At 48.9% G+C, this 71,356-nt stretch overlaps 1 protein-coding gene across 1 annotated transcript; it reads left to right on the forward strand.

Annotated features, from left to right (window-relative positions):
* Window positions 1-4,582: 4,582 nt before the first annotated feature.
* NTN4 (netrin 4) lies at window positions 4,583-54,826 on the forward strand. The gene is made up of 10 exons (XM_082308078.1): window positions 4,583-4,703; window positions 8,198-8,727; window positions 26,723-27,010; window positions 37,437-37,563; window positions 38,876-39,064; window positions 45,329-45,545; window positions 46,256-46,368; window positions 47,541-47,609; window positions 49,434-49,604; window positions 53,112-54,826. The coding sequence occupies exons 1-10, from the start codon at window positions 4,598-4,600 to the stop codon at window positions 53,246-53,248; spliced, it is 1,947 nt and encodes a 648-aa protein (XP_082164204.1). The 5' UTR covers window positions 4,583-4,597; the 3' UTR covers window positions 53,249-54,826.
* Window positions 54,827-71,356: the final 16,530 nt, after the last annotated feature.

Consider the following 71,356-nt stretch of genomic DNA (forward strand, 5'->3'; position numbering starts at 1 on the left):
TTGACTTCCAATTACTAAATCCCATGAAAGTGTTCTCATTCTTGTATGCACACTGGTCTGGCATGCAAAATGCTTGGCTCCAAAAAGTCGATCACTGGCTACAGGGAAAAGTAAGGGCACTTTGGTTCCCTCATTTTCTCCAGTTGTCTGTAGGGTGATGCCTTATATCAGAACTCAGCTTTAACAGGAACTTAAACAAGGAAATAAGAAGCTTTACTCGGTAATTACTGCTCTGGATTATCCTTTGGTTTATTTTCATACAGAAAACTTAGGAATCAAGCTGTTTCAAAATACGATGAGTCAGTGAAATGTTTTCATTGCTTGTTTGATGACAGTTGGAAGGTTTTCAGTGATTTGCAAAAAAAATGGAAAAGTGCAAGACTTTTACTTAACAACGGGATTTAATAGAAAGATTTAAAGATGTGGTACCAAAACAGACAAGAGGGAGGTGGCTTCAGACCCCATCCAAAATCCTCTGATCAGATGTCAACTTCCATTGACTTCAGTGGACTTTGAATCAAAACCAGATTTTTTCTTGAGACAAACAAATTTCTATTCCTTTCAACAAGGCTCTTTTAACATGTTTAAATGTGTATGATATGGTACATTAACCTCTGTTCATGGCTGGAGAAGTGGATCGTCTCTTGAAAACAGCAACCACCAGATCTGGATGAGCCGAATTTTCTCTGAAGTCAAAAGAACTGCTAATCCAGTAGATCCCTCGTACAGACAGTAACATCACCATCTCCCACGCGGCAGAGCAAAGGGCCATTACCATATCACTTGATATGTTATGCTGGTCACCCAAAATATTGGGAAAAGGCAAAACAGGTCAGTGAAACTGATATGGAGCAAAGTGTAGCTGCCATGGGGAAGGACTCTGTACAGGAGTGTGGTGGCTCTTCTTGCACAACACAACACACTTTGCACCAGTGTGTGTGGGGGATCCTTTCACCCCCATCTCTCCCACCAGCAACCTACTTCTGAGCAGTGTCTGAGACACATGTAGCCCTGCCCACAGGACACCTGAAAGGGCCCCTCAATGGAAAATAAAATAACTAACAACCTAAAAATAAGCATCTCTAGAGCTGAAGGACATAGGTAATTGTTCAGCTGGAATTGCTGCCCTGCAGTTACACTCCGCAGTGGAGAGCGCTCCGATCCGGCCTCTCATCTTCCCGCCAAAAGGTGATGCTCCATTTGGGTATCTGAGCCGGCCATGCCCAGTCTGTGGCAGAGCGGTGAGTGCACGGGCAGGCAGAGGGTGGCATATGTGACACCACTTAAAATAGTCAGGAGTGTCTGAAGGACTGCATCGGCCCCAAAGGCCTCCAGTTAAACTGTAACAGGAGTTCTGCATGCTTACACGGATGCCAATAGAGAAAATGGTGATCTTTGAACAAGCTTCTAGTTAAAAAGTAAATCTGATCTTTTGAATTTTGGAGATTTTTATGACAAAAGTCTAAGCCAGATGGCTCTCACTGTGTGGTAGATGAGGTATTCCCCCCATGGTTTGCTTCTAAAATTAGCTTCACACACTGACTTGAAAATGTTAATCCCGGCTCATCCCTGCCCTTGGCAGGGGGCTTGCGGGAAGAGATTTGCAGAGGATCCTCGCTCATCCCCTGATTCAGGGGGCAGGATTTCACCCTGACAGAAAAGGCTGAAGGGCTTCTGCTGCCTCTCCCCAGGGATGGCATCTCGCCCCTGGGGACCTCTGCCAAAGCAGCAGGCTCTGCTTCTTCCTGCAGGTTACCTCCTCAGCATCTCTGAGGAGGCAGAGGCCATCCTCTGGCCTGTCACCCCTGCTTATTCTCCTCTAACTTACTGGCACATGTATATTCAGGGAACATCATCACTCTTTAAAGACTTCTTAAGTGTAGTTGAGAAATGCAAACACCAAAGACAGGTGATCTTCACATTTCTGGGCCTTTCCGTCTAACTGGCTACTTACAACCACATTGCAGGAATGACAGCTGGAAACAGTTCTTGCTCTTCCCGAACCAGCAGTACAGCATGAACCCAAAAGCCTATGATCCTGAAGAAAGTTTGGGGAGAGCTGAACACTCTCTTCCTTGTAACTATGTGATTTTCTCCTCCAGCACCTCAAGAGGCAACACTGACAGACAAAGAAAATAAAACTGTGCTAAAATATCTCTCTGTGCTTCCTACCCTCTGCTGAACTCTCACCAGCCCTGCGAAGCAGCAGGCAGCCGTGCCTGCCCTGGGAAGATGCCCACAGCTTGTGGCCATGCACAGCTCTGCAGGGGGTACTCACTGAGCCGCCAGCTTGGGTGCGCTCATGGATGTGTGTTTGTGCATGTCCCACGGGGCGACCAAGAGCCAGGGAGGGGGTGTCAGGAGGACCTGAGATGCCCATGGCCAGAGTTGCAGACTGTGTGGCCTCCAACAAGTAAAACAAATTTGTCTAGGAAGAGCAAACAGGTTTTATCAGGTTGCAGAGCTGCTAGGCAGGAAAGAAAGTGCAACTCAATTATTTGGCTTATGAGGACCAAGGCATGTGAGCCAGGAGCATCTCAAAGGAGCAGGTTTATGCTACCAAGGTGAGGGGAGTCCATCAGCTCTCTCAAATTTTTGGACACTCAAGCTGACTTTTGGATGTCCGACCTGGGGTTATCTGGAAATTGTCCTTTATTCTCTCCAGTTTTCTATGCAATGGATCTGTCTCAGCAATATCAGACCTCCTGCCCTTCCCACTGCTGTAAGCATGTCCTTACCACACGCTCTTTCTCTCTCCTATCCCCACGATTCCATACCCACTGTGTAGCCTCTCTCCTCTCATTTTCCCTTGCTGGCCACTGCTCTTCCCTCTCATTTCTAACTCAAGCCCGAGCCTGGCTGCACTCTCCCTCTCCAGCCATTGATACCACTGTCCACCTCCCTCAAGGTTTTGTTCTGCAGTTTTTCAGTCCAGATCATCTCCTTCCCTCCTGCCCCAGGGATTTCTCCAGAGCCATCCTCTGCCCCAGTCAGTCCTGTCTTCTCCTTTCAAGACTCCTCCTGCTCATGGACCTCAACCTGCCCTATGCTCTTGCACAGGTACGCCCAGGCTTACCACCCTACGGCAGACTTATCACCTGGCAATTCCGACGTAGGAGGAACTATGAGTGATGAGTTACAATGGAGATGATAAATTCCTTGCCTGTGGCTTGCACTTTTCCTTTCCCAGCTCTGCATGATATGACTGCTGCAACCTGGCTGTAACAACACAACCTCCCATGTGATTGCTCAGCAGCACATCACCCTTCTGCAAGACATGAGGCAGGAACCCTCCAGAACGTCCTTTTCCTCCATGGCCACTGCCGTGAGGAGGCTCAGAAGCATGGGTGCAGCCCTGGCCGTGACGGGGAGGCTGCAGGACAAGCCCCTGAATAGTTCTCAAGTGGCCGTGAGGGCTCGATGGGTGCCCGGGGGGCTGGAAGTCCCTGTCTAGACGCGCTCATCTGGAGGGCAGAGAAAATGACAGCGGCAACGCAAGCAAAATGCTTCTCTGTGGTAAGTCAGCACTGAGAAATTAGATAGATGACAAAGATCAGCCTACCTGTACCTTTTAAGGTATAGATATAGAGATAACACCGCCCCGTGAGTCAGATGTTTGGCTGCTATCAGTAGATTATGGACTAAGTACCTCTCAGGGAGCATTTTGGTGACGATGCAACCCTGAGCAGCGCCGAACGTGCAGCATTTTTGAAATGCATTGCAGAAGGCAGCATGGTGGTCTTAAGATACCATCACGCTGGTTTTTAAAACAGAGTCGTTCTCAAGTTATCCAAGTTCAAAGCGCAGAGAAAGAAGTATGAACATTTTGTAACGCTTGCAACACGCTCTGCCTCCCAGGTGAGATTCGGGTAAGTAAAACGAGTGACTCCGCAGAAGCGCTCCACCCTTGCTCTCCTAATGCCCCTCTGCCGAGACAGACCTAAAAAGGTAACGGTCTGGCGGTGAAAAATAGATGTAAATGTGCCTTTCCCTGTTTTCAGAGCCCAAAACTTCTGTCGAGGTATGACGCGCAGTGCTACTGAATCGATCAGGCTATCGGGGACTTGGCGGCTCTTAAAAGCGAAGCCGCAGATGGCCACGTCCCGGGGAAGAGGGGGAGCCCCTCAGGTGTCGGTGGCTCCACCGCGCAGCCCCGCGGCTGCCAGAAAAGCGCCAGCGAAGCCAGAGGCGGCCGCGGGGCTTTGAGCGACCCGGCGCTGGGTCGCGGCTGGTGAGGTCGCTCTCCCAAAGCCGAGCCGGGCCGCGGGCGCGCTGCGTGCCAAGGCTCGGCTCCCCCGCTCCGGGGCGCGGGTCCCTCTCCCGGGCAGCGGCCCGCCCCCCGCGGCGGGGCGGGGGGGGGGGGGGGGGCCGGGCCGGGCGGGGCGGGGCGGGGCGCGGGGGCGGCGGGGCGCGGGGCGGCGGGGCGGCGGGCGGCGGGCGGCGGCGGCGGCGGTGGCGGCGGGGCGGCGCGCGCCCGCCCGCCGGTGCCGCGCGGGGCGCTGATGCCGCGCGGGGCCGGTGGCGCCGCGGGGCGGCGGGGCGCGCAGGGCGGGCGGCGGGGCGCTGGGCCATGGGGCGCCGGGCCGCGGGGCGCGGGATGTGGCTGGCGCTGCTGCTGGCCGCCGCCGCCGCCGCCGCCGCCGCTGCAGGTGGGTCGCGGCCGTCCGGCGCTCGGCGTTTTCCGTCCTCCGCAGGCGTACGAGGTAGATACGGGGCCGCGTGTACGTATGGACGCGCGCGTGTGCCTACGCGTGCGTGGACGTGGGTGTGCGTGTGTGCCCGCGCGCCGGTGTGTGTGTGTGCCCGCCGGCGCGCGCGTGCAGGGGGTGTCACAGGCGTGTGTCCGTGCACGCACGTACACGCATACAGGCGCATACGCGTGCACGTACGCGTGTGTGGCGGTGGACGCCGCGCGTGGCGGTGCGCGGGGTGCGGGAGGGGAAGGGCAGCCGCCCCCGCGGGGCCGCGGCTCCGCGCCCCGCGCCGCGGACAAAGAGGGGTGCGGGCGCCCCGCGCTGCCCGCCGGGGCTCCGGGGCCGGGGCCGGGGCCGGGAGGGGCGGCGGGGCCGGGGGAGCCCGGCGCGGGGGCTGAGCGCGGGGGAGCCGGGGGACGCCACGGGAGCGGGGTCCGGCCGCCGAGCGGTGCGGGGGGCAGCGGCGGGACGCGGGGGAAAGGCGCTGCCGGCTCGGCCAGCGCTGTCGGGCGGCGGTGGCCGGAGCCGGCGGGGTGCGGGGGGCGGCGGGCAGGGCAGGGCGGGCTGGGCAGGGTCTTCCAAGCCCCTTCCCGCAGCATAAACACTTTGCGCTCAGATCAGCCCGCAGCGGGGTCCGGCCGCGCCGCAGCGGGGACAATTGGGCATAAACAGTTTGCATAACGCTTCCTCGGCCGGTCACAAGCCGAGTGCCAATTTTCTTCTTTAAAAAGAAGAACAAACCCGGATGGGAAACAAACATTTAATCAGGCACAAGATATAAATGAAACATCACAAGGCAAGTGTTGCTAAAATGCTTAAGCAGGAAGCATATGATTTTCCATGGATGTTTTACAGGTGAGTCATGGTATTCACCGCATGCTCTTACTCATTACTGAAGATCCCAGTCCGGTGGCATGTACAGTACATAGAATTTAGTTGGGCAGATTCATCAAGTGCAAGGAAGGAAAAGCACCTTTTCCAGGGCTATGGCAGAGCAGTCGTGAGCTTGGGGCTGACGGCGTGGAAATATTTATGCTCTCGTTTGTCCTTTTACTGAATTCCTGTGGCAGCCAGCATTACACTAGAAAGCTGTCACTTTTCATAACATGCGGTGCTCTGCATCTGTCATGCAACTCTTTCCAATTCACGTGAAAACAAACACCCTTTCGAAGGGGTTTTCCTCTCCCCCCCTTCCCGCCCCCGGGACGGGAAGCGGGGTCTGCGTGCCAGCAGCATTTCTCAAATCCTACTGAAGCCAAGGTCCCTGGCCCCAAATCCGGCCCCAGGTGAGGAAGGGACCCTCCATGCCTGGCCTGAAGACAACTGCAGTCAGTGACCGTGGTTGACCGGAGCTGGAGCATTCCAGGAGCTGGGAGCAATCAAAGACCCTCATCTCCCAGGGTCTCACATGGGAATTTGGTAGCCAGCCCCTCCTGGCCGGGCTCAGGCAGAGCCTTGCCTCCAGCCCGGGGACAGCTACGCCGAGAGCCCTGCCACCACCGCAGTCACCTCCCACTGCTCAGGTCCTCCTCCACTGCCTCCCCAGAGACAGTAATCCATGGTGTGCAAAAAACAAAAGGACTCGATGAACACAAACAATAATCTCGACCTGTCTCAGGGTGCTGACAGAGCCCTGCTCTATTTACCTCTTCCCAAATCCGCCTTGCAATCCCGCAACTGAGGGAACCGCAGTAAATGTTCATCTGTTTGTTTAGCTGCTAACTGTGCTGTTACGTGTAGCCAAAGAATCCAGGAAAGCAGCCAAAGACATAAATTAGGCCAACTTGTGGCAAGCCTAACTGATAATATGATAATAGCACTTACTTACCTACCCCTCAGGAGAGCTGCGTAGGTTAGTTAATGTTTATACAACACTTTGAAAAGGATGTTCAGGAGATGTAAGTGATATTACATCAATTTTACAGTTATATTTGTTTACTTTTCTAGAGTAAATGTATTCTGCACAGTTACTATAGATCATCTCAGACACATTTTTATCAGGTCCCTGTAGGAAGCCAACTTGACTGAGCATTTCTTGTTCACTAAAAATTTCCCAAGACTGTTTACCCGATGAAATCCGGAGACTGGTTTCAGAAGTGCTTTTTAATGGGTGCATAACAAGCAGCAGTCCACATCTGTTCTGAATAATCAGTATAGAAAACCTGTACAGACCTTTGGTGGCAGAAATGTTTTCTTTCCAGGGTGTTTCTTGAGGAGCAGAAGGAGTGGGGAATGCTGTCAGGCTCTGAAGGCTTAGCCTCTGCTAGTGCGTGATATAGCTTAGTTGCAACTATGACACTGTAGACAAAAGCTGAATAAACCCCAAATAAAGGATTTATTGGATGCTAAACTGAAATGACCTTTGGACATAACAAAAATGCCAAGAAGAAGCCATAATAATTGGTGCACTATGTATGACTGGCCTGGTGATAAAGGAGACATTATGAACCTCAAATGGTTTGGCGTGCCCACATCCAGGTCATCAGAGCTTTTTTTGTTTATGATAAACACTTATGGTTCATCAAATACAGACTTGACCTACTGTTACGTTTATTAATAAAGAGGTGGAGAGCCCCTAATCAAACATTCCTGCACCAGGAGGGTTACATTGCAGATGGTTTCACACCAAACCCCATGGTGATTTTATTTTTCTTTGACACTTTAACTGTGGATTTTTAAATCGACAAGGCTTCCAGAGAAACTTGAACAAAAACCACAGAGCCTCAGCTGCGAGGCAGCTTGCCAGCATCATTTCAACCAAGGATTATTATTTTTTTTTTACCCCCTTTACACACATCAGTGACAGACTTCCCAAACTTAACTGGTGCTTTGATTCAACCCTGACCTCAGCAGCAGTTTGGGGCTGTGGAGAGATTTGGGGTAGGGATGGAGGGGTGGGAAAGGGCGGTGAAGATTTGAGGTCATCGGTGGAAGGAGATATGCCTACCAGCTCTCGTGCCGCCAACACCCAGTCTGCCACATGGTGAGCCGGGGTGCAGCAATGCCATCCCCCGTGGCCGTCTCCTGGCCTCCCGCTGGCATTCCACCTTGGCCGCCCCAGTGTCGCCGGCACCCCATCTTTCCTGTGCTTTTCTCCCCTTCCCCAGGACCACCTGGATCCCCTTGGAGGCCTCGGGGCAGGGGCAGCATGGCCACGGCCATTGCCCCCGAAGCCTCGGCCCTGCTCTGGGTCCCTCAGGGCGGGAGGGCGAGGTGGAGACATCCCTCCTCCCGTGCTGCCTGCTCTGCTCTGCAACTCTTGGTAGGGAGTTTCCCAAGCGCAGGGAAGCCCTGAAGGTTTTTTTGGTTTGTTTTGCTGTTTTAGACGCACTGAGCTCCATGGAGGGGAGAGCTGAGCAGCAGCGGTCTCCCTCGGCCCCTCCCGGGGGTCTTGGTGGGGGCAGTGTCCCCAAAAAGCATGCTGCGGGGCACGTTTGCTCCCGATGGGGTGGGGTGTGCCTGCCTCGGGAGCCAGCTTCAGCCTCCTGCTCTCTGCCTTGCAGGTCTGGGCAGCGCGGCAGGAGCGGGCAGCCCCTGCGAAAAGGCCTGCAACCCCCGGATGGGCAACCTGGCGCACGGGCGGGTGCTGCGGACGGAGACGGCCTGCGGGCTCCATGCCACCGAGCCTTTCTGCGCCTACGCCGAGGACGCCCAGCGCCGCTGCAAGCGTCCTGCCTGCGGCCGGTGCAGCGGGGCCCATGTGGGGCTGGCCCACCCCCCTGCCGCCATGGCCGACTCCCCCTTCCTCCTGCCCCGCACCTGGTGGCAGGCGGCCCAGGACGCGCCCCACGAGACCATCCGGCTGGACCTGGAAGCCACCTTCTACTTCACTCACTTGATTTTGGTCTTCAAGTCGCCCAGGCCGGCCGCCATGGTGCTGGAGCGTTCCCAGGACTTTGGCGAGACGTGGATGCCTTACAAATACTTTGCTGCTAACTGCTCGGCCACCTTCGGGCTGGAGGATGATGTGAGTCAGAGGGGAGCCATTTGCACTTCCAGATATTCGAGTCCCTTCCCCTGCACCGGAGGAGAGGTAGGTCTCCCGGGGTCGGGAAGAGGAAGCCCTCGCTCCAGCCCCCTTTCCCTCTGCAATCTCCACTGTGGCGCTGACGCTTCTTATTTTACTGCACTAGCATCCCTTGTCGAATTTATTTCACAGGTTGAATTAACGTAATTCGTTCCGAGGTAATGTAGGCACTGCCCTGCCCCTCGCTTTGCTGAGCTCGTAATCCCCCTCTTTCCCAACAAACTCCTCTCCTCTGACCCAGTAAAACCCCCCTGCACAACTGCAAAGAAGGCCAGTGCTGCTGATTCCTCAGGAAAGCCAAAGGGAACATTGTCCTTGATGATCTTCTCCAGTCCTTGCAGTTGTGTGGTTTCAGGGTGATGCAAATCGGTCCAACTTTGCCCAAAATGCAACTATGTTAAAATTAATGGTCACCAATTTCACTTTAGATAGTGAACACCCTCACTGAGAAGCAAGAGTGTCAAAATAGCTACTGACCACACTGAAGTACGGTTCCCATAAGCCAGATTAGCCAGGTAACTAAGAAACCTTATACTTCATCTTTTTTTTTTTTTTTCTGTGCACACTTATTCTCATGTGAAAAGAGCACAAAAAATGAAGAAAAACATCACGTTTGCTAAAAGGAAAAACAGATGTGAAAAATCAGATTACTTTCAATATCAGAAACAGCAGATAATAAACCATGCAGTTGGAGGTGCTACCAATAATACTCTTCCCTTTGGTGCCTAAGCCTGTCCCGCAGCGCTGGAGACCCTCCCCTGGGGGCCGCGGCTGCAGGGCTGCCCTCCAGGGTCCCCACTGGTGGCCAGGCGTCCCCAGTCACCAGCCCTGGACTTTAAAGGCTGCTCCCTCTAGTGGCCTCATTTAATGAGCTTGTCCAAAAGTTTAATCAAATGTAAAATTGCCTTCCGACCTAGCACAGTGAAAGGAGCAAATTTGATTAGTGAATCAGGTTATATCATTTTAGATTCTGCTGATAACATGTTTTGAGGTGAAAGCCTGGTTCTTGGAGACCAGCATTCATGTCTGAAAAAAACCACCTGTTTAGACCCCTTTGCAGTCATTTGGGGTCACCTCTAGCCATGCTCTGGCTAGGAAGCCACTCTCTGCAGAAATGCCGAGAGCTGATTGTTCACAAAAGTTCATCTCTTAGCCGCGTCTTGGGAGGCAGCTGATGTCCTGCTCTAGGAGAAGCTGCTCCATTCTCTCATCAGCTCAAAAACAAGGATCTCCAGACCTGCCAGGCAGACCCAGGATGGTTATTTCATTAGCCCAGCAAAGGGCTTACATCAGCTGGCTGGCAAGCGAAACTGCTATCTTCCTCCTCCTTCCTCCCGCTTCCCTTTGCTCATGCCCCCAAAAATCTTCCTGAACTTCTTTTCACAGTAAAATATATAAAGGGGCTTATAAGAAAGATGGAGAAAGACTTTTCACCAGGGCCTGTTCTGACAGGACAAAGGGCAGTGATTTTAAACTGAAGTTGATTTAGGCTGGCTACACGGAAGACATTTTTTACAGTGAGGGTGGCGAGGCACAGGAACAGGTTGCCCAGAGAAGCTGTGGATGCCCCACCCCTGGAAGTGCTCAAGGTCAGGTTGGACAGGGCTTTGAGCAACCTGATCTAGTGAGAGATGTCCCTGCCCACGGCAGGGGAGTTGGACTAGATGGTCTTTGAATGTCCCTTCTAACCCAAACCATTCTGTGGTTCTGAATCGGGGCTAACTACAAAGTGGGACCTACAAAAGAAATGATGGATGTACTGTGCTGGGAATTTTCCAGTCCCTCAGCACTTCTGCCAGCCTCTGTGTCCCACCACGTGAATCGTAAGGCTATGCCAGCCTGTGATACAGTGCAGGGACTGAAATCTATAGCTCTCGGGCCAGCCAGTGGGACGTCTAGGGTACTCTGACTTGCACGCTCCTTTTTCAGCTTTCCCAGGGATTGTTCTCAGGGATGAGAAACCCGGGGCATCATTCAGGGCCGTATTTGCCTCGTTTGTGCTGGGTCCCATGTAGTTTGTCCCAGGTCCCACCCTGGCACAGTTTTCACTGCAGTCACCGCCGTGACGTACCTGCGCACCAGGACGGGGGCTGTGCCTGGTGAGAACCTGTGCAAATCCCAGCCTGGGGACGGCTCCTCTACAGGTTGGTGCAATGCGTGGGGACAGTAAGATCGAGGTCTTGTGCGTAGAAACCAATGCCTGTCTCAAGAAGGAAAGGGATTTGGTGGTGTTTGATGAATCTGCAGTAGCATGCTGCAAAAACAGGCTATTTACCGAGTTTGCTGCTGCGGGATCTCTTCTTTCGGCATTGCTTTAGTTTGTGTTACTGCAAAGAAGCTATAAAAGTCAAGATCATTTAATTATTCCAGGTTTTACACAAATGTTGAGTCCAAGGGGCTGGAGCTTGTAAGACTTTATTTATATGGCACACTTCAGTTCCTTGCACTTAAACACCACTTTTTACCTGCAAAGTAATAACAGCAGCTCTCTGGTGACCAGATGGCAAGCCTGCATGCTTAGCAAATATCACATTTAATTTATTACAGTGTGCTACATTCCAGCAATTACTTGTAACTGCCAATAGCAACATGTATCTCACCTAAAGAAACATCAGAGTTTTGTGTTCTGTTTAGAGTTATGTTGTGCTTTACTCCCACTTCTGGTAGCACCTGATTTCAGACATATGGAAACAGTAATTTCACTTGAAACAGTGGTTTCAAATACGCAGTCATCTGAAATGTCCAAGTCTGAAGGGTATTATTTAATTGTATCTCAGTTGCTGTAGTTTTCTTTAAAGCACAAACATAAATTCTGCGAATGCTACTGGAATTCTTTTTAAACTTTTTGGAGTTTTTTAACTGCTATGTAACAATTGTAACCTGTGATCCAAACTGTCTGTCACACCGTCTGTATACCACTTTCTCCCACTTCAAACATTTCAACACCACACGTGCATTTCCAGGCACAGAGTCAGGGCTTGCAGGGTTTTGCGGAACGGTGGGGTCTCTGCACACTGCTGGCAGCTCGGTCACTGCTGCCCGTCCCCCTGGATGAGCAATTTGCAAAGCTCGGGGGAGGCCTCAGGAGATGGCAGCTCACCCCAAATGGCACCAGAGCTGATCCGCCTGTGTTTCTGCTGAGCCTTACGGCGCCTGTGAGCCCTGTTTCAAGGCAGCAGCATGCAGAAGCTTATAGTACTCAGGGGCATATGGCCTCTTTTTAATGAATCACATGTGTTAATTTGGAGCAAAGGCATATCTGCTTTGGTTCTTATTGAAAAGGAAAATCAGGCTTTTTGGATTTCTTCTGCCCTCATCATCATGAGTCATTCCTTAGATGCCTTGTTCAACTCTTACGACAAAAATCCTTCCTCATCACAACTTGCCATGATGTTGATCTTGAGGAGATTTCTGATACCACAGAAAGCAAGCTGCCAAACCTCTGGGTTCACTTCAAAGATCCAGAGCTCAGAGCTGGTAGGGAAATGGGAGATGCTGAATTGGCTCTGGGAGATGCGTTTCATCTTTCTTCTGTAGTAGAGTGGCTCTGGGCTTCCCTTTGCGGTGATGGGACCGTGGTGGTGGAGGGCATTGGGAGAGTGGTCTGCATGGTGGGACTGCAGGGTGTCACTGTGCTGCAGTCACCTGAGCTGAAGGCCACCATGGTGGTGGGAGCCGGCAGTGGTAATGTCACATGCCACGTGTGACACTGATGGGTAGAGTCACCTCGGCAAGGACTTCGCAGGTCTCTGCTTTTCCTCGCTACCTGTCCCTGCTGCTGCAAAACCACCAGGCGTAGTTATCCTCTGCTTTGGATGCATCTGAGTCCTCCACCCTGAAGCGGGCGTGAGCTGGAGGATCCACAGCCCAACGGTGCGATTAGGAAGGAAAGGGCAGATCTGGACAGAACTGTAGAGGAAAGAGGTTGAAGGTTGCATGGCACAGTACTGGCATCAGGAACACTGCACTGATGCCCTGGGTTTGGTTTTAAAGGCTTTCTTGGTGGAAGTCAGCATGAGTTCACAGATCAGCAAGTGCTCAGAGACTTTGCCGAGCTGAGATCCATGCTCGAGCAGCCTGACTGTAGTCTGGCCTCATGCAAAGAAGAACCACCCTTTCAGCAGCCAGGAAAGCAATGACTTCTCTGCAAGGATCCAGGAGCCAAACAAAACAACTGAGCCCCTCCTCAGTAGGGAACAAAGGAAAAGAGGCAGATGGTGGGCGCCTGCCTCCTGCCCCGGCATCCCCAGGCACTCGCTGCGTCCTGTTCAGAAACCCACCCACACGCTGGCACTGCTTTTGGGAGCTCTCACCGTTCAACACCTAGGGCCAGGCTGTCCCCTGTCATGGGGACCGTCCAGTATGGGTGAAGGAGAAGCGGGAAGGAGAAGGAAACCTCAGTACAACTAACCCAGGTTTCCAGCAAGCTTCAAGCATCTGCCAATTTGAGAGGTCAGATTTGCAACACTGTGAAGGGGATAAGAAACTCCTTCCCTGTCAGGGAATAATTTCAGCTCAGCTGCACAGAGAGGGGTCACTAAAGACTTTCCCCATGCTTAATTTAGTGAATTAGTTGTTTCACAGCAGCAGTTTGTTTAGCATGGGCAGAAACCTCTAAATGCTGGGCTTATATCATCAGCGTTTTAAGAGAAAGGCTAAGGCCAAGTTTTAGCCTGGATCATACAAATGTGCTACAAATCCAGAGTATTTCCACTGTTTTCCAGGGTGTAACCCTTCAGCCACATTATTGCAAGGGAAATCAGAACTGGATTCACCAGCCAAACATAATCTGATCTAAGTAAACAAGACGCAGAAATAAACTCTTTCAGCTTCATGCTCAGACAGGAATGCCAATTTTATTAGTAGGCATAAAAGGCTACCTTCCCTTCCGTAGTTCAGATCATATTAATATCTCTTCCTTTGCAGCCTAAACTGATCACTGTTAAGGGCTCATTGACAAGGGGCCCTTAGCAGATGTTAATTCCTTAACTGTGAGCGAGAGTGACTGTCCACTCTGCAATGCAATTATCTCATTCACTTTACATTCCCATCTGTGGTCAATTCAGATCAGCTCGCCTGAGTGTCCCCATTTAGACAAGCTCCAGGATAAAAGAACTTACTGAAGCAGCGTCTCCTTGACAAGATTTTAGTAAATTAGTAACTTATTTGAGTGTTCATCTATTCAGAATACTGCTAATAAATCACTTGGAGACCTCAGCTATTGTTGCTGTTTGCTATTAATAGGAGAGGCATATTTGCAACTTGACTATATGCCAGCAACAAATTCTAACATGCTTTTAACTTTTGAAGCATCACATACCACTGTTTTACTGTGAGGTGTGTGTCTTACTGAGCATTTTATTGATCTCGTGCCTTCTGCAGCAGAAAAACCTTCAAAGGTTTTGCCTTGCACTGTTACTGCATGCAGCCTGCCTCTGTTCCTTAAGGATCTGGACACCAGTCCTACTGGTTCTATCTGAAATTAGCTGTGTAGAGAAGAAGTAAATTGTGTCCTGCTACTCACAAGTTTGGCCCTGATAGACAGTGAGGAATTGTAACACTCGCTGACACAAACAGGAGTTAAAGGTGCTCAGTGACTTTTATTTTGGAGCCCTAATTTTGGGTTGTGGAAACACTCTGTTGCAGCCTGGAAGCTTTTGCCTGTTTTTTTTTTTTTGCCTGTCTTTTAGGCCTGAATAAGCTTGGGTTTTAAGCTTATCATCACTGTCCTTAACTGAAGATGAAGATATTATTACTCTGAGATCCTCCAAGGATCTTGTGGGTCATGGGAGATTTGAGTTCAGTCACTTGCAGGACTTCGGACTCCACAAAGAACCTGGGCAAATGTGCAAGAATAACCTCAAAACAGCTTGGGACATCAGCCCGTTAGAGGGCTGCAAACGGCTTTTTTAATCGTCCTGTGCCACTGGTGTCTACACAGAGAGAAAACAAAGGCCCAAACTGATGATAGGGAACGAGGGATCCTGGATGGTGTTCAGCAGTGCTCAGGACACATGAGGACACTGCTAGGGAAGTGTGTTTTCAAGTCCCATCTCTACACTTTGTAGAATTGCATTTTGTAGGAAAAAAAAAGCCTCTTTAAAAAAAAAAAAGCATCTTCCTGATCATTCTGTCTTTGGAAATACACAAATTGTCGGTCTCTGTACAAAAATGCCACATGCAAAAGAGAGTCTGTTCAGCTGGGGGCCAGGGGTGATGTGGGTGATGGCCAAACCCAGCCCAACTCTTTGCATTATATCAGTGAATTTAGCAAGACATGGGGGCCATTATTTCATAAGCACAAGAATAATGATTTCTAGGGGAAAAGTTAATGAGACAAAGTAAACGAAGTCAGGCCAGAGTCAATGAAATGATGTAGGAAGCTAGAAATGCTGGGCTGCGGCAGCTGGCCATTCAGCGCAGGGTGGCTGGGGAGGGTTCGTGAGAGCTGAGCGGGATGCGTGCCTGCCGGCCACCACGGCACAGGCCTCACTGCTCGCGGCAGTGCTGGCAGCAGCGGCACACCAGCAGGACGCCGTCCTCCCACCAGCCGCCTTGCCCATGGCTGTGGCGAGGTGCATCTCTTAGCTTGGCCCCCGAGCTTTCCCTGCTGGCAGGGAAGCCCGTCTTCCCAAGCCCTGTGCAGGGTTTCCACTGGCTTTAGCATTGTCGGGTTGCGTGGAGCCTCTCCCTTTGAATAATGGGGCAGCAAAAAGGGGATTCAGGGAAAAAGGGGAAACCTGAGCTTGGTTTTTAATCTGTGCTGTGAGGACAGGAGACAAGGGCAGTTCTGGGCACATGTAGAGACAAACCTTTGATCTCCAGGGAATTTTACCATGACAGGTACTTTCCCTCCAGAGACAGGGCACCATCAGGGCTGAGCAACACAACTGCTATTTTCCGGGCATTGGCACCTACATTTTAAGTTTTCCATACATGGAGTTCCAGGGATGATACTGCCAGGTTTCTGGCCCAGGTTGTGTCAAAACCCTTCCTCTCTGCCGCAGGCAGTCCCAGACCAGTGGCATGTCCCTTTGCTGGACCTCCCAGGTGCTCAGCATCTCTGGAGGACCCGGGCACATGAGGGGCAAGACGCTTCTCCAACCTGCCCGGTGATCCTCCGCAAGATTCCCCCTGTTGCAGCTAGCCCCCAGGAAGGTCTCATCGTCTCCTTTTCTCCCTGGCTTTCCCAGTGCTTTTGACACTTGGAGGTTGGCCCTCCACTTGGCCAGCTCTTGAAATGCAGCCGCCCCCGGGATGGAGCATAGCCAGAGTTTAACAGTGCGTATCGGTGGTCCTCCGTTTAGAACAGCAAGTTTCTAACAACTGTGGATCAGGGCTTCTGGATCAGCCTTCAATTATGACTAAAACAAATTATTCCTTGGACTGAGCTTGACCAGTCTGAGAAAGGGGGTATATTGTAGGCTGCCAACAACAGGAGGGAATGAGTCCCAGGGCTCCAGGAGACCCTTTCCAAACTTATGTAGGAAGTGAAGAGCACTGTACCCACATGAAACAAGAGGAATTTGGGTAGGCAGAATTTAATTCTCTAAATTGGCATCTGGCCTTGTTAGCAGGACTATTGCTTCCCTTGAGAAAAGTGCCATGGGATTTTAGCGGTGCAGCCAGAGCCTCTCTTCAGGCACTGCACCCCACTGCTTCATTTCACAGTTCATTTTTGGCATGAAGGGAGGACTGGCTCACTTATTCAGCTCCCAGTTCGCTGGCTGGAAAGTAGGGCTGCCATGTTTCTCTTTGGGATTTCTGGATACAACCGGTTACATGGGAGGTGTGTAACCTATAGCAGTGAATTGACACATCTCAGAAGTTTTGGATCAAAAGCTCATGGGGACCTAATCTGAGATCAATCGCCATGCACAATGGGTGTTGATGTGAGATAATCTAGTCTACCAACATTCAAAATCCTACACAAATGGTGGAGTCCTCAAATTCTCCCTGGGCAACATTTCCAGGAAGAAAAGAAGTTAATGTCCAAAACCAAACTTACTAGACACATATGCCATGACTCTCTATCACCAGTCTCTGTGCAGCATCCTTCATTGCCGTGGTCAAAATCTGTGGGCATGAGTTGAAAGGGCAATGCTGTTTCTCATGGCCTTTTTGACTATGCGTATTTACATATAATTAAGACAGGTGTTCTGTTTCCTGAAATTAAGTGTAGCTCATGGTAACTGCATGGTTTAAGCATCCAGCTCTATAGACACAAAGCCTTTTCATTATAGACAAGAGCAATTGAAAAATATTCATGAAGTCGGGTTACTCCTAGGCTGAAAAAAATCTCCTTGATCCCTAGTACTGTCACAGGCATTCTTGCTGAAACGGTAGCCTACTGCCTTGCAGCCTTTTGCAGTGGTGTGTCATGCCCAGAAGCTGTTAAAGGGGTTATTCTGCAGCTCTGGGGAGTGAGCCAGCTTTTCTTACAGCCCTGCCGATGAACAAGCAAGTCCAGTTCTCTGCCTGATTCTTTGGAGGTAGCTCCAGGTTTTCTTGGTCTTCCATATGCACAACAGGTACTGCCAGCAGGCCGAAGCTAAGAACATAAATCTTTGTGGGGATGGGGAAAGGAGGGGAATTGCTGGAGGGAAGAGTATTTAAATACCATCTTTCTTGCTGATCGGTAAAAGGACTTCTTCATATCATCAGCTGAAATGTGCTGGTTCATTTTCCTATGCAGGATAGTGCAGCCTTGGAAGCAGTGATTCTGAAGATGAGAAAAAAAGCAATAATTATTTTCCTTGATAGGCCATTATATCACGCATCTGGAGGGTTTTGTGAGCCAAGAAACTGAGCATTTCTATCTGTTGGATGAGTGAAAGTAGTGATTAGGCAAAATAATGCCATTGTGGAATAAACTATCAATTCTTGGAGCAGCACTGTTAACTGCAGATGAAGCAATCCAAATGTTTTTAGCTGTTTTGGGCTGGAGAGAGATTTTTCTGCTAAGAATATTATGCCTGTGATCATCATCTGCATGAAGACAGGCATGACCTAGCAGTGTTTCATTTTCATCTAATGAAATTGTGCAGCAGGGTGTTGAAAGGAAGCTGAGAGGACGGCTCCCATCTGATTGATTATTGCCAGAGAAGTCAGGGATCCCGGAGAAATCCTGAGGTTCTTGCCTAGTTCTCCTCATGCCTTTCTGAGCCCCTCACTGGACAGCTGCTGCATGTGAGTAGGAGCTTGTCCCATACAGCTTCTTGCTTTTGAGAATGGCAGAAGAATACCTTGAGTTCCCCAAAAGATAAAACTTGCCTTGGTATAAATTAACTTGCCAAGGCCCCCGCAAGGGCCAGTTGTTTGAAACAGTTGGGTTTTCCTCCTGAAATCTTTGTTAGATTGCCTAACTTTTGGATGGTGAGACAAGGGATTATTTGCCTTGTTTTATGTGCTGTAAAAGATTGCAGAAGGGCTGTAGGCATGGGCCAAAATGGAGTGCCATTTCTCCAGCATCTCAAGGAGCTCAGGGGCTACCGTTGGTGGTAGTACACAGAGGGTTTCTGTCACCATCGCTTGGGGACATGGACAGAGTGCTTCACACTGCGGCCCGAAAGACAGGCTCCACTGCTCAGTTTGACCTTAGTGTCTCCGACAATCACCTTCCTGCAGCGGCGAGGCAGGTTTCCCAATTTCTCTTGTTTCATCTCACCCATGTGATGCTGAAGTGTGCAGCAGGAATGTGCACATGCAGGGGATGGTCAGACCTCTCTGTGAGAAAAAGAGAGGCTCTTATTCCCTGCAGTCCACTTGGTCTGACAGGCAGAAAAATAAAGTATATTAGAGGAGCTGGTGGGTAATACCTGCCCAGTTTAGGCTGATGAACTTCCCACACCATGTGAATTATTTACAGCATCTGCCAAAAAGTCTTTTTTTAGCCTAGGGTCATTGCAATGAACATAGGACAGAGATACACATGGGTTTCTCTCTTGAAAGCTCTTTTGCTTGGTAATACATCAAATAAGTCTGTTTTGTCAATAGAGGGTACCAGCATTGTGGCTTCTTCATAGGGGGAGGAGTCCACCAGGCTTGATTTTGTGAAGGAACAAGATTGTTTTCATAAAACTTCCAGGAGCTTAACGCCTTTAAAGTATACCTCCCAAATGTGGTTGAAGTTAGCCAGCAGTTTCAAAAGTTTTTAGGGTGGACTGATGGACAGACACATAGATACATATGCAGTGCAATGGCATAAGGCCTATTTCAGTAGGGAACTAACCTAAAAGATACGGGAAGGCTTTGCAAGCGAAACACTCCTCTGCAGACACAGCTCTCCCCTCTGGGAAGAGCCAAGGAGAGAGCCTGGCAGAAGTTGACCACACTGATGCAGAAAATCCATGGAAACTGAAATACTGACCATGAGAGTAAATGCTAGCTTGGGGCTGAGCCCTCAATACTGAAACTGAGAGACAAGAAAAACCTATCTGCAGAGCATCTGTCTCTCTCAGAGGACATATGTGGGCAGGGAATATGTTGGTTGTTGTAGGCTCTAGGTCTGGTGGTTAGACCATGCGTCTGACAGATGGGGCACCTGAGCTGCTCCTGCACTGTAGGGCTGAGGGAGCCCCATTAAACCAGGCAGCCTCTGTGCCTGAGGCTTCCCACTGTAAAAAGGGGTCTCCAAAGGTGTCAGGGCAGGCAGGATTGTCACTGCTCCCCATAGGTACCAAATAGGATTTATTGCTGTGGCATGAGTCTCACCACTTGACACAGCAAACCTTGAAAGTCAAGCCATCCTCACATGTACAGTAAGACAGTCTTTCTTATGTTGGGCATTAGGCTTAATTAGGCTTAATTACTCTTTCCTGGGAAGGTGCAAGGGGATGAGCACGGAGCAGTCTCAGCTTCAAGGCTCCTCTGCACCACCACGAGGTGACCAAGCAGGGGTGAGCGAAGGAAGTGTGGGGACACCCTCTTTGAACCAGGAGCGCCTGGCTGGCACTGGATTTCCGCAGCTAAATTTATATCTGATTCCCTCTGCAAGTGAAAAAAAGAAAAGTCTAATCAGGCTTTTGTGGTGATGATGCAGTTTCTTGGGTGGAACTTGAAATCAGACACTGTGGCAGGTTGATGTTATAGAAAGCCCCAGTGGGCACACATATGTCACAGCATTGTTATTATTTTTAAACTACCCATTTCTACAAACTAGCCTTATTTCCCCCTGTGAGCTTTCTGTAACGCTTACCAAGAGAAATTATTACTTTTAACTTTTATACCTGTTGAGAAGGAAAGCTTAATTGGCCCAATAAAATTTCCCAACTAAGCTTCTCCAAACAAGACCAGCCAAGGCTGAAAGCAGTTGCCACTTTTGGGTAGTCCCTATGGGAGAGGTCCTGGGCTGTTCGATGGGCTGGGCTGGTTGTGGAGGGAGGCACAGGGGGACAAGGTGCCGGCAGGTGTACTGGGCAGCGGGTACAGCATGGAGCATCTCAGCCTGAGCTGCAGTTGCATGCGGCTGCCAGCAACAGCCAGGGCCTGTGGGGACTAGCAGATGTGAGGCAATGCTGGGCACACAGCTGGAAATCCTGGGGCCAGGACATGAGGGATGAGGTCTCCCCTTTGCCTTAGCCCCAGCGCCTGGCAGGCGGTGCCTAACCTCGGCCACTTGCTGGGCTCGAGGGAAATTTTTCAGAAGGCAAAGGGATGAGGTCCCAGACATGCTGGCAGAGCTCCACCACTTCCTTTACTGCCTACACTTTCAGAGCATTGTCCAGGCACTAAATGAACCAGATAGCTTCCAGTGACGTGGAGGTTCAACAGGGCCCCATAATGCAGGCCAATTAGCCACATTTATTTAGTGCCTGCATACCAAGAGACGCTGCAGACTCCTAATGCAAACCTTAACCTTTCTGCTAAACACTGACCTAGACATCAGATGCCCTTTTGTACGGTGGTGCACACCCCTCCTATTTGGAGAAGACAGCAAACCTTACATTCTTTTTATTTTTATCATTTTTTTCCTATGTTCCTGTAAAATGAATTGAAAGGAATAAAATCACCAGCAAAAATCAAATAAAGCAGTATTGAATTTATCAAATGCCCATGAGCCAAATAGGTGAATCACTAATATGGATAGGTCATTATTATGGGGCACTTATAGATGCATTCTCATGCATCCAGGTCAGATGACACAGGGTAGAGTCCATCAATTCTTTTATCTGGAGATCTTGTTGGAAAGAAACCGTGGACCACTTTGTGCAGTGTTACCACCTTGGTTTTCATTTACAACCAAACAAAAATGCGGTTATGTTTTTAATATTTGTTTATTGCTTTTATTTCTGCTGTATTCCCATTTGTTGGCTTGTTCCCATGTAGATACGCTTCTTGCATCTCCCATCCATTTATTCCCTCTGTCTGTAATTTACTGGTGCTGTCATTTTGTGAACCATCTCCTGGTGCCTTCCAGGCTCAGGGGGAGAAGCTCTGGCTGAGGCCGGTCTCCCAGTTGGAGCATTGTGCCTCTAGCCGGGCACTGGGACCCGGGGAAGGGACACGCACATGGGGGCTGCAGGTCCCTGCCCATGGCCTCTGCAGCTGTGCCTATTTTGGAAGGTCTGTGAGGAAGAAGCTTCTTGTGGATCACATGTGTCTCTTGAATGTCATGGGCATTTGCAACCCAAATGGCCCCATTTTATCTCTGTGGGCACTTGTATCTTGACAAACGTCTGGGTCCCTGCAGCTGTGGTGGATTGAGGCTCCGGTGGTCCGAGATGCACCCATGACTCATTAAGAAGGCTTTGCTGGCAGCAAGTTTTTCATTGGTTTTGTTGACTTCCTCAGGCAACTTTGACTTCAGAGCCTATTTTGTTGCTCTCAGCGTCATTCATTAGTATTTTCCCTCCCACTGTGGCTATATATAAAGATGTCCTTTCATTGCCTCTCAAGTGTAAACATACTGGGGTACTTCTTGCACAGGGAGTTTTATGATTTTATAAATTGAGGTCATTGTGGTACAAGCATTTACTTGAGTGCACCATGTTCATGGCTGCCGTTTTATTTATATACAGGGCTATATTATTGCATCTGCGCAATGGCAAGTAGCTAAGGCTTCTTGTGCCATTAAGACAAAATAAAGTGAAGTAATCACCATAGCAAGAGTTGTTCATGGCAGCCCATAAGGAAACTGAAATGCTGTGGAAATTTATTAGAGGTTGTCTATGTAATGATGTGCCCAAACCGCAGACAGCCAGTGCAGTCTGGCTAAAGAGCAGAATATTTTTACTCCGTGGCACGTGCAAGGCATTGCGGGGCAGCTTCTCTGCTCCCACTCCCCTGGGAGCAGAGTGGGCTCCCTCCTGCCACCACCAGACATCCCACTGGGAGGGTCCGGTGAACCCGACCCTCTCAAGGCATAGCGGTGGCATTCCTCACTCAGGAATTGCAGTCTACAGTTCCTATTTGGCTGTGTAGAGAGACTTCTTTCCCACCAAAAAATCCTCATGCAAGTTTTAAATCACTTCTCTATTGATGTTGCTTCATGCAAACGTCGCATTTATAGGACATGGGATCCATCAGCATAATTCCACATGACGTGGAAGTAGCATTACCCCAAATACTGATATTTTGTTTTAGACAGAGGTTCTTTTTACTTGCCTCCTGGTTTGTGACATTTGCTCCTCAGATATGAGATATTGCTAGATGCTTAGTTTTAAATGGAAGCTGAGATAAAGATTCAGTTCCTGGGACTGTGTTTAAGAAGAATCCCAAATACCGTAAGATTTATAGTGAGCTAGCAACACTGGGAATGAAAATATCTTTCTAATAGGATATATTATGGCATGTCTAGCATACAAGTGCTGTGAGTTTTCAATTTATTACTTCCTACTTGTTCTGCAATATAGAAAATTTGGATTAGTGCGTGCACTATAGAGCTGCTGATGTAGAGATCCAGGCCTCTCACCCTTCGCTATCATATGTGGTGCTGACTACTGGGAGAAGTCACATTGTCTATCCAACATTGTAATGCTGGGCCTTGACATGTTGTTGGTAAGACACTTGCATGCAGACAGACTTGCGTGGGAAAGCCGGAGGCCTGGTCACCGTGGGGTGCTTTCTGGTCAGGCTCGCTGCAGGCGAATGGCCAGATCTTGCTGCCATTGCTCCTTTACCAAGGAGGTGGATGCGTTCCCCTGTGTGTAGCAGAGCTTTCTCCTGGCAGAGGCCTTGCTCTGTGAAAACAGGAATGGCATCATCTATCAAAAAGAATGTTCTCCTGTACCTTATCGAGCTATTTATCTCCCTTGTGTAATCACAGCACAGCTCTCTTTGGCAGGACCCTTGGGCATGACTTCTTCCAGTGCTTTTGGGATAGGATGAGTAATGGACTTGATGACTCTGCAGGCAGAAACGTCTCTGGGGGGCAGGAGGGAACTGCCATCCCCCCATTGCATCTGGCAGAGGGGCTGCCCCAACAGCTAAAAAGCTGATATGACATGTGCCAAGATGGCGACCGTGGTGGTGGAGCCACTGGGGAGAGTTTCTGCCCCTGCAGGTTGAGCCAGGCGTGCGTGTTTTCTGTATGGTTTTAGCAAGATAAACCCAGAGGGCTTCAGGGAGCTGTTGGGAAAAGGAAATGATGGCTGTGGATAGGGCACATCACCATGAGCGTCCCAGGGTGGCTAGGGAGCACTGGCCCAACAGAGTCGCTCAGAGGAAGTCCTGTCCGCTGGCACCAGGGAGATGATGGGCTTGCAAAACCCCATCATCAGATACACATGCATGTTGGCAGCACATTCTTCTCAAATCCTGCCTACATGCTTCCCCTGCACCATTAAAACTAAACAATATTTTGGTTGAGGAGGCCTCTGACTGCAGTGGCCAGGGGCCGCCGGCAGAACTGTAGGTGTGAAAACCCAGTCAGGTTTGCTGGGCAAACCATGGTTTGTTCATCAATGGGATGCCACAGACCAAGGCCAGTCCTATCAGTGGGACAATTGCATGGAAAAGTCCAAGGAAAGGTAAAAGCAGGAAAGCTGCTACCCACCCATGTGTGTATGTGGGTGTTGGGCAGCAGAGAGGTTGCAGACCCATAACAGCTGTATGAGGACCATGTGGCCCCAGTGATGTGCTGACCTCTGAGACAGGCTAGGATAAATCAGTGAGGTTAACAACTGCACAGGGAAATCTTGCTGGGAAACGGGTCCTTATTATGCAGCCTCTGGGGGCTCCAGCTCAATCGTCCGGGGCAGAGCAGAGAACTGGTGTTTGTATGGCATCCTACATAGCAGGGGGGTTGGAACTAGGTGATCTTTAAGGTCCCTTCCAACCAAAACCATTCTATGATTCTATGATAATGACTGGTTTGTATTTTATTAAAACAGAACTACTAGCACCTGGGACGGAGGGATGAGGGTGTTTACTCTGTTGGCAGCACGGAGACCAGGCTCACCCTGTTAGGTTGCACTGCTGCAGGGTGCAGCGCGGCTCTGAAGCCGGGGCCAGGGCTGCTGGGCACAGCCGGAGCAGTACGGGGCAGCCAGGGAGAGCGGCTGAGAGCCCGCAGTCCCTGGGAATTACAGATAGGGCTCATGTTTAGCATCACTGTTTTCAAGTAGCCATAAAAAGAAATGTTTGTAACATTTTAGGGCCTGAGCAGGAATACTGGCTCCATTGAGATCAGCAGCATAACTCTCCCTGAATTCCACACAGGCAAGATTTAACTCTCTCTGCACAAAGGCGCTCAGGGTTATTGATTTCCTTGCTGCGATTGTCTTTACTAGAGCTACAAGCATTGGTCACGTGCATTAAACGGGGATAGATAAACAAGAAAAGCTAGAAACGATGAGAAGAAAGTCTGCAGTTGCATCTAGCAAAAATTGTTCCCATTTATGTGTTTCCTTTGCCGCTCTCATCGGAATCAGGACGAACAAAGAATTCTCTGAGATGCAATTTACATAATCGAAAGGAACCCAAGCTGCTAGTTTTTACTGAAAATTCTCAGTGCGGCATTTTCCATTATCTCCACTAAAAGGAAATCAATGTCTCCAGTTTGGATGTTTCCCAAGGAATTTTCTTTCCATATCTGAAAGCATCTTGTGTTCACAAAGCCACTAACAAGTAAATTTGATCAGAATGACATTGATTTAAATTTGGGTAAATAACAAGCCTTGGGGAGAGGTGCAGGGCCTGATAGTTGGGTTCACTTGGGTTTCTGTTCATATCTGCTTGATATTTTTATTTTAGGAAAGCAGAAAAAACTCTGTATGTTCTTGAAAGAGAGGGAAAAAAAACCACTTTTGAAATGTGGTACTATTTATTGACATCCCTCATCAGACTCAACACTTCCGCACAAGGGGTGTACCGCTCACCAACCTTGCCCTCTGACCGCCTCTTCCCGGTTAACCTTCTCCCTTATTGACGTCTTCCTGGCAGAAGATGCTGGAATACCTTTGGGAGGGAGCATCTGCAGGATGGCGGCGCGGGGCCGCAGCCGTGACATGCTTGCCAACACGTGGCGCCCGGCACCCCCAAGCCCGAGCCCCGCTGTCACTGGCGCGCTGGTAGCGACCGTGCTTGGCAGGCCAATGCAGTGTGCAAAAGCACACTGCTGCCATTCAGCGCCGAAACGAGCTCTAAATCTCCTTCCAGGCCAGGACAAACCTTCATCCAGCTGGATCCTGGCAGCTCTGGAGAAAAGCCAGGACCCAGCCAGGAGCGGTGCCAGCAGTGGCGCGGCTGGCGGAGGCGGCAGCCGGCAGGCAAAGCCCACGGGCAGGCGAGCTGGCAGCACCGGCATCATTATTTCCAGGACACGTGAATCCTGGTGAAGTAAAAGGGAAGCCTTCATCAGCTGAAGCATATCAGCCACATCCTTTGGTAGGAGTGGATTTAGGGAGAGGAGGATGTGATTCCCGTAAGCAGCGCCGACAGGCTTGCCCACTGCCTCTCACCAGGCATCCCGCAAGCACCTCCTGGCAAGGAACTATGGTCGCCCTTCGCTGCCGCACACCTCCTTGCTGTGCATAGGAGGCTGGCTGGTGTTTCAGGTGGCGTGGGTCATTATCAGCGGGGCAGTGGGGCCGTTTGAGGAGGTTTTAAGCCGCTGCTGGGAGCAGTGCATCGAGTGGTTAGGCTGCATCACACCCGCAAACATTGGTCAAGTGGCTGATTGAACTGTTGCTTACAAATACTGTAGTTCATCAAGCCTTCAGCGGCTGCTCAGTGAAGAGCTCTTTAACTATTTAGAAAGTGTCACTGTAAGTTAAATGTACCAGCAACTAGTACGTGTGTTGTAAATGTGTCATTTTTATGCCAATAGTAGTTATGTGAATTACATGCTGTTTCTGATGTCACACTCTAGGCACCTTGACCAACAAGTTTAAAATAAACCTCTTCAACAAAATTAGTTATCTTTATCAGGTGCTCTAAATTTTCAGCTTGAGCCAATATTTACCTATTCAATCAGACCCAAGTTAAAATAAAGACTGACTGATAAGTGTTTGTTTAAACTTCAGAAGCCCCCCACTTTTCTTTCTTTCTTATCTCAGTTTTCTCGACTATCAGCTTGCTGTCACTAATTGCCACACCTAATCACTTTTCCACTAGGAAGCAGCCTGGGACTCATAGAAGCCAAATATTTGGAAATCTGAGCTTTATTTGTTAAAAAATACAGGCATTCTGGGGGAGGGAAGGTTTAAGAAGAATCCCCCATCTGAGCATCACCTGCAGGACTGCCGGTGCCTGCGCTGGGCCACACCACGTACCAGCAGCACTGACCTCTGCTTTAAATTAATGGCGAAAGGTCATTTGACACCCATAGGGTCCAGATTTCATGTGGAAAGGGGCATAGGGGATCACGGGGGGTCGCTTTGTGCACACTGGGGTGGAGGTGGATTTGCTGCTCCTGCCGCTCGCAGAGGGGGAAGAGCACCACAAGAGCCTGGTGCGTGCTCCCAGGGGATGCTCCTGCCACCATCCTACCCCCCAACCCGCCACAGGGCTGGCTGACATCCTCCTTTCTGCTTCCCTTGCTGCGTTTCTCTGTGCCCAGGTGATATACCGAGCCCTGTCACCGCCTTACGCCGCGGAGGACCCGTACAGTGCGGAAGCCCAGGCACAGCTGAAGATCACTAACCTGCGGGTGCGGCTGCTGGAGCGGCAGGGCTGCCCCTGCCTCCCGGCAGGCCCGGCCTCCCGGGCCCTGCAGCCCCCGCCACCCCTGCATTACGCCGTCTACGACTTCATCGTGAAGGGCAGCTGCTTCTGCAACGGCCACGCCGACCACTGCGTCCCCGTTGCTGGATTCAAGCCCGTCAAGGCAGCCGGCGTTTTCCACGTGGTATGTACACGCGCCCAACAACATCTGTACTACAGGAGAGCAGAGTTTTAAAAATAGCAGGGAATGGTGTAGAGTATGGTATAGGTGCAAGTATATGGTATTTGTTACATGATGACCCGAATTCCAAGCACGGTGAGCAAAAGCGGTCTTTACAAAGTAGGTGGTCTGAGGCTGAGGTGCTGGGTCCACCAGGACTCTCATCCTTCAAGGGTTCTCCACAGTAATTTAAGTTTATTTATTTCAGATGGATCCTTAAATTAAAATTGCTGACTCCCTTCTTCCCCCAGATGCTAACTCTCAATAGCACAATATCTAAAAGATAATAAATGCAGGGCATTTTGATGACAGAGAGGGAGGAGAGCTTCCTTGAACGTACTAGGGATCTTGTGATTATCATTGCTTCTGGAGGATCCTCAAATACTGGGCTGGCTCCTTAATTGAGAGGAGGAGAGCTGGGGTTTGCCTCTCACACCCAGGCTTTCCATTGCACTTTGCAATACCTTTCTCCAGATAAAAACCCTGTGCTCCTGTTTCAAGGGGACTCCCATCACAAGAGCTCTGAGCTCAAATCCCTTGGGACTGACCAAGACCTAAACCCCAGCCCTCCCACATTACAGAAGCAAGAGCCGCTAACCCGTTGGGGAGGTGATGGGCACGGCAGCGGCGGATGTGTTGGATGCCTGCGGCATGGTGTGCCGGCACCCTGCCGGCCTGGGGGCACCCTGGTCTCGCTGCCCCCAACACATCTTGTCCTTTCTGCCTGCCTTGGCTGGCTTTGCTGGCAGAGGAGCGGTAGGGAAAGCCAGGGCAGTCAAACATATTGTGCTGAATAATGTTAGAAAGGGAAAGATCATAAAAAATACATAAGGCAGTTACTTGAGGTAAGGAGGTCTGGCATCTGTCCAGCTCTTCGGGGAACTCTCATTTCACTTAAATTATGGTCTCAGACGTGAAGCAGACAGCACGTTTCCCTTCTAATAGAGCTAGTCTTGTAACATCTTGAAATATACCAATTTGAAAGCGTGCAGCGCTCTGATTGATAAGGCTGTTTCAGGTAGCACTGCTCTGCTTTCCACAGATGTTCCCTGAGCGAAAGTCTTTGAAAGGAGCTGTTTGCTCAGGATTATTTCGGTGGGATACAATTGCATGGGAGCGTGCCCCAGAGCACCACTGGGAGTTGTAACAGCCTGCAGCCAAACACGCTTCTGGTTACAGCTATAGCCTGTGGAAACTGTAGTGTGCAGGTAACAGGCGGTGCTGTGGGAAGGCATCAAGTGCCAAAATCGCACTGAAAACCAAAGCAAGAAATAGCAACAAGCCCCTGCACTGGCCCTGAGGGGGACTGGAAATTCAGCTCCGGTTGTAAATGTGTATGTGGCAGGAGTCCCAAAGGTGACGTCTCTGCAGTGAGGCTGACTCATTTTATTGTGCCTTACAGCTTATTCCACATGTCCCATAAGGCATGTGCTGGTGTAGGGGTGACATAGCCCCACGGTTTGCAGGGAGGGTCAGGGAGTGGTAAGATGTTTCCTCTCCCAGTACCACTTTTTCCATCATAGGACTGGGGCAGCTGGGGCTGACCCCAGTCCATGCCAGGCTCCTGTCTGGCTCAAGGCTGCTGCGATTTGGGGACTGCGGTAGCACCCTACTCGTGCATACCAGGCTGGGGTTTGCCAGTGTGATGCTTCAAGATGGGAAGAGAGGATTATTTCCAAGATAATAGCAAGGCTCGTGTGTGAATGAACAGAAAAGGGATGAACGATTGCGGGGTCTGTGGCTGCTTAGCTGGGAGAAGTCAGAGAAACTTCTGAAAAGAGAGTAGGATTTCAGAGAGGGAGCATTTTTGTACATTTCACCTGAAAAAGTCACATAAAAGATAATTCTGAAGAATTATAGTCAGTCATTCAAGTGTGAGATGAGGACTTCAGTCTTGTCTTTAGGGAACAGCATCTACATGGAGCTTTAGCAGAACCTTCACTGTAAAATTGAGGACAGCAAAAGCTGGGAAGCACATTACCATTTCACAATATGATTATAAAATCTGGCCCTGTTTTTATGCTTGTTTAGACCAAAACACTCCTGAAGAATATCCCCTAAGTTAGTGAGTTAACATCAAAATTTAAGCAAGTTTAAGATCCTTTTAAAAAAATAAAATTTCCAAAAAAAGTACACACAAGTTTTCTTAACCCCCTACTTGGTTTTAGCCCACAGGCAAAATCCTAACTGCAAGCTTAGTTTCAGTCCCTGCTTGGCCAGTGGAAGAACTGGATGTGGTATATTTGTTTGTCTCTTGGGCTGCTCTGGGCAGGAAGCCAGGTGTCCTGGCAGCACTGGGCATAGCTGCCAGGTCTTGGGCAGATCTCACAGTGACCAGAAGCATTTCAGCCATGTCACCCAGAGAGGACCTGACAAAGCCATGTGGGGATGCAGGGATGCTGGTGGCTGCTTCCCAGGCAGGTTTGGTGTAGGAGCCTGACCCAGGGGGCAAGGATGCTCCACTGAGCTCGGGACATTGGCCTGGCTCGCTGCTGTGGGATTCCTACCATTGGATGCATTTTTTCTTGACAGCTGGGCCATCTTGTGCTGGGAGTGGCCAAAGTGAGGCTAGAATTCCAGCTTGGCCATGAGATAATACTGACCTGGGACAACCTTGGGGCATGGGAGTGAGATGTGAACAGGGTGGCTTTGAGGACAATGAGGGGCTCCTTGCACCCCCTCTAGCTCTAGGTCCATTCACTGGAGTGGCATAACCTCCTTTGAGATCCCTCTGAGTCAGGTCAGAGCAAAGGTGGACTTTAGCAAGTCCAAACATTTGCTGTGAGAAATAATTGTTTCATGTTAGCCTCAACAGCAAAATGCAATAGCCAAGACTTGGTAAGCAAAGAGGTTTGTTTCTGTGCCCTCACCACCATCCAGCTGCAAAACTCTCCATGATGCTCCTCTCCACGGAGGTCACTGCATGGGTACCATGGAGCAAAGCTTGCCGGCAATTTCCCTTGCCCACCCTTTCTCCTAGAGGAGAAAGGAATTTATACAGGGAAGCTCTGCGTTCTTTTTAGCATCAGAAATGCCATGTCAACCTTTAGGGAAATTCTGAGTATACAGGTGGGTCTCCTGCTCTAGAGGAGTGTATCTCTCCATGAGCCACAGGGGAAGCCTACAGAGAGGACCTGGCTGCCTCCCGACGACAGCAAGGGCTGCTCCTCACGGGTAGTATAATCCTGACTGTTCCTTGTCATACACTTGTGTGCAACAGACAGCTGTCAGGGTGGTACAGATACACTTCCTTCTCTTCCCCGCTCCCAAATTTATTCAAACAGTCACTACCCAAATCTCATCAACAACAGCCCGATGCATGCCCAGGAAAAAAATGTGCATTGACAAACACACGTCATACCATACCATGCAAAGCAGTTGGATCAGTTTGTGAGCTGCATTACATGGCAAAACACCCATGCAAGGGGAGAAATGGATTCACAGACACAGGAGATCCCTCCTGATCTTCAGTGGCTGTAAGACTGTTTTTTCAGCTGATCTGTGGCATAGGAGCTTCTCACCCCTTGCCAGTACCTCTGCGCATGGAGCTATTGCAGTGCATGCTTGGCCCCTTACCAGATAAAGCATCCCCATGGCCTGCTTGCAACTATGGCAAGGTTCACGAAAAAGGAGATCAGTCTGGAGATAAGTAGGGTCTTGCAATTTAGGACTCCAAAGTGGGGAAAGCAAACCCAGAGATGCCTCACCTAGGCTGTGCAGTTCTCCCTCAAGGTGAGGGCAGGAGTTTTTTGGCCTGAGTTATCAGTCTTAGAGGTCTGTGTCCTTGCTGGGGCTTCCTGCTTTTACCCCTATGAGATGAGATCCCATTATCAGCTAATGACTTCATTATCTCATGGATAATCCAATGTTATCAACCATCTAATATTTCCCACTCAGTTTTTCCTTTCCTCTCCTGCACTCCTGCTAGCGCAGCCCTAGTTACACATCTTTCACCTGCATTGAATAGAGCAAGAACAAATGAAGCAGTCTGGTTTTGTTCATCCTCTTGTTCTCTTTTTCCCTCAATGACAGTTTTAATAACATGATACAGCAGCTATCTTTGCTCTGAAGAAAGGAAGTGGGAAACTAGAACTTAGGGATGCAGAAACTTCAATGGACTTAAGACATGCACCCAAAGCAGTTTGGTGTGGTGCTGCTGCCATACCGAAACGGTACTGCTGCAATTATGCTTATATGCCTCTTTAGTAGTCCAAGGTGCTGTGTCAGTGTAAGTCAAGGACTTTTCCAGGAACTGGGCTTTATTTTCTAGGCTGAACAGACAAACCAGTTCAGGAACCTGATCAGTGAATGCATCTGAACTTGATTTCTGGTACCTGCCCGACAATTAGGCACCAAACCCCAGATATACCTCACCTAATTTTAGGCATGCGTTTGATGTACTCAAGTTAGCCAGCTGATCTCCCCAGGCTTCTTCCATAGTTATGAAGGGGTGGGGGGATACAGTATGGTCGGGATCCCGGGCAGACTGAGCTACCGTGCTAAAGCACTTCTGTATAGTCGGGCAGGGTGAATATTCCTCCCCCTTCCCATGTGGCCAACCCAGTGGCTATTATAAATTGTTATCGTGCTACTGACATCAAAAGATGCTGAAGGTCTTCTCCAGCAGCACTGACAGAAGCCTATTGTTCAAGGAATTAAAAAACCCCTACCAGACGGCCCCCACGCCCTGGACAACAAGCTTTGTATTCTTTCACAAGAACAAGATAGGATATGAGAATTTTCTCATGCATAAATTTGGTTGTCTGGTGCTTTGGGAAAGAATACCTCCCTGCGTGCTGACAGCAGCTAGTAGGCATCAGTTCTAAAATTGGCACAGCGGCTCAAGTGCAACAGAGTTTAAAAGCTATCGTTAGAGACTCGATGTGAATGCTGTGATTTTCCTTTAGGCTGATATCATGCCCATTTTCCATGAAAGAAAAAAAAAAAACAAAACCAAAAACAAAACCACAATTTTAGCCGTTCCAAGAAAGAAACTCTATTAAAAGCAGTTGCCCCTCCCAGCTATTTAGCCTGTTTAGACTATCAGGTCTTTGGTACACTGATTTTCTTTTAGTGTGCATTTGTGTTGGACTCTATACAGTAGCTGAGTTCTTGCAATATAAATCAATTCATAACAGGTGACTGAAAGCATTTTTCCCTCGACGCAGCATTCCTTTCTCCCTGCCCAACGTTTTGGAACATGATAAATAAGGATGAAAGTATTTTATAAGATTTGACTAAAGAAAAAAACCCCACGTATTTGTAATCTGAAAGGAAGCGCTGGAAGGTTATAATTCAGCAACAAAAGGCTCTGGAAGGAAGCATGCCCTAGCAACTGTCTTTGTGTAGAGAAATCAGTCGCTCGTTTATCTTAGAGAAGTCAACTTTTGTAACACTGTTTGCATTGAGCCCTCTAATGACTGACATTGCGACAGGGCTGTCGAGCTAAGAAGGGAAACAGTGTGAAAGTGAACTGGGATGTAAAGACCCCATGACAAAATGAAAAATGGTATGAGAAGGCTCTGCCGCTTAAATGAGTCAAGAGCTGTGTGAATGCTTAAAGCGGTGAGACGTACTGGGAATTGTGTTTGTGTACTTAGCAATGCTCCAGAATGACCGAAGTGGGTAGGCCTGACAGTTAAACGTAAATTGAGGTGAATGAAAAGGGAGGAAAAACCATCTTCTTTCCCTTGTTGATTCATGGGGGTCACATTCTGCCTTCAGAAAGGTGCTGAGCTGCTGGAGAAATCCCCGAGGCCGGGTACGTCATTTCCCTGCTCTAGTGTGGGTCCCAGCAGAGCTGCCAGGCTGGTTTCTCAGCCCCGGCTCCCAGCTGCTCCCCGGCACAACAGGGAATTTACAGGGCATTGCCGGCTTGGATCTGGCCCTCCTACAGCTCTCAAGGGCATTAATTTCACCCGGTGTAGACAGTTTGTTGTCTGTTTTTTGCCTGCCACTTCTGTTTTCCTTGTTACCCCTCCTTCTTGTCCTTTCTTTCTCCTATTTTCAGCTAAAAAACCACCTGTCTGCCTACGGACTGCAACAAAGGGCTTGATAATATTCACCTTCTTTTGTTGTTTCCGATGCATAAAAATCTTTTCTGTCATGCTGGAATTACATAGAAGAAAAAAGAGATTTTCTTCAATGGGATAAAACTAGGATGGAGAGATGTTTAAAGCAGAGCTCTTTTGGGGGGTAATCGTTATAATGCTCTTGAAAAAGAATAAATACATCAGCCTGAGGCAAGGTTTTTGAAGCACTTAGGTCGGAGTTTCATTACATTTCTGGAAAAAAGGAATAGGGGAAAAAAGGTATTAACTAAACAATTGCACTGAGAAACAAGTTATTAAAGAGCCCATTTCCCTCCCCTCACTCGGTTGAGATGGGCCGTTTAGCTGTTTAGCTTGTTCATTAGCACGTCTGCGCCCCGCTCTGCCTGGCCGAGAGGGATCAGGGCCACCATGGGACCTGGGGGGACCTCGCAGAGGCAGAGTTGTCTCGGGGTCCAGCCTGTTTGAGTAGCACCAGTGTAAAGGCTCAGCACCATGGGAACTGGGAACCCAGCTGCCTTTTCGAAAGCTTGCTCCCAAAGACCAGAGCCTGAGCGGCTGCATCTGATGCAGAAGCGGGGCCAGCCGGGCCATCAAGTCCTGTGCCTGCATGGGTGCTCACCCAGACACGAGTCCCACTGAGATTACGACTCCCTTGCCCCATGGCAAGCAGGGGCACATGGGTTTGCAAAGAGTGCATGGCAGGCTGGGCCACCGAACGGCCATCCCAACCCGCACCGAGCTGAGCAGCTCCTGCAGAGGGGACGCAGGACCCACAGCGGGATCTGGGCTTGGGAGGGAGCGTCTGATGAAGATGATAACACATCTGGTTGTGATAACGCCAGGAGGAAAGGAGACTGCAAAGCAGCACGCTTGCGATAAGGACTGGGAATGCACGGCTCCTCCTGACCCAGGCTGCAGCAGCACCCGCCAGGTGCTCAGCACTGGCCCCAGGAGCAGGTTTCCAGCCCTGCTGAGTCGGCTGGGGACCCCACACCTACAGGCCTCTGTACTGGTCCTGCGCTTGCTATCATGCAGAAGTTGGAATTGCACTATTCTGTCATTATTTAATTTTTTCAGTCAGACCGTTCATTTCCTTCCCTCCTGGGTGCATCGTACATTTACAAGCGATCAATATGAGAAGCATCATGCTCTTCTCTGCCTCAGAGGCTCTCTAAACACCAGCTGGCTTGATTTACTTGGTTTGATATTGGTTTTTAAGACTTAAAAAACTCTTTCTTTAGAGTTCACACACAGATTAAGAAGTTTGGCCCACAGCTCTTCAGCAGTTTACTTATTAGCTCTGCGTGCCAAATTAATGGCTACACATCAGAGTCTTGGGATACCCGTTCTCTTCTGTTTTATTTTCATGCACCTCCCCCTATTCTGGCAACGCGGCATGCTCTTTTATACAGTACTTGGGCTTTCAGAAAATGCAGGCTCTTACGCCTTGGGACCATGAATGCTCCTCGACGGGGAGTTTTGCCTCGCTCTCAGCTGGTGTCTTGGGATGCTTAATCCTTTGAGGGTTTCTTAGGTGCTGCTGAGTTTCAGAGTCATATATTATTAATGCTGGGCAGCCGCTGGCTGATTAATTAAGTCCCCACTGATTCTTTGTGCGGCTTTGGCAAGGCGGGAGCTGAATTTGACGGGTGAGGCTGCAGGCTGCGGGCACAGACAGGGGGAGCATGGGTCCCTGCAGTACTCCCAAGAGTCCCCGTGTCTGAGATGTACCCCTGTTTGCAAGTCTTCTCCCACATCCTTCTTACTTTGGCACCGTGATCACCAAAGCACCAAAGGACCACCTGGTTTTGATCATGGCACCCTCTGGCTCCCTCAGGTTGCCTTCCCCTCCTGATCATGCGCATCCTGGGTCTGGTGGGTCCCTCTGCCCTAACAGCTGGGACTGCCTGGTGAGGAACAAGCTGAAGGACTTCTCTGGCTTCTCTGACTTCTCTTCACATCTCAGATGTGGTTCAGGCTACTACAGCGTGTTTAATGCTAACCATTCAATGGCCAAAGGGCTTGCAAGAAACCCCTACCAAAAATGTCATCAAAGAGTTAGGGCTCCATCAAAACCACCAGAAGATAACCACACAACTAATACAAGTTTAACCAATTTCTGTTTCCATGTGGATGGATGCTTTTAAATGTGTGTAAAGTAGCTCTGTAACATTGGTTTGTGTGTGGACTTTGCCTAAAAAATATAGAAGAGGGAGAGAAATTTTATTGCAGAGTGTTGAGTTAGGAAAGCGAGGCTTCTGAGAGTTTGAAGAACGTTTTGTGGGTGGTAGCAAAAATGAAAATATGAAAACACAAGATACGCTTTGAGAACTAAATATTTCCTCTGCAAATTTGTTTTGTTTCTTTTCTATATTTGCTTCTCATTCTTTTCAAACACTGGCACACATTTAAGCATATATCAATACAATAAGCCAGACAGACCAACTAGTATCTGCAGTGAGACCAACTGATATCTGCAATGAGGCCAAAATAGCACAGAAGGCGATGTTATCTTAGTATTTGTGCTTTAGCTTAGATGCTTGCGCATTCTGTCTGACTTCAGCTGTATCTGTCTGTTGCTTACACAGTCCAGTTGCTGTACTGTATTTTGCTTATTCCTGCTTTGATGATACAGACATTTTAATAAGGCAGGAAAGGATCACTTGAAAAGTTTGTGAAAGATTTTGCTATTTGCATTGCTGCTGAAAAGTCTTTTAAGGACTTTCAAGGTAATTTTTGAAGAAGTTTTATCTGTACCGGTTACATCTGACCCCTGTGAGAGAGCAGCTGAAATATATTCATTAAAAATAAATAAATCAGAAAGTCATCATTAGCCAGGAGTGTGTGTGTGCACCTACGTAACAAGCAGGAGCTGTTTACAACATGTTCAAGGTCCTCTTCTGTTTTGTTTACTGTTCAGGTTTTCCACAGGAACCTTTTTTGTAGCAGGTCTCGGCAGCAAGTCATACAGTTAGGAACAGCACACTTGTAAAACCCACAAGTTAAACAGAGTGGAAGGCAGCATTTTCCAGTAGCAGTCAAAGCCATGCCCCAGCTCCGGGCCGGATCACCATGCACCCCCGACCGCCCTGTCTTGCTCCCGATGTCGAAAGCAGCCGGTGGCTGGTGCAGCCCCTCCAGCTCCGTTGGTTTTATGGCCAACCAGTGGCATGAGTGTGAGGCCACACTGGCAGGGCAGGCTGAGGTCTCCAGGCTCATTACTGAGCAGCAAGAGAAGCTGAACCGTGCTCAGTTTATTGCCTTTATCACTTTCCCTGTGACTGGTGAAGGAACGGGCACCAGGGTGGTGACGCACCATGTTTTGGCAAATGCAAGATGCTGGTCGTGCCTTGAGCCTGGCCATGCATCAAAGAGACTTTCAGCTGAAATGCTCTGAGTAAAACTGTATTTAAAAGCAAAACAGCAAGCAGAGTAAAGCTGCCAGCACAGGAAGCCACCAAAATAGCTATGGTAGGTAGCTGCCCGCCAGGCTCCACAGCTAAAGGCAGGGTCTTCAGCCTTGCCAGCAGAGCCATGCTGATTCAGAGCTTGATTTCATTGCATCTAGGGGCTGCTGGGCTGCTCTTGCCCTCTGGCTACGTCCTGTTTTATTTGCATTTGCCAACAGCGTGAGTAACGCCAGCAGCTGACAGGGCAGCTGGCACTGACTGTGCTATGCTGGCTTTTCATCTCTAATTACCCGCTTACACTAGTCTGTCTAGCAGTTAAATTACCTATCTGTCATTAAGATATCCAAGTATAGTCACTCACAGTCTTTGTGCGATCCCTGGTTCTTCCATTGTGGGGCGAAAACTCTGCCTAGGATGAGTAGATCCCATTTTTCGGGTGTTTGAATTTCTTTTTTTCTTGTACTTATTTATGTTGTTGATGGCTGGGCACACAGAGCTGAGTGCTGAGGTTGTGAGTGCTATTCCTGCAGTGCTGCAAAGGTGTATTTGTGTTTGGGAAGGAGAAAAAGAGAAAGGTTTTACAGTGTGTCCCAAGGATGCTTTGGATCTTGGCTTTTTTTTAATCTCTCCTGGAAATTCATGTGGCAGCAGGAAACTCTCTGCTAAAGATCCTTTTAGATTTCAAAAAAACCCTGTGATTATACAGTACCATGACATGCAGATCCGCAAATACTAATCTAATTGAAAATATAACTGCAGAATATTTGTCTAGTTCAAGATACCACAACAGACATCATGCTAGCCCTCTTTCTAGTTTATATAATAGCATCTAGCTGCTGTGGTATCTCCTGTACCTGGGCATTGCTCATGCCCAAGAGACTCTTTGGGCTTTGTTGTGGGTGATCCTTGCTCTCTTTCCCCTATTAGGTCCATGGGAAATGCATGTGCAAGCACAACACAGCAGGGTCCCACTGCCAGCACTGCGCCCCGCTCTACAACGACCAGCCTTGGCAGGCTGCCGATGGGAAAACCGGAGCCCCCAAAGAGTGTCAGTGTAAGTAACCAGCTGGGAACAGTGTCTCCAGAGCCTCTGCCAGAGCAAAATGTTTCCTCCTTGTGCACCTTTCTCCTGTGATTCCGAGAGGCAGCAGATACTGGGGCGATGGGCAGGTGTTTGCTCAGCAAGTGCAGAGCCAATGCCACGCTCCTGCCCAGTGCCCACCACATGTTTGTATGGTGGGGACGGCCCTGTTTGCAAAGTTCCTTGCTTGGAAATCCTCATAAGACCGTGTTGTCTGCTGGTGTGGCCTTTCTGTGGGACTCAAGCGCACCTCCTTGAGACATGGTCGTCTGTCACGGGCAGACTGCAGCCCGCCAGGGTGCCTTGGAGGTGATGGGGGGCCAGCATTGTCCCCTCCATGGGCACCGCTGAGAAACACGTTTGCAGGAGGTACGGCCTTCTGCTGATGGATGTGGGCTCTGCTCACCCCCTCGATGCTGTGGGCAGGAGGAGCTGCAGGCTCTGGGGAGGTTTGAGGATTACTTCCATGGTGCCGGGGGAGGGATGCTCGGGGTGAGTGCAGGCTGCAAGGGACCACAGAGGTCGTGAGGTGATCTGCTTCAGTAACAGCAGCAGTCTAGCCCGAAGGGCGCTGAGGATTAACTGCACCAGCCCAGGAAGGTTTGCAGGCATGCTAAGCACCATGCTGCTGTGACTACCATGCTGTCAGCACTTAAGCTAGCATCAGCCTGCCGATGTGGGCTGCAGTCACACCTCGCTGCAGTATGGATGTTCCCCAAGGGAGTGCCAGTGAGCCCCTGTGAGTCCATCAGCAGTATCTGATGTGCAGGGGTTGGAACAGATCTTACTTGGCCCCCGACTTCAGGCGTGTGGGCATCCAGACTTCCTCCACTGCCAGCGCAGGGAAAGGGGGATGTTCACCCTCTCTCACACACCTCCCCTCCACCTGCCTTTTCCCTCCGTCACCTGCAAGGAGCATCCTGACAGCACCTGCATGGTGGATGATGTACGGGGCACCACTGATTTCTAAAGCAGGGAGGGAAGGATTCAGCCCCAGCAGGACCAGTGAATGTGGGAGGTCTCCCTGTGCCGGCCTGACCACGTTGCTGCCCTTGTACTGGGAATAAAAGAGTTCAAGAAATTATTTTTTTCTTAAATGTCACCTCTAGAAGCTGGAAAGTGTGGATGAAAATGTGATGATACTTCATGCATTTGAATGAATAACGGGTTCATCGGTCAGGTCTCCCATTCCAAAATGTGGTTTGGGTTTTTGTGTCTCTTTTCTATAAATCAACAACTTTCACTGCCTTAATGAGTCTTTCTGTTCCCTTTGGCTTCATCACAGCGTGTAAGTGTAATGGGCATGCTGACACTTGTCATTTTGACATGGATGCGTGGCTGGCATCGGGCAATCGCAGCGGCGGTGTCTGCGACAACTGTCAGCACAACACGGAAGGGCAGCACTGCCAGCGCTGCAAGCCGGGCTTCTACCGGGACCTCAGGAAGCCCTTCTCTGCCCCGGACGCCTGCAAACGTAAGTCAGTGACCTTTTACTAGTAAAATGCTTCTGTTAAGTGGGAGGGCATGAAAGGAAAGGTGAAATCTTCCTGCTCCTCTTTGGAGCAATCTTCTTGCTTCAGTAAGGGCCAGGGAGTTCTTTGAATTCCCTTATTGATGCTGTTTGCAAAAAGCAATGGTGCGGTTTGCAGGGCAAAAGCCTGTAGATGCTGTTGACAAATCTGACCTGAGAATCCTTGTAGCCTGGGGACAGTGGAAAAGAGATGATTCATTGACTTTCTCCTGCTATTTTTGGAGAGCAAAAGCTGCATCATGCTTGCATGTTCTCCTTGTTTGGTGATTGCCACAACCCCAGAAGTGGGGTGCCTCAGCCAACAGGGGTGCAGCTGATAAATAGCATTGCCCACCAGCATGAGTTCGCAGCAGCAGCAGCAGGTGGGTATGGAGGGAGAAACGGGAACACGAGTTAAGTGATATTCCAGAAGGCGTGACACTGAGGAGGCCAGGCCAAAGGCAATGACTTAGACACATGTGAAATTAAATATATCCCAAGCAAAAGCAGTGATCCAAAAGCCACGCTCCCCAGGGACCACTGTGAGGATGGTGACTCACTGTGGGGGACTCCGGATCCCCAAATCTCACTGAACACATTACACTGGTCAGCTAAATATAGGGCGCAGGCATGCTCTCTGCTCTGCGCCTACAGCCACCCACTGACTTCACCAGATCCTCACTGACCCAAATCTGGAGGAGGACCTTTATGGGAGGCAGAAAAAAATCTGACTGACACCCTGGTTGTGTCATTTGAAGGGACACTGAGTGCATCTCCCTCCTCCAAAGGAGAAGTGCCTGCATTTAAAGGAAGAGAAACCCTTCTGGGGTGGGGAGCTGCACCCCAGGCTGCATTTCACTTTTGTCTGCGGGGTCGGGTGGGGAATCACGGCTTTTGTCCCTCTCCCTCGCTGTGCATCATCCTCATGAGACTCCCCGTGGCCCCGCCAGCCTGTTGCAGAAGTCCTTCTCCTCTTCACACATCGCTCGTTGCAAGGAGGAGCAGTAACAGCTGAACCGCCTGTGTTACAGCCCTGATTCCTTTTACAAAAACAGAATTGACAACACTTCTCCGTTACTTGTGTAAATAATTATTTCACTGCTGTAGTATGTACACAAATTTGTTTTTATAAACAGTGAATTTACTGACTTTTTAAAGTTCTTTTACCTACTTGTGTACATTGAAGTCCCAAGTCTCATTCTCTGAAACATCAGATCCTTTCCCTCCATAATTACTGGCAGAACTTACGCAACGAACTCTTGTTTTGGAGTCTCATTAGTGAAAAAACAGGTTTAAATCTTGCACTTAGAGCCAAAGCAGGGGCTTGAGGGTTTTTTTCTAACTGTCATGAATTCAGCCTTGCTGATTAAGAAAAAAAAAACCTGGATCAGTTGACTTCTGCTGGATGATGTAGGACGAAAGACTGAAATGAATTCTGTATGGCACTCTCAAGCTCCAAAATGCGGTTTTACTGCAGCTGTGCTACCTTCACTAGGATTGTAATTCCTGATGCTCTTTACTTGCCAGCTCCCATCAGGGAAGACAACGTACTTTTCTAAGGCCATTGAAGCCAAGTCAAGCTTTGGCACTGATTTGAGTGCGGTCTTCGGGACACCTAAAAATAACGCCCTTCACCTTGGAGGTGGTAGGAGTGGCTGCCATCTCCTGCGATGTCTCATGCAGCCCGTCGAGGAGATGGAGTTTCACAAGGGACCCACAATAGGGTTTTCCTGGTGCCAAAACACCCAGTCCAAATCCTGTGGCTGTTTGGAGGGTCTGAGAGGGAGTCAAATGGCACCTCCTGGGCTGGACAGCATGGAGCCTCCTTCCTTGCAAAACCAGATGGAAACAGAGGTCTCGGGACGTATCACTGCAAAACGGCCACGGCTCAAAGGGAAGGCTGCCAACAGTGTGCGTGTGCCTGTGTGCAAGTTAGACCAGCACTAATGAAGTCAGGCATTACATCACATCATTAGCTGTATGTTAGCCAAATCCCAGGAGACTCGATTAAAAAGTTTCTCCCAGCCCTTCTGGGCAGGAGGAAGCTGTGGATATGAGATGATTAATGGGTATTTTTTTTGACATAACGATGGACACAAATGCTGGTGCTTGGTCCTCTCAGCTTTCAGGATTCATCTCTAAATCACTGGCCTGTGGCATTCCACTTTCCACATTTTTCTCCCCCCAAAAAAATGTGTCTGACATAAAGACTATACATTTGTTTCCGTTACTCTTTAATGCAACAATCCAGCCTCTTTATGGACCACTACGTATTCATGAACTCTGGTATTTAAAGGCAAAAGGTAACATATATTTGACAAGAACTGTAAGCTAGCCTTGAGTACAGTGAGAAAAAGTCTACATTTATTTATCTTCTGCATTAAGTGCATCTACTCTGTTGGATTTTTTTTATATTTATGAATTACAGAGCATGAAGTACTCAAGTATCTCAGGGAGACAACTTTGCCTGGCACAAAGTGGGTTCCACAAAAATGTAGGAATTATCTGAATGCTTTCCTTCCAGAGACCCTATTGATGCAAACACACAGATTATTTCTCTCTGGGCTTTTCAAACCCTCCCAAATGCTCTCCTCCCTAAGACCCCTTCGCCATTTCCCTTCCGGTCTCCTGCTGCCAGGGCTGCTCCCTGCACCAGGGGACATGGCATCTCATGGGGGAGCCCGGCAGCTTACAGGGCCGTGGCAAATGATTAATGACTGTTAAATTAAATTATATAAGACCTATTACAGCCTATGCCTGGCACATTTCCAAGGACTGTGGCACGGTCTGCAATAACAAGGGACGTGCGTGGTGCCCTGTTATTCTTTCCAGGAAGGCCACGGCATTGCCTGCTTGCTTCTGGCTCAAGGCACCATTATTGCTCAACCACGGGTTAGCACTGAAAATTTAAAAATACCAAGATCAAAGTAAATAAAGGAGTTGTTAAGCCGTAATCTTTAAGGATACTTTAAAGATTCTTACAGGTGAAGAGGGTATATAATATTTGCTCAGGAGTAGGTGTGTACCTGATAAAATGAGACGTTCTGCCATTTAAAACAGCAATCTGATGACTCTTTCCCCCCGCCATACCTATCGGTCCTTTTCTTTACATCCCTCGTGAATTTTTAAGCCTCAGCTGCAGTATAACTGGAGACAATAAATCGGGTTTTATAATTGCCGAGTTTATTTTTGGTTTTCAACTGTAGGGTTTTGAGGGTAAATATTTGTCATTTCCAAAGGTTAGCTGGCAGCTGAAGAAACCACAGTGGTATCACCAATCCAGGGCGGGGAAATCCAGCTCCACAAGTCCCACGCACTGAGTTTCGATCCCAATCAGCCCATGCGACGCCGGGACAGGCGGCTGTTAATTCATATGTGCGTGGAAGTCATGTGTAAAATATTACTATGTAGTACAGGGTGGTAAATTGGCATTTTAACGATGCTGCTTACAAGTCGAAAAGAAAGCAAAAAGATCAAGATTGTGGAAGGTTTCTCTTGGTCCCAGGCTAGTGGTGCTCAGCCAGCCCTTCTCTCACTGGAGCTCCCTTGGCCGTGGAAACCCCCCAGCCTCCCCGGTGGGGTGGCCACAGCACATGAGACAGGCACTGTCCCGGAGCCTCGCACTGAGAGTCTCGTGCTCTGCTCCCATGTATCCACCACGAAGTGCCATCCAACACTCTCTGTAGCTGCTTTACCTGCTACTCGGCTGCTCCTCTCATCTTTCTGGAGGTGGATCTCCGACTACCTGTGCTACAGTGAGGTGCAGATGGGGTGGAAGGAGGAAAACGGGGTCTAAAACCAACACTCAGCGCAGCAGCCCATGAGGGAGCTGTAGCTGCAGCTGCCAAATGCTGTATAATCAGTCCTGCGGTCCTTTTCTTCCTGCCATTGCCATAGTATGGAAGCACTTGGTCCTATTTTCAGGCATTTCTTTCAGAGTTGGTACAACGTGCTCACATTTGAGCTCATTCCTGTGCTCAGTGTGTAGTGATGGGCTGCACTTTATACCTCTGCATTGCTCAGCGCATTCCCAATGCAGCATATCACAAACGTTTACCGTCTTGTAAATTTGCCACCCAAAGCATCCAGATTAACGCCACTTGGTGTCATCTTGGGCCTGCACCCAAGATGCAAGACCAAAAAGCTTCAATTTGCTGGCTGCTGATAGAAAGCAGGTTGGTGCCTTGGGAGCTCATAGGGGAGCAGCTAGGAAGGACGGGGTCCATGGAGGTGAGTCCACAGCCCTGGTAGAAATTACCAACCTTTACAACACATCTCTTTGCAGCTTTTTTTAAAAAATATAGCCAACTACATTCTTATTTTGAATTGCCATTTTAATTGCTTGTGAGCTTTGCTGCTGTATGTTTTGTAACAGCCTTTGTAAATTTAATATTCTTGCCTCACCATGGTGTTATCACTGCCATCAAATTTTCCATTAGGAAAAAAATTGTGCAAAAGCATTGTCTAAACCATAAAAAGCTTCAACCCCAACAGGGTTGGTTGTAAAACTCAGCTGAAACCCGACCGAAACAGGACCAAATCTCTCTCTGAGCAGTGGGTTTAGCTCACTGACTGCAGGAGAATAGAAGAGCTTTAAGTGCTTGATATTTCCCCTGAAGGGGCTGAGGAATGCCAGAAATACCCACCACATCTAGTAGGAAAAGAGTGCATTTGGCTACATGTGTCAGGTGTAAAACACTTCACAGACTTCAGGAGAAAGGTATGCGAGTCTCGGTGAGTGCTGTTGAAAACTATGCTATTAAAGGTACCGGAGTTCACTGCCTGCAGCTAGTTATGCAGCTTGTGGAGAGGCTTTCTAATCTTTTAATTTTATATAATTATATTTGTTTGGGAATGGAAAGGGTGGGGAAAATTTGGGGATTACTTTGGCAAAGATTTTGGCATCATAGTCGCCTCTAAGTTAACTGCCAATATTAATCTATCCTTTAATATTTGGAAACGACACTCCAGGTATGTCAAATCCCTGCAACCACAAAAATGTTGTCAGAGCAAAATTAAATATATGTGTGCAGCAATCAGCATTTTAAGAGAAAGAAAGTTTGTGTTGCATGGAGTGGCTTTTCTGCTTTATTGCCTTCATAGCTGCAAAATAAGAATATTTTTATTGGAATTTGGTGCAAATTTCCCCTCCAAACGAAATTTTCTCAGGAAATCCAGTTTTTATGTAAATTGAGTTTTAGACAATAGTCTTTCAGCAGGGAATTTTTTGCCATAATGCACAAGGTTGACCGTAACACATCCTGGTCAGAGAACCAAACCCTGAGGGAAGGAGAGCATGAGTCACCCAGCTATTGGTCCTGCGGGGCACCACGTTGCCTGCGGGCCAGGCCAAATGATCAGAGGCTTGGCTCACACTTTTGATAACTGTATTTCCGATCTTTGAAAAGATTAACATCTTTGGGGCAAAAAAAGATTGTAGTCTTGCAAGAGACACAAATTACATTTATACAAAAGAAAAATGCTAAGAAGTAGGCAAGGAAAGCTTCACCTATTTTAGGGCATCCTTTCCGATTTGCGAGAATGGCCATTTCTCCCAGCGCGTCCCAGTATGCTTCCAGTGCGTTGTTCTGCTGCAAGGGGCTGTGGGGGAGGAAAAAAGAGTTTCTGACATGCACTTTGCAAACCCATGTCCTGGAGTATATGCAAAAGTATATCTCTAAGCCGTCAGTGTCCTCATTCTGTTTTTTTCTAATGTTTTGAAGTGATGGCTTTAAAAGAAAATCAGACAGAGACAGAGGGGTACTTTTTGCTCAGCCTCCACTTTAATTAAAATGACTGTTCTGAGGGGGTTTTTTAACCTCCTGGATGCAAGACAGTTGTTATTACTTCAGAAAGCAATTATGCTCTGATTCATTTTTGCAATGAAGCACCCACAGCTGCTTAAACATCATTGTGAGCCAGGCACATCCCTGGGTACTTGGCTGGACTAGAGTCCAGATGCTATAAGAAAAGTAATAAAGGCCTGTTTGGCAAAACATAACGCGAAACCAGGGTAGGTTGACTAATTAAGATACCTCACAAAAATTAAAGACATACAGTTTCTAAAGGGAGATTCTGGTCAGATTTATACTGGCAAGAGGAAAAAACGCCCAGAAACATCATTGTCCCTAGGCAGAGCAGCGGTTTTGCAGGCATCTCCTGCGCCTTTGTCCCACAGAGCTTTTGCACTCACAGATGCTCTCTCTTCCCCCATGGTGTCCCCCGCAGCCTGCTCCTGCCACCCCCTGGGATCGGCCGCGCTCCCCCTGGGCCCCCGCACCTTCTGCGACCCCAGCACCGGCGACTGCCCCTGCAAGCCTGGCGTGGCGGGGCCCCGCTGCGACCACTGCCTCCCCGGCTACTGGGGCTTTGGTGCCTACGGCTGCCGCCCCTGCGACTGCGCCCGCAGCTGCGACCCCCACACCGGCGACTGCCACAGCAGCAGGTGAGTTGGAGGGTCCCAGCCCCCCCCCCCCACAGCCTCAGCAATCCCCCTGTGATCTCCATCCCAGGGAAGGCACTGCTCTAACCCCATTTATGCATGGCACACAGTCTGAAAAATATCCATTATATAAAATATTCAAGGTTTGGTATGGTCAGGAACTGGAGATGGAGCGGGAGCTGAGGCTGCAGTTCACCTGGGTGCCTGGCACACCATGGCAGGGCACTGGCAAGGTTGGATTATTGGCTCTCAGTGCTGGTGTTAATGCATGGGATGTTTTCCATAGCCTTCACCATTGCTTCCTCTCCATGAGGAAAATGTGAGCCTTGGGGTGATCTGAGCGAGAGGAGACCAAGGGGTTAATATTGTTCTGTTGCAACTCAGCTTGTGTTGACTGCACTGGACTCAGAGTCAGGCTCTGACTTTTAGAAGACAGCCCATTTTAATAATACCTCACTCTCCAGATCTTATATGTTGCTTTTTTTTACCACGCTGGGGATATTTATAGCATATAAATCCCTACAACGCATTTTAAACCCAAAATGGATTCATGACCCACTGTGACAACACTCAAGCTGTTCACTTTCCAAACTGCCCCTTGCATTTAGCACCAAGATGTGCAGTCACGTTGCACCCGGAGGACGGGTTGGTAGTGGCCCTGCTTTCCAACAGCTCCAGGAGGAAGGATGACCATCTCCCTTTCCTCCCAACAGCTCGGACGTGACCTGGCACCACGAAGCACCTCCTTTCCAGGCTGTGCTCAACAAAAGTGAGCCCGACTGGGGCTGGGAGGATGAGCAGGGCTTCTCGGCGCTCCGGCACTCCGGTAGGATGGCGGCTTCGCGTGTGTTTCCCTGCCCCATTCCTCCTGCCAGCAGCCAGCATGGATACAGTCTTCTGCACTGACTTGTAATTAGTGCCCTGGCAGTTGCAGGAGGGGATGGACGTTCCCCTGTTAATGTCCTGTGCGACCACCTCTCTCCCCTCCACGAGCTGGAGGAGACATACAGCTCATCCCATCAATGTGAGGACGTGCAAACCCTTTAGGCAGCTGCTCCACACTGAAAGCCTGCACCCAGCATTTAGCTGTTGGTAAGGCAAGAGTTGCCTGCCTGAATTTGCAGCCCCAGATCTGAATTTCAAGGCTGAACACTTTCTTTATTTTGTTAATCGTGTTTTAAATGTGTCTTTATATTCACTAGAACTACTACGTGTTGGACAAACCAGCAACATTATTTAGAGGGTGGGTTTTGCCACTTCATGGGCAGGGGATTGGAAATTTCCACATAAAAATTTATTTCCCTGGCACCCACAACAATTTTGGCATCAATTGCAGCTTACGGTGCAATTTGAGATTGCCTAGCATTTCAGCTATGGTTTCAGCTGGGGAAGTGATTTCCCCCCCAGTCTGGAGGAGGCGGGTGCTGTGTGAGGTTGCTGCGAGGCAGTTTGTCCCCACGGCACAGCGTCAAGCCGTCCTCCCTTGCAATCGCTGCATGCAAGCAGGCAAGCGTCATTTCCTCCATTTTCAGAAAGCGGCATGATAAAATCTCAAAGATACAATAATTGAGTTAATTGAGGGGAAAGCTCCATCATTTGTCTGGGCAACTTCATTTTAAACGTAAATAAGTATATCATGTTATTCTTTTTTCTAAGATCACGGAAGTCATTAATCTGCCTTAAGCTCTGCAACATTTCCTTTTAAAATTTTGTCTGGTACATTACAACGTGGAAAATACCACTGGGAAAGACATGCGTGTTGTTTGCATCGCAAGGCAAAATAATAAGGCCTTTGTCTCCCTTCTCTTCAAACTGTAAACAAGGAAAAATTGCCCTTGGACTAAGATTGTATATTCAGCCTGGATCTGAAAATAGGGCTTTTTTTGCATGGGGCTTGTGGACCACATGAAAACCTCTGGTAGCTCCCAGGCTCTACCCATGAAGGCTCCCGTCTTTTAAGTACAATCCACAGCTCTTTGCTTCCTTCTCTTTCCCCAGGTAAATGCGAATGTAAAGAGCAAGTTCTAGGGAATCCCAAGGTCTTCTGCGGGATGAAGTACACCTATGGTGAGTTTCGGGTGAGGTGGCAGGGGCGTAAAGGGAGGTGCTGTGAGGCGGTGCAAGAGTGTAAAGCATGAGAGGTGCTGCTGTGTGCACTGCTCCGCCCCTACAAACCCATGGATTAATTATTCTGGGGGCAGATCTTTGACCTTTCCAAAATGTACAGATATCACGGTGCCAAGTCAAGGTGCGTGAAGCATCTCGCTCTGTTACCCACCTCTCTTGCTACCAAAATACTCTTGTGCCGTAGTCATGGGAAGACAAGAGCTGGAAGGATCCCTAACAGGTTGTCGAGGTCCAAGACAGACTGGAAAGCACTGTTACCAAAAACAGGTCACTAAAACTCTGTCTATAGACCAGGTGCCCCAAGAACGGTCTTGAAATCACTAAATCTGAATTACACTGAATGTAAGGAGGGACAGTGATCACCACACAAACCACTACATGGAGAAAACAACTCCGGCAGCTACTGGGAGCTTCCCCCTGTCAACAAAGTTCAGCTGCTGCAATGGGGTGATGTATATTGTCTACGTGTCTATTGGATTTAAAGAAATGAGAGGAGGCCCTTTGTTTCCCAAGACCTCTCTGGTGTGCGCCAGTGAACCGCCTCCTTCATACCGCAGCAGAGCAAGGAATGCTCTGTGTAGCACTCCCTTCCTTCACAGTCTTCCAGGGGTCTCTTGCACTTGTTTCACCTCACGCTGAAGTTGAAAATGCACGGAGAGATAACCCCTACCTCTGCAGGCTGCGGAGCAACCCACAAAGGGAAGTTCAAGGGGCCGCCAGCTGTTGAAATATAGCCCTGGCTTAACGATATTAGGAAAAAATCTGATTCTGCTTTGCTTTGCTCCCTGGCCACAATAGTGATCATGTTTAATCTTGCAAAAGATAAGAAATAAAAAAAAAAGTCACAAAAACCCCAAGTTCATAAATCTTATCTAAAGTACACTCAGGCTTCCCACCCTTTCATCACTCAACATGCAAAGGTGTCAGCTAAACTGGAGAGACAGATGAATTATGGGGCTCCTCAAGAGCTTCAGGAGGCCATACTGTAGGAGGAGAGGTTTCCCTGAGCTTCGTAATGTGGAGCACCAAATAAAGCACCACCGTACAGTGATACCTGCCACTGTAGGCATCAGTGCAGTCGGGAGGAGGCTCACGCATGGGACCTGAGCCCTGAGCCTCCACTGCACAGGGGCCCAGCAGGTGGGATACCAGGGACACCAGGCAGCAGGGGTGCGCCTGTGGGTATCTGTGAGCTCGAAATACTCCGTGATTTGCCTCAGTCCCCACCAACATCTCAGTCTCCACCACTGCATTTGGATTTGGCAGTTCTGCAAAGCAGGAGGACCGGCAGGACCACCCACCAGGGTGGGATGGGAGCAGTCCCTCACACCCCTGCCTGCTGCCTGGCCTGCCTAGGCCGAGGCAGGCAAAGCCTCCAGGTCCATCCCTAAAAGCAAAACTTTCCACTTGATTTCCAAAAGTGCTAAGGAAGCCAAAGTCTTTGCTGAGCTCCGGGAGAAAATGAGGCCCTCACAAGTTTTGAAAATCAGGTCATTGGACCTCTCCCGCTGCCCATGTGGCAGGTCCAGGGGCTGTGGCCAAACCAACTGGCAACGTTCCTACCCATGGGTACGGGGACGTATGCACTCGCCTGGCGGCTGCGCTGACCCTGGGCTCCCCAGCAAGGAGCATCGGGCTAACTCCACTGTAATGAAGTAATTGTCCTCACTGCTTCACCCAGACACCTGCATTAGACCAAAAAAAAAAAAAGAGAGCACTGTGAATAGTTTACATATTCCCGGTTTTGAATTTGTGTCTTCCCAGTGATCAAGACGAAGATCTTGTCAGCTCATGACAAAGGCTCCCATGCAGAAGTCAATGTGAAGATCAAGAAAGTCTTGAAATCTACAAAGCTGAAGATCCTCCGGGGCAAGAGGACACTCTACCCTGAATCCTGGACTAACAGAGGCTGCACTTGTCCCATCCTCAATCCCGGTAGGTTTGACTCCCCGAGCAGTACATACCCACCATGTTTACACAGATTTCATTCCCACTCCTCTGTCTCCTCATGCAAATGAGCTGAGATTGTATCCCAGTGTTGATTAAATTATTGGCTGTTACATCATTTGGATGCCAACAGTAATCATCTCCATCAAATTTGAATTTTGTAGAGAAAAACTTGTTCTTTCTGTAGACTTTCAAACATATGTTTCTCTTTATGAAGCATAATAACAGTCTTACAGCTTTACCAGTCTCAGTCTGTTCCCAGAAGGAGGGAGGTGCCTATCACGCCACAACTACATGACATATCTTTTCCAAACTAATGCTAATATGAATCCATAAAAACACATTTAAATCTAATTTGAGTCACGACATTGTACTGAAGTTTTAATCTAAACTCATAGGAAGATGTCTCTTTGAAAGTAACACTAATTTGCATCTACAAGATTTGGAAGAGATTCTCTTATGCAGTGAGAGGGGCAGCTTTGGCTTCACAGTTTTTTCTCATCTTCTTTCACTGAAATGGAGTATCTAGTGGTGGCTAAAGAGTGTGTGCAGTCTCCAGTACGGATGAGGAGATGCAAACTCAAGGTTTTCTTCAATTGAGCAAAACTAAGCTCCAGCTGACATACCTTTCTTTACAACGTTGAGATAAACCAACAGTTACCAACTAATTCAGATAAAGGGTTTTCTGTCCATAAGGTGCACACATCACTTGGAAATGACCAACCAAAATGTTGACTTTAGTGCTGAGATGTCCCTTACATGTGCAGCACTAGGAACTTCCTTTGGGTGGAAAGGGCTGTCTGGGAGGCTGGATCACGCAGAAAGGTTATTCATTGATGAGGTGTTTGCAGTCTTCTTTCATCTCCACCGGGGTGACTGCCTTTGGCTTTGAAGGCAAGCTGCCGTGATAGCACAGCTGTAGTCAGGAAGTCTTGTCAGGTGCAAGGGTCGGATGAGTCAGCAGTGTTAGGCAGGACTTTGGTGTTTGAGCACAGTAAGACTTTGGATATTGGTAAAACACCATAAATCTATAATTAAACAGCTACAGATATTTTATTTTTCCATATGCAATGCAAATGCAAACAAGAAAGCCTTAATATGAACCTGGAGGAATGCCATGGAAGCTGTCAGACACTGATCGTGCAGGGCAGCCCCACACCTGACATGCAGCTTTTGCACTAATTTCAGAGGAGCTTCACTGATTTTCCCCAGCAGAGGAAAAGACAGTATTAATCACAGAATCAATGAAGGTTGCTTGGACGTCAGCAGAAGTGTGGAGGTGCAATTGTCTTTAGGGACAATCCAGGCGTCTGACACATCAGGTGTTACCCCCTTGCCGGCTCTCATGATTTACACTACAAAGCTTGGTGTTTTCTTGAAATGCAGCTGCTGGAGTCCCATGAATATAAATTAATCTCAGCTTTCATGTTGGAAAGAAGTTGTGAAGTTTGGTCCTAACAGGAAACTTGAAAACATCAACCGAGTGCATCTTTAAAATTCAATCATTTCAAAGTGGAAAAAAAAGGATCCCAAATATTTTTTAAAATGTCATGATTTTCTTTAGCTACCACATTCATTTCTGGATGGTCAGCAATACTATATTACCAGATTTAACCCTCTATCGGAGTAAGAGCTTATGACCTCCAGATGACCAACAACAGCTGGATAAAAAGCCAAGCTGACGTAAAACGATTTCCTGACATATAGCTATAATGGAAGCTCCAAGCATTTATCAAATCTCCATGGGCTGTTTTCAGATGATAAATGTGCTTAAGTTCCTATGAGAGGATATTCACTACCCTTGCACACCTTCCCCTGTGCACGCACCCAGAGAGGCAGGTTGGACTTCTGGGGGAACACTGAGCTGAAGGTTTAAAGGTCTCAGCTCTCTGCAAGGGAACAGGCGCCCTTTTCCTCCTTGGCTCTGCCAAGCACAGACACAAATAAGCAGAGAGCTGCCTTTCAGCAATGCAGTGCAAAACTCACAGCCTCAAGTCCTGGCTTGCAGCATCTCAGTCATTTGATTCCTTTTATTTTTATGCTTCTATAACGTCTGGTTGAAAATCTAGAAAGCCTGACTGAATCGGCAACCACAGCAATATTTGCTTGCTCTCTGAGGGTGCATGCCACCTTTCTCTCTCAAGGGAGATAGATTTAGGAGCCTTGAAGAGTGATGTTTATAACACCAGGCTTAGACATGGTCAAAATTAATGTCTTGCAAAGGGTGATACTGCCATACACGTATCCAGTGTTTATTCAGCAGAAGAGAGGATGTGTGTGCCCAAAAACTCAGATAAAGTAGATATAACAAATTGTATTGAATTAAAGAAAAACATGCTTGACCTTTAACTAGGGGACACTCTCCCTTTATTCTGAACTACAAAACGAAAACCCAAGAAAATAATGAGTAGACTCCCCACTGTGGCCAGGATGGAGCAGGGTGACCGAGAGCACTTGGGGAGACCCATCACCCCCAGGCTAGTTCGTACCACTGCATGGTACTCCCCAGACCAGTGCGAGGAGGAGCGGGTACAGGGGGAATCTCATGCTTGCTGTACACCAAGCGTGCTGTAGCGGGATGCTGGCCCTGGCAGGGAGCTCCTCCTGCCACAGGAGGAATTATCCTCCTTGTTGTCCTGGTTTATGTCATGTTCGTGGCCCATTTAGGCTGTGGGGATCTGTGGCAGTGTTTCTTTAGCTAATTCAAGCCAAAGGCTTCACCCCGTCCCCCCACTTAGCAGTTATTGCCTGGCTCCAAGCACTCTTTGAGTCATGCCCTGAAAGCCAGGCATGGACCTGGATGCCTGGGGCAAGCCTTGCAGTGGGGCACTATGGGGTAGCGCTCCAGCCCTTTCTGGCACTTTCTGGACACAGGCAAGGCTTCGCCAGATGCTGATGTCGTGTCTCTAAAACATCTGGCAGAGGCAGAAGTTAATGCAGTTCTTTTCAGTGTGACTGCCACCCCCTCAGGCTCTTCTGGGGTGCTCGCGCTGGCAGATCTAGTATTGCCCCTCGGCAGGGTCCAGCATGCCTTTGCCTGCAAGGGGGCACCGGCCATTTTGAGCAAGACACCAGCACTGGGCCATCCTGCGCTGTCATTGCTGGAATGCGCTGAACCGACCGATTTCCAGGCCCAGGTATATTCAGGGAGGGGTGAGGTAGGTGGCTGCCAACTGAAGGTAACAGCAGTTCCCAAACAAGGTGTAAAAACTTGGAGTGCAGTCCCCAGAGTTCAGCTTCCATTTATATTTAGGAGCTAACAAAATCAAAGTTTGTAGACTGCATCTCACTGACAGATGCACCACAGGGGTCGTTTCTCCACAGATGTAGATAGAGGTATGGATATACAGATATATGAGAGAATAAATACATATAAGTATTTCTTCGTATAAGTGCTTTTTTACATGGGACTAGATATCCAGGCTGACTTTGCAGTGTCAATAGGTGTCTTAAGCATAGTGCTGTGCAGCCCCTGACCGCTTTGCTGGTTTGCAGGCTTGGAGTACCTCGTGGCAGGACACGAGGATGTCCGAACGGGCAGACTCATCGTCAACATGAAAAGTTTTGTCCATCAGTGGAAGTCGGCTCTTGGAAGAAAGGTCCTGGAGATTTTGAAAAGAGACTGCAACTAGAGGTGCGCGACTGCCTAGGGCATTTATTTATGCACAAAATGCAACAGCCTTCACAGAGAGAAGACCTCTAGGATGAAAACTGGAAAGTAAGGAAATAGTGCCAAAATGTGTAGCAAGGCGTTCAGAGTTGTAGGCGCTGTCTGATTTAACCCTTCCTGGCCAATGTTCATTCACTTGCCTGTAGCTTCCTTTCCAGGGGCTCACCTGAGCCCAGCTCATCGTTACATTGAGGGAAACGAAAGGAAGGGTGGACGCTTGTCTCGCTCCAGTGCGAAGTTGGAGCAACTCCTATGAAGCCACTGATCGCCCCAGACTAAATTGCCACCCTGGAGACGGAAAGTGTGCCCACAAGCTACAGCTGAGAAGCAAAACACCGCTGCCAGTGCCGCCAGCACTGATGCTGAGTGACTTCCAGAGGCTCCCAGAGGATGCTGTGGGGAAGGTGACGGCCACAGTGGCAGGCAGGCGCTGGCAGCAGCATGGCAGCAACAACTGCTCTTTAGAAACACCCCCTTGGGTTAGGACACAGCACCCATCAAAGAGAATTGGGCACCACGTGCTTTTAACCTGCTCACCCCGCTGAAGGTTTCTCTGCCGGTGCTGGTGAGGCTGGAGCTGCCGGAGTGAATCAAATCCCTCTGCCTTGGCACAAGTGTGGCACGAGGCAGAGGCCAGCTCTCCACCCACCGCACGGCTGCAGAGAAGAGCCAGGTCCAGAGGGTGCAGTGTCTCTGAGCTTTTGTCCTTGAAGTGTTAAAAAACTAACCTAGCCCTAGTGTAAATATTTCATTATATAAAGCACTTTACTACCTGCCACTTCACGGTGTGGGAAGTCTAATTGTGTTGGGGAAAGAAGAGGCTGAAGGTGGCATGTGAAAAAAACTCCCTGAAACAGAAGCACTCCTGAAGACCCCCCCCAGGTGGACGGCGTTAACGGTATAAAGGGAACGGCCAGCCTGCCACTGGCCACTCAGAATGTCTGAGGATACAATCTGAAAGATAAAGTATTTGCACCGAAGTCCCAGCTTCAGACCAGGACTTGGACCCCATGGGCAGGACTCCAGCGAGACTTCGCAAGCAACGTGAGAAGAAGAGACTTTGAGACAACAAATGCAATTGCCAGAGGAGAAAAACTCTGCCTGCAGGAAAAGGAGTGGATGTGGAGAACGGAAAGGACTCACATTCACAAATCACAACCCAGCGATTCGTGGTGGGCCTGGAGTTTATTTTATTTTTTATGTTAGTATTTAAAACTGAACATTTTATTTGTTTTCTTCTGTGTTATTGTTTGCAATATATATGGTCATTATACTTCGTCATTAACACCAGTATGGAATATAGCACAGTTTACTGCAGTTTTCAGCACTAAAATATATCTTTTCTGTAAAGCATCTTTAAACCACATTGCATAGAGTGTATTTTGTTCATGAGTGTGGGGGGAAAGAAAAGGAAGACATATAACACCAGAAAAGTCGCCAGTCTACCAATTTGCTTTACGTATTTTTCTTTCAATATGTCCTGTGGACTCACAAAAAAAATGATACTATTTTGGTAATTTGTTTTTATATTTCACGTATGTAATAAATATATGGTTTCAACATCTTCATCTCCTGTTACTGCTTACGCCACTGGCAACGCAGTCTTCGTGCCTGTACTAGAGAGCACAGCGAAGATGGAGCTGGGTAAGGAGAAGCTGCCATGGGGAATATTTTCCTCTCTGGGGGATAATATTCACCATATGGTAAAAAGCCAAGTAGCATGGATAGCTCACAGAAATCCCATTTTACCTCTATTTTGGGAGGCTTATAAGCTCTTCTCATAAGAAGGGGAATTCTACCTAAATATTTTCAAAGCTGGCCAGACCCTTGCATCCACACAAGCCTGATGGCTAAGCTGCAGAGGAGTTGTTACTCATAAAAAGCAAGCCAGGGGTGGCAGAAATCAGGCTCATTCTCTACATTTGAAACATTCGAAACTGTAAAGGGAAAAAAAAAAAGGCTGTGGGAAACGAGCGCTATGGCAAAAGGTCTATAAAAACATGGCAGAGTGAAGTCAAGCATCAGAAATGAGCAGCCAGGGGGTCGAGGCACAAGCCGCAGCATGGGCAGCACCTCCCCGGGTGGGCAGTTAATCAGTGACTGCTGGGGCACCACGCTGCAGCAGCTCCCATCACCCTGGCGGCCGGAGGAGAGGCAGGGAAAGACTCCTCCTGTGGTGACACTTGGAGACTAAGAGCCTCCAGTATCTCCATTTCGACTTAAAACTTTGCAGTTTTACCTGCTTGACATATTTTTAGTTTACTTTTATTTTAATGCAATTAAAACTACATTTGCAATGGCTAGTTGGTTAATATGGCATCATGAAAGCTGGAGGGTGTGAGCAGAGACGCCCACGGTCCCAGCCTGCTCAAGCACTGCAGGGAAATGGGATGGCTCCAGCGGCGGACGCTGCTTACAGCACCTTGTCTGACCCCAGTCCCAGCCTTGGGTCTTGGCACTGATGGTTTTATGAAGGAAAGGGATTAGCTTCCATAGGGCAAATCTGCCCATGAGAGATTTCTGTGAGGGGATTTTGGCTGGAAGGAGAAATGTCCCTTTACTGTGAGCAGGCAAGCTGGATCCATATGAGATCACCTCACAGTGACAAGATGGCCAGCCAAGCCCTTCTCAGTGAGAAAAGCTTGTTTGGACAATAAGTCTTTGTAGCTGAGTGAGTTCATGGAAGCAGCCTGCCTGGTTTATCTATCTGGTTAATCCCATCTATTGTATGTATAAGAATAGGAAGAATATCTTTCCCTGCCCGCCTTGACCAGTCCTGCTGTGTGACAAAAATCAGTGGCAGGAAAACCAACCCAGTCATAATCAGAGTTGGCAACAGCATCCACAAAAGGGTCTTTTCTTCCAGAAATACACCTCTGGCCTTACAGACAAGAGTTGCTGATGGAGGCAAAGATGGCAATTTCACCAGAGGCCAAGCTGGCCCTTTCTGGACTTGGTGAGAGGAAAGCAGAGGTGGGTGCCAGGGTTTTGGGGACCAAAGTGGTGGCAGTGGCACCAGGAGCTGCAGCGGCTCTGCCCAGAGCATTCCCATGCTGTCCTGATGCCTCATCTGCACCTAAAGAGCAAGTACCTCCCTGCCACTGAAGGAAGCATGGTAGGAAGCATGCAAGGAGGGATGGGGGAGAAGCTGCCTGCAGCCCCGGCCGCATCCTTCCCCACAGCAGCAGCTGGACATAGGGAGACCGGGCAGCCCACAGACCCCAACAGCATGTCCCATCACCTCACAGGAGCTGCTGCTGATGGGGGCCTTCTCCATCCTCGGCACCTCCCAGACCAAGCCCCAGTGAGCTGCAGAAGTGGTGTCCCCTCCTGCCACCACGAGAGCTGGGAGGGGGCTCGGGGCTGTGCCTGCTGCACGTGCTTGGGGCCTGTCTGGTCAGCCGTCGCTCACCCCAGAGGAACGCGATCTTCCCGTCACAGTGGAAAATTACAGGCGTGTTTAATATAGTTGCTCCGGCAGGCTAAATCTTCTGGGATATGACCATGTTGCTGAAAATGACTGAACATCTGGTACTACCGGCCTGCCTAAATGGAAAGCCGGGCTGGTATGGGTAAACATAACAACTTGGGAACAAATAGCTGCAGTGTATTTTTTTTTAATCTTTATTTTTAGTTATCATATTGACTTCACTATCAACACTGGATGGAATAGACATCTCAAAAATGTCCAGTGGCTGCTGCCCCAGCATCCAGAGGAGCCTTCTCTCTGATAAGGCAGGAGGAGATCAGCTGCCTGTGGGCCTTCTGGGCTGATGTGTTGATTTTTCGATGACGGTGTTTCCAAAGCATGCCCTTGCCCAGGGGTCACAGCTTCTTGCCGCTCTTTTCCCACAGTTCACCACAGAAACATCACGAATGCCTTTTATTGCTTCAAGGAAAGGCAATGAGGCCTCAGCAAAGGTCACAGGCTGGGAAATATACTATATATGGGAAACTTGTTGGAGTATTGAAAATGTTAGCATGACTGAGAGGCCAATGTACTGCAGCAGGCATCGGAAGAGCCGCTCTGTGTGCCCAGCCCAGCTCCAGGCCATGCCCATCTCCTCACTTCTCCATCACTCCAGTGGCTCCTTTGGAGCAAAAATAATGCTGGGCTGCTCACAGATGTGATGTGCTCATGGCTGTGATGTGCTCATGGCTGTGATGTGCTCACAGGTATGATGTGCTCATGGGTATGCTTAAGCCCCACCGATGCACGTAGGCCAGGGAAGATTTTGTCATACCCAAGTCCTGTTCCCCGCAATGTGATCTGCAGTTCAAGGCATCTCCAAGCTCTGTCTGGACACTTCCTCAGCAGTAGAAGACATGTAAAAGAAGTTTACCAGGCTGCTGCTGCGAGGTCTGGGGGGGTGTAGGTGTGGGTGTGTGCATGTGCATCCTCATGGGACTGCTCACTGCTTCATTTCCCAGATGGTGTTTTCTCTGCTCACATCTCTGAGCTCCCCCTGACTGGGCAGGTTGCTCACACTGCCAGCATTTCTTTCTTTGGCCTCTTCTCTTAGTCTTATACATAGAAGTCATATACTTATTGAGCACAGGACCTGAATTTTAAGTCCTCTGGAAAACATGGCTGCCAAAAGGCCCTTGGATCTGTATAAAAATTGCTGAGAAGAACAAAATTGTTCCTAAACCCAACATTAGTGAAGTTTCCCTGAACTGACTTGCTGTGGACATGGATATTGTACCCCTTTCAGCAGGTGCAAAATGCTCCAGGCTCAGGACACATGGTGAGGTACTGAAACACAGGAAAAACAGATCAAAACCAAGCAACCGTCCATTAGGCTGGCGTTAATCTGGAGTAAAGAACATTCATCACTGTATTTCCCATGCCGGATTCACAAACGTCATCCCTACTTGATTCACTAGGAGATATTTCTACCATTATAACCTTAAAATGTATAGCTGTAAAAAAATGCAGTTGTTCTCTGTCTCTGCTCTTCGTAGGAGCTGGTTCTCCTCTCCTTTGTTTGCATCAGGTGCAACTCCCATCTGGACCTTGAGCATTTGTGCAGCCTCTGGGTGGTCAAATCTGCTGCGTCACCTCTACTTGGGCTTTATCTGAATAACACCTGTAGGAGATAAGGAAACATTATTTCAGGTACACAAGCAAGGACTGGAGATTCGCCCCACTGAACGGGAGGTGTTGGTGGCAGGTGGCAGTTGCGCGAGGATCCCCTGATCCCCTCAGGGTTGCAGAAGAGCCCCAGGAGCACCCTGAGGGGGCCATTACAGCTGCCCAACTGCCCCACAGGGGCAGGTCAGGGGGCAGGAAGATGCACAGCTACTTTTGGAGCTTGAAGAGCATCACCAAGATGCTCTTGGCAGAAGAGCAGGGGATTAAACCCACCCTCTGTAGGGGCAGGGAAGTTAAACAGACCAGAAGCCCAAGCGGGGACATCGGCAGCATCCTTTGCCGCCTCTGCAGCTGTGGGCAAATGCAGGGCCAAGGGACCTCAGTGGTGGGAGATGAGGAAGCCTCAGCCATTGCTGCCGTTGCCCCTTGCTCGGCATAGCTGCCCAGACCTTCAGCCCCTTCCCCCAGAGAGCTGCAATGGGGGGTCATTTCTTGACCTGCAAAGCATATCTTTGAAAAGCCCCCCAGAGCTGCTGGGGTGACTGGAATAGGGAGGCCGATTCGAGGGAGCCCAAGCCTGGTCACTGCAATGCATGCAGCTAAGGAGTTTGAAAACGTTCACACGGAGCTGCGTGTGCAAACTAAACCTGCCCGGAGCCGCCCTGCAGTGCAAACAACCCCCGTCTGTGCCATCAAACACCTCCAAAACAGACATTTTGGGAGGGAGGGGGACCAGGAGGTCGAGAGGGGACAAAGTGGTGCAGGCCAGAGCTGTGCCAGGAGCCATGCGAACAGCTTGGTGGTGCAGAGGATCACCTTCCAGTGCCCGGAAAATTTCCTGAAAACTGTGTAATTTATTCGCATGTCCGTACCTCCGGAGAAGCAGCACATCCTGCCCCGTGACTTGGCCCCGGCCGCAGCCAACAGCTACAAAGGCAGGAGGAAAAAAACAACAACAAGAAAACAGAAGCCAAGTTATGCAGCAGAGGGGGAAAAAAATATTTCTCTGGTCACAGCGGGTGACCGACAGAAACCCCAAAAGGCACTGTAAATACAATTCAATGCAGCATGGACAAGAGCCCGGCCTTGGCACTCTGAGGAGCGCGATGCCCTGCGGCAGAGCTCCAGCCACCGGGGACGGTGCCGGCAGGACGGGCCAGCACTCCCAGTCCTGCTCGGGGATGTAAACAGGACACCCCACCCCGGGGCTGATACCGATCAGCTGGACAGGGCAGAAGACGGAAGAAGCCGGGCCCCCACTGCGCCCCGGTCACCTCTGAAACGACAAAGCAGTATTGCAAATGACAATATACAAGCGATATGGCAAAGAGCTTCAAGACCGAAGGGTGAGAGGAGGAGATGGCCCCGGGGGACTTCTGCTGCAGACTGCAGCAGGATCTGCTCCCTTGCCCATGCTCCATGCTAGTGACTATTTAACTTTGACACATTAAAAGCGATAACAACTGAATTCTTCTGAGCAAAAAAGCACTTATAATTGGATAATGGCCACTGAGCATCAGTAGCTGCGTTGCCTAACGCCTGAAGGAAAGCACGGGAATTTTTTTTCCACCCACAGACCTATTATGAAGCTGACAAGGTCCTGCTCTCTGCAATTTCCATTAATTTTACTGCTGGGCTTGAAGATTTATGACGGCTTTGTCTGACATTCATGAGGCAGACAGGTATTGTTACATGCCGACATAACCCAGGTAGCAGCCACAGGTTGTTCTCCACAAATGACTGCACTCCAGTCAGCTTTGGAAAACTCCCAGCTTTTGTACAGGGAAATACTAAATAAATAAGAATCGCTTTAAATTCCAGTCTCCCTTTCCACCCTCAGGGAAGCCCTACACATGCCAGAGAACAGGGATCGCTGCTCGTCCTGTATTCAAACAGCAGGCAGGCTTAAATCCTTAGAAATCCTTGAATACCCAGCAGATGATGACATACACTGAGGACATACCATACCTGTCATTTAAACCCTCTGTGATTTGGAAAAAATCAAACACACAGCAGTTATATTAGCCAGGAGCAAAGGAGGAGTGACCAGCTGGCATCCTCATTCTTCCCTTTCCAGGACTCCGTTTTCTCTAGCTGTGCAGAGTCGTCTTTTTTCTCTATATAACATCCAAAACAGAGAGAAAACAAATAGAACTGAAATAGCAACAGTACAAGAGAAAATATCATCAGGAGTTCCTGTTCACAAGGCTATCCTGGCATTCATCTGGGGGTGTTGACATATTTAACAGCCATCCGGCCTCTGCCAGCTGGATGCCAGCTTCAAGCTTGAATCCACAACTGAGATAACTTCTTGCTTCATGCTACAATTTCTGCACTGTTATTTTTCCTGTAGTGTGAGTTAACAGCATAGTGTATTCTGGGGGACAGCTTATCCGAAGGCATCCTGAAAAATAAACCTACATGGCCAATCCCTGAGTTTCCCTCACCTGGGGAAGTAAGGATTTTGCTTTCATGTTATTGTAAGGGTGTTTTTTTCTGAGTGAATTGCAATGAAGAAAGCCTGTTGCTTTGCTGGTAAAGAACTGTGAGTGTTACCATGATTTTAGTATAGTTTCTGAAATCTTCTGAATGTTTCTTCATTATACTGAAGAAACATTTCCATTTTAATTATCTGTAGTCCACAGAGAAACATCTCTGCAAAAAGGCTGGGGAGTAACAGGGCTATAGTCTTCCCAGTTCCCCCTCCCCAGTCTGTGCAGCAATTGCACCCAGCTTGTTGGTGGAGGCTGGTGCTAGGTTATACTAGGTGCTGCCCAAAGAGGTTTTCCCTCAAAGACTGCAGGGTCTGAGGGCTCCAGGGAGGCTAGGGCTTGGGGAAGAAGCGTTGTCCTCCTTGTCTTGCTTGGAGGATTTTGTTTTCCTTCCCTGGCAGAGCAGAGCAGGGCATGGCTTTCATGACCAGCAGCACTTTCATGGTGAGACCACCACAACTCTCACTTGCCGCAGTCCTGACACAGATTTTGCAGAAGGTCGGATGGCCCATCCCCGCCACCAGCAGGCCACCATCAAGCAGCAGACACCACAGGGGCAGAGGCAGAGCCCACCGTGTGGTTGCAGGAACCCAGGTCCCGGGGAGCACGTGTGCTAGCACCCAGCCTGCTGCTGACAGCTTAGCTGCCGTGAAACAAGCCTGCTAAGAACCTGTAATACATGGTAGTAAGGCACTTCAAAGGCTTATGTTTTTTAAATCCACCCACCTTCTGTTTTCCAGAGCACGTGAAAGCCATGACAAAACGGAAAGTGTGGATTTGGAGCCTACCACAGTCCTCTTCTTGTAGGCTTGGGGCAGGGGGGATCCCTCACTGAGAGAGTGCAGAGGTTTGACAGCCAGCAAGGGTCACCTATTGCAAACCAGAGGTGCTACAGGTCTTACCTGCTGCGGCCGAGTGGGTTTATCCTAATGACTCGCAAGCTGCCAAGCACTGACCTCCACTCCAATTCTCTCCTTGCCGCTCCTTGAATAAACACTATTTTAATAATAATGAGACATAAAGGTTATCAACTCATCCTTTCCTATCCAGTTAAGGAAATGAATTGGTCAACTATCTTAAGTATTACATAACTCAAAAAAACACAGCTTCCTGTCAAGGGATCCACTGTGCTGTCAGCTATAAACTGAGAAACAACCTTCAGGTATCAGTTCCCAGCCAACACAACATTTGTATGTGTTGTAATTAGATATTGATTTTGTTGCCGCACCGTCCTGTGGTTACGGTGCTTTCCACTGCAAACCCACTCGAATTGTGTGACTTGGCCAATGACTCTGACCTTTTCTCATCAATGAAATACAATATAAGTTATTTTTGAGAGAGCTGGTGCCTCCGCATGCTTTTTTTCCCTTGATGCTCTCATGCAACCATGATTACTTTATTAAGCAGAGAGGGAAATAACAACAGTGGCCTATTGTAGTATATACTGGGAAAGAATTTTTTTAATGCAAATGGTACACAATAAAATCCATTTTGACTCTCTATCACATTATGTGACAAGAGAGTGAACAGAGATAGCTGCCCTTCCCATGCAAACAGACACAAAATAACACAGTTAATAAATATTTTCCTTGACTTTGCCTCCCTCACATTCACAGCCTTGGAGCCCTCCGGTATCTTTAGCTGCTGATACAGTGGCAGCTCTGACCAGGACGACGGTGAATTGCAGGTCCCTGTGCCGTGCCTGTCCCTTCAATGCTCGCTGCCCTGGGAAGGTCCCTCCTGGCACTGGCCGCTGTCACATCCTTCATGCGGAAGCACCACAGCAGGTCCTTAGAGCTGCTTATCTGCCACATTGGCAATGGCTCAGCACACATTTCAAGGCACCCTCGCACAGGCAGCAGCCCTGCTGGGGGACATCTCTGCAGGCAGCAGGGGCTGCTGGCAGCCACAGCCATGAGGTACAAGGGCAGTGCTGGTGCTGAGGATGAGCACAGGATCATAGAATCATAGAATACCAGGTTCGAAGGGACCTTAAGGATCATCTGGTCCAACCTTTCTTGGCAAAAGCACGGTCGAGACAAGATGGCCCAGCAGCATGTCCAGCTGAGTCTTAAACGTGTCCAATGTTAGGGAATCCACTGCTTCCCTGGGGATATTATTCCAATGGCTGATTGTTGTCATTGTGAAAAATTTTCCTTTTCTGTCCAATCAAAATCTCCCCAGGAGTAATTTTATTAACATTACCCCTCATCTTCTCCATGTGACTCCTTGTAAAAAGGGAGTGTCCATCTTCTTTGGAGCCACCCTTTAAATACTCAAACATGGTGATAAGGTCTCCCCTAAGCCTTCTTTTTTCAAGGCTGAACAAACCCTGTTTTCTCAGCCTTTCCTCATATGGCAGGCTTCCCAGTCCTTTGGTCATCTTTGTGGCCCTTCTCTGGACCCTCTCCAGCCTGTCCACATCTTTTCTGTTTAGCAGGGACCAAAACTGTGTTCAGTGGGATAATGACTTCTTTATCTCTGCTGATGTTTCCCTTGTTGATGCAACCCAGCATCCTACTGGCTTTCTTTGCCGCAGCAGCACACTGCTCACGCATATTGAGCTTGTTGTGCACCAAGACCCCCAGGTCCCTTTCCACAGAGCTGATCCCTAGCCGGGTAGATCCCAGCCTGTGCTGCACCCCTGGATTATGTTTTCCCAGGTGCATCAGTTTCTCTAGGAGGAGGCTGTAGGAAACCATATCAAAATCCACGTAGACAATGTCTACCACTTGCCCTACCTCAACCGAGCAGGTTACTTTGTCATAGAAGGCGATGAAGTTTGTCAATGCTCTGCTTTTTCTGGGTGTCAGGGTGCCAGGGCGCTTCTCCAAACCTTTGACTGCAAGAAACAGAGAAAAGGAAGGAGATGAAGTGACAACAATCTCCAAATGGGACAGAGCTGATTGATTGCTGTAGGCAGAAATGCCCCTGCTATGCATGAGTACGATGCATGCTCATTGTGAGCTTCTCAGAAGAGAGCATCTAAAAATATCCTTTTAAAAAGAGAAGAAATGTGGCAGACATTAGTTGGTGGCAAGGAAGAACCTATAGGAAGACATCAAGTATGGCAAAAAGTCTGGAAGTGGGCAAAAAAGACAACTGCTCAGAAAACCACCTCTAATAACCTAGCAGGAGCTGGTACCCAAGGGCTTGAACACTTAAAAGCGCTGAATATCCATAAGTCTTGTTTAGCCTTCCGCTACAAATCATACAGTCACATTACAAAACAGTGAAAGCTTGCAGTTTATGTTTAGTAAGCACTTGCCTTGGCCGGTCTGAGAGGTGCACACACATGTGGGAAACTCTGAGCAGGAGTCTCAGCATAGGTGCCCAAAGACTTGCCTTTTTCAGATGTTCTCTTGGTCTAATAAAAAGTGCCACTCCTTGATGTGTACCTTCTTTCACCTCTTCCCTTAGACCATCACAGACACAACGCTGAGATGATAGCGCCCCAAACCACAGCTCCCCAAAGGCCGAAATGGTTTCGCCCCCACCGCAATCTGACCCCGCTTGGGCCAGGGGCCGGCTCCTGCCTGCAGTCAGCCGGGCGCAAGCTGGGAGCGATGCCCGCAATGGGAACAGCGGCCTGGCTGGCGTCTTGCCGGCCTTGCCCCCGGGCAGCTGAGGGCAGAGCTCAGCTCCTTGGGTTGAGCACCGTGCCGCAGGTCTGCAGTGCGAATTGCACCGTGCTACCTGGCGCTCGGTGGGAGGCATGGATGTGCAGCCGTGGGCACGCAATTTACATTTAAAGAATTAATAAAAATTCCAGGCCAGAGAGCTTCTGTGGGGTTTATAACCTTGACATTTTTTTATCACCCCCTGGCTTGTTTCTTTCCCTTTATAACCAAACAAACTCATACAAATTAGTATTTGAAAGCATGCAATTAGCAAGCTGCTCCTGCAGCTATGCAGTTCTGCCAGCCAGTTTCCCAATGGGGGGAAATCAACAATAAAGAACAAAGAAAAGAATTTGCTGCCTCATATTAATGACTGCTGCTTGAGGACAGCATTTGTATTTTAAATGAATAGCTTGCTGAGGACAAAAAGGTCAGAACTGCATTTTATGGTAGCAATAGAATAGCAGGAGGAGAGAAGAAAGGCAAAAGCTGCAAGCAGACAGGTGGAACAACACGCTCTGTTTGCTGGAGAGGCTGGGACCAGCGCCCGGCCACGCTGAGGCCACGCATTCAGGAGTCAAAATACGGGCACGGTCCTGCAAGGTGGTGAGGCCAGAGGTGGAAGGGGAGAACACGCACCTCCCAGCCAAGTCAATGAGCTCTGTGGCACACAGCATGGTTCGGCAATGATCAGCTCAGCCCAGTGATCCCCCCCAAATACCTTCCCTTCTGCAAAGCCATATGGATCCATCTCCTTGCAAGTGGAATATTTTTTCATCGGCTCTGATGCCCTGAACATGCTCTGTCCCCCAAGAGGTTGGCTGTGGATATGCAATAAGACCCTGCCAACACCCAGCAAGAAAGCCTGTGCCTACGTGTTGAGCACAGCTACCTGGGAATGTGCCCTTTGCTACCTTAATGTCTTCAAATTGCCTGAAGTTAAATCTAAATTGAGAAACGTAAATGAAACCTGATGCTGGTTCAAGTTATACTGCAAAACTCCAGCCCTTATCCCTGGGTATTGATCAATACCTTCAGGAGAACTCAGCCTGCTGGCTCTCTGAGGCTTCAAGATAAAGATGAGCCAGTATGGGACTATTTTAATCAATAATATGTAATGAGAATGAAATAGCTGCACCACAACTGGTGATAAAGCTAGCCAGAAAGGAAAGCCAAAGTCTCCAAGAGGGCCCTGGGATCTCTGAGGTAGACAGCCCATTGGGGTATTACCTGAGCAGCCCGCTTATAGCCAACTTCTGCAAAGCTGTTGAGAGGAGTAAGAGGCTTCTCCAAGCACAAGGGCTTGTGCCACTAACCTTTCCTGTCGTGAAGCAGGCCCATGACCCCCACGGGCCACAGGGACTGCCTGGGTCCCCCCAGGGCTCTCTCTGTGAGATATGGCTCACTGCCGGGCTGCCAGACCCCTGGGCGAGAGGTGCCATGCCTGGCACACGCAGGCCATCTGCCCTCCTGTGCATGTTTTGCTGCTGGGCTTCACCCAGGGACATCTCCGACCTCCCAGGGAGCCTCCCTGCCGCTTTGGACTGTGGCACTCCAGCTTTAGGAAGGACGAAGCCATCAGCGAAATCGCACTGGTACAACACCAGAGAGAGGACGAAAACTGGCGCCTTGCCCAACCATCCCTTTCTGTTTCCAGAGCTTTTATTCCTGGTGCTCTTCGGTGCCCTCTCCTCCTCCTTCTTGGGCTCCGTCCTGTTGCTGCTGTCACCTCCTGCTCGCTGCACATCTCCTGGCTGCTTTCCCAGGTGCCCACAGCGGCCAGCGGGGTCCTGGCGTGTTTGCACACATTTAGGGCCTTCCTCGGAGGACAGATGTCCCTCTTGCCCCAGCCTGGCTGCAGCTCTGACTCCAGGGCAAAGCTTTTGAGGAAAAAGTAGGATATGTTAAAGCTGAGTGACTGCTGAGCTCTCTTATTGACTATAATAAGACGGAGAATAACATTTCATTAAGTGCATGTTTCTGCCAGTGTAACAAGCCCTTACCTGCAATCGTGTGTGAAGCACAAATGGCCTAAAGGCATCACACCTGAAGGAAAAATTCCTGTCCCTTCAATAACGTATTAACATTTTTAACATACATTCAAAATGTCTAATGCAGTAGGAGAAACACTTGTTCTGGTCTCGGCAGCCTTGATAATCCGTAAGAGACAAGAAGGAAGGCTGCAGCTTTCCCGCAGTGACTTCCCGGCGTGCATCCTTTTTTGAAATGTTCGAGCCAGGACAGAAATCAGAAAACCAGCTGGAAAACAAGGATGGCCGAGCAAAGAAATGCACCTTTTGAGCTAGAGTAGTTCTGAACATATTCCTAGAAAGAGTGACTGTAAATCTGTGAGCGAGATAAAACCGGTTCTCTGCCACCCTGACCCCCACACCCCAGTGCTTCTGCTACAGCTGGATTACCCAGAGGCTCAGAGATGCCTGAGAGTCACTCTTGGCTTCTCTCCAGGCACGTTGGCTATGAAAAGCAGTAGCTAAAAAAGTATCTCTTTAAATAGGTGTTCCCAAGGTACAGGTTAGTCCTTGTGTTGAGTAGAGCTGGCAAATAACCCTGCTCCAGGCAGGGAGGGATGGGAAAAGGTGTTATTTCAGGAATCCTCATCCGGTAGGACTGTCAGGCTGATAATAGTGTATTTTTGGCTGTGACAGAGCTGGAGGGAAAGGGACGCTGGTGTTGGGCAGGGTGCAGGAGCAGTAAAGGTGGTGGTCCTTTACTGCTTTGTCCTCCTACGGTGGCATCTGACGTGCTGTGCAGAGTCCTGGCTCGAGTGTCCCCTGCACCAGTGGCGGAGCACTGCTGGGACGCCTTGCTCTGGGCCTCCGCACGGACCTGCGCTGGCTGCGTGGAGCACAAAATGCACCTGCAAGAGCAGCTGAATGGCTGCCACAGCTTCAGCAGCATTTGCTGGGTGTCCCCAGGTGCTGGGGGGTGATTGGTGGCAGCTGGGCAAGCCCCACGGACAGGGTCTCCATGTCCCTTCCGGCTGCTGGAGACCTCCTGAGAATAGGTGGCATCCTCTCCTCCCCCAGCCCTGCCACAGGCTTCTGGAAGCAAAACAGCTATTTTGCCCTTGGGTTTTCAATTCTTCTTATCTTAAAATCACAGTTTGTTTCTGACTTACAGGTATCAATAAGAGAAAGGTGCATGGGTACAGTTGAACAACTTCAGGGATGCAGCTTGCAAAGATGACTCATGTTTTTGCCTTTCTTCTGTGCTTGTACCAAGGTTTCACCAACCTGCAGCCCAACAGTCTGCCTGTAACACCTTGAAATATGCGGCATAAACCATGTCAAAGTTCAGCAGAACCAATTTGCCTGGCACAAACACGAGACAGGAAGCAGGAATTCTTGAAAAATGCTAATAATGTCTCAAACTTGAACTATTTTTTCCCTTAGCTGGGAAATCATTCTGCTTGAAATAGAACAGGCAGAGAGATGATAGAGAATTTTTTTAGCAGTCCCTGAGCCACAGGACATGAGCAAATTTTGTTCTGTTTCGGGGTGGCTTAGAAAACCCTTTCAGCCCTTGTGCATAGGTGAGCTTTCCGTTTTGCAGAAGGGAAAATACAAAGATTGCTGGCTTCTGGTTGCACTTTCAGCCTCTGTACTGCTGTGGAGATGGAGACACACGATTTGCATCCATTTTCCTCCACATTGCATTAATGTGAATAAAATACATTCGCAGTGTGTAAATAGTGGACTTAGCCCAGCAGCCCTGCTTGCATGAATAAGTCTTTTAAGCTCCTCTGCCCTTTCTGCCCCATGGCTGCATAGATAAATAAAGAAAAGGCCTTATTATATTTGTGGTAGCTAAAATTAAAGTTCTGTGCTAAACCAAGTAAACTAAGCCTTCACACTTGCCTCCTATCACTTGCTACTCCTTAAATCCCTTGGCTCAGGCTCTATAACCTGGTGGGAGAACACTATTCTGGGAGAGTGTTAAAGCTGGAGGCACGGTTACGTACTGACAACAGCAGGGTCTTTGCCAGGTACAAAGCCCAAATTCTCACAGCTGATGTGCTGCAGCCCCCTCTTTCATATAAATAGACAGGGAGTGCTTTATCCAGTGTTTTTTTATAGTTGCTGAGATGTTGATAAAAGGGAGAGAGAATCTGTGACAAATTTTCACAGGAAAATGCTTGGAAGCCTGTCTGGTTTGAACACAGTTGGTTGGGATATAATCGTTTGGGGGGTAATCCTGGAAGAGAACAAACCAGCCACCCCTTGCCAGTTCATCCATCCATCCATCCATCCATCCATCCATTCATCCATCCATCCAGGCCAGGGCTGCCGTGTTTTTTGGAAAGAAAACAAGAGAGGAGAAGGGGAGGAAAGGCTACTCCACCCCAACATCACCTTCTTCCTCCTGAATCCCACATCCTTCTTGCCCCAAAGCCCCTGGTCCCCATCCCACGTGCTGCAGAGCTCAGGCTTGCCCCTCACATGCATCTCCATTCCTCCCAAGGTATCATCCCAGTCTTGTCCACAGCCACCAGTGCTTCCCAACTGGGGCACTGGACCGTGCACTCCCCCTTTCCCAGAGCCCTCTCATCGCCTGCATCCACGTCAGAGCTACCCTCCACCCCAGAGCTCCCCACTTCTCCTCCCTCAGGTCCCGGCAGTCGCTCCCCATTCTCCCCCCAAGCCCCTTCAGTTCTCCTGCCTTCTCTCTCAGCCCTGCTCCCCAGGCATTTGGGGAGCATGGCTGTTGTCCCCTCCCTCCCTTGTTGTCCCCTAATGCCGTTCCCTCCACGGCTGGTGGAGTCACCTGGCCTGTCCCTTGGTGGGCTCACAGATCCTGTGTCAGTGGGTGAAATCCCAGTCTATGGCACTGTGCATCCTTCAGGCAGCTCCACAAGACCATGGTCTCACCTAAGTGGAGTCAGAGTTTCCAGGGGACGCAGAGCTAGAGCTGGGACATCGAAAGTCCCAAATAGCTAACACCTGCCTACATGAGAGGCCTTGCCTCTCACCCATCCTGACCTCCCTGCCACTGTCTGGACTCCTTTGTGCTATGCTGGTCCTCTCCTCAGGAAAGCATTTTGCTTTCCTTTAAGGAGTGGGAGAAACTGCAGGGCCCGGACCTCCAGCCCTGTGCCCTCAGCCACCCATAATGTGTTTAGGAGTCAAATTAGGGGCTGAAGGGCACAGCGGAGAAGGTGCTGGGGATGGGTGAGGTGAACGCACACAGAATCTCTCAGAAACCCTCTGAGAAACACACAGCTTCCCCAAGATACTTCAAATGCCACTCTTCAAAAAGATTTATATACCTAATGGCTAAATTGAGCTCTTGGTGCTTTCGGCAGAAGGTAGGTGCCCGGTGCCACCCCCAGGTAGCAATCAGCATCTTTCCTCACTCCTCCTGGTGCCTTTCAGCTTAGTGCCTGCTCCCAGCAAATCCTCCCACCTGGCAAACCTTTGGGTTTGCAGACTCAGACCAACTAAAATTTACTGTTCACACCTGGCTCATATCACACTCCCCTTTCTTTGCAAAAATAACCCTGTGGCCACAAGCCTTACTGTGCCTTCAAGGTGCTCAGCTCCCCATCAGACCAGAGCATGCAGTGCAAAATAAATTCAGTCCATTTTGTTTTATCATTCCAGTAATTCCTTAGGGGATGAGACCGTCTCAGTGTGCGGGCAGACAAAGAGCCAGCACTAATGCAGGGCTTCATCCTTTCCACGCTCACTGTCCTTACAGCAGAAATATTCCTGCTGTGCTAATGGGATTAAAAAGATGGGTATCCAGGCACTAAGAATTAAGAGAATTTGGGTTCAAAATGCCACTGAGTTTTCTTTTGAAATGGCTGTGTAAACACACGAATGATTAGCAGATAGAGATCAAAACTTCCACATTAGTAAACACAAAAATGGACTTGGCACTTTTTCTTAAGCTAAAATGTTATGAATGTAGTGAATTTTATTTGTAGGCCAAGGCATTATCATAACAGAACATAAACTCTTAGGGCAGCCAGTTATCTGGCATAATAATTCTGTCTTTACTCATTAACAAACATCAGCAAATCCGTGCTGTAGACACCAATATTGGGAAGCATCGGGTACAGTGGCTTCTTTGTGAATGAACGGTCTTTGTCTGAGAACTGGACTGCCGGTAATTAATTATCTCAATGTCTTTGATCTATTTACTTTGCGCATATTTCATCTGTTTGGGTTTGTTACTTGCATTTCAATGATCTCTCACATTATGGAGCAATTCCTTCGGTTGGGAAAATTGCCTTTCCCTTTCCCATGGGAGCGTAGCAGTGGACTAACTGCTCCTTAGAGATGACAGGTCCATTTTTTACTTCTGTGAGCATGACTGCACTGATTTAAGGAATCTGCCTGTATTCATAATCTTATGAAGCCTCTGTGTGCATTTATAGCAAACTGCAAACTCTCTTTGGGCTGCGAAGTTATTTGCCTGCTCTCTCAGTTTTAAATGGTAGACAGAAATGTCAAAGGATCACTGTCATTAAAGATCTGTCTCTTACTCATCAGAAGCAAGATCATCTGTATTTCTAATTACTGGTTAAATACTTAATTGTATTTAACACAATAATTACAGTAAGATTGAGTGTGTATTTCATAGAATCATAGAATGTCCCGAGTTGGAGAGGACCCACAAGGATCATCGAGTTCAACTCCTGTCCCTGCACAAGACAACCCCAAAAATCACACCGTATGTCTGAGGGCGTTGTCCAAATGCTTCTTGAATGTTGTCAGGCTTGGCGCCATGACTGCCTCCCGGGGGAGCCTGTTCCAGTGCTCCACCACCCTCTGGGTGAAGAACCTTTTCCTAATGTCCAACCTAAACCTCCCCTGGCATATCTTCCTGCCGTTCCCTCG

This window comes from Platalea leucorodia (genome assembly GCF_965183815.1).
Source record: "Platalea leucorodia genome assembly, chromosome: 4".
Taxonomy (NCBI): Eukaryota; Metazoa; Chordata; class Aves; order Pelecaniformes; family Threskiornithidae; genus Platalea; species Platalea leucorodia.

Coding starts and splice junctions, on each gene's coding strand:
- NTN4 (XM_082308078.1), top strand. CDS start 4,598: ATGTGGCTGGCGCTGCTGCTGGCCGCCGCCGCCGCCGCCGCCGCCGCT. Junction 4,704..8,197: donor GTCCTCCGCAGGCGTACGAG/GTAGATACGGGG, acceptor TCTGCCTTGCAG/GTCTGGGCAGCGCGGCAGGA. Junction 46,369..47,540: donor CTCGGCGCTCCGGCACTCCG/GTAGGATGGCGG, acceptor CTCTTTCCCCAG/GTAAATGCGAATGTAAAGAG.